Consider the following 72,089-nt stretch of genomic DNA (forward strand, 5'->3'; position numbering starts at 1 on the left):
AGTGGCTGTTGGTACCTGAATTTTTAATAGAAACCAATGTTTGAGGGAAGTTGTCAATATCAAAGAGAGCAAAAAAGGGAAATCAATAGAAAAAAGGGGTCCAGAGAAAACACTGATAATGCAGGAGGTGGAACCCTACAACAACAAACCCCAACTTCTTAATATCTCCAAGGGCTGCAAAAGACCTCATGGAAATTAAAACTAGGGTTTGAAAAATGGAATATGAATATAGAAACTTCATTAACAGGGTTGGAAGATAAAGTTCAGGAAATATTCTGAAGAACTGACAAGGGACAACAAAGACAAACCCATGGCAAGTGGAAAAAGAGATGTTAGAGACACAGTCTGGAAGTTTCAACATCTGATAAAGAGAAACTATAGGAGCAAAGCACAGAGATGCTGGCGGAGAGGAAATTATCAAAACTGTGATATTAAAAAAAATCTTCCAGAATTGAGAGGCAGAAGTTTACGTTGAAAGTGGAACACACAGGGCCCCCTGTGATGAATTTCTAGAATAGTGTCACATTGTCATGTAGCATTACCAGGAATAAAGAGAAAACTTCTAAAAGCTTCCTGGTGTGGCTGGCGTGTGAGTGTGTGTGTATGAGTGCGTGTGTGATGAAGGATTTGCAATCAGAATAGCGTTGAACTTCCGAATAGCAAAACTGAAAGAAGATAACGACACATGCCTTCAATATTCTGAAGGAAAATAACTTTCAGCCACAAGTCTATCCTCAGGCAAACTATTAATCAAGAGAAACTGTAAGAGAAAGACATTTTCAGAAAACCAAAGGCTCAAATATTTTACCTTCTACGCACTTTCCTTAGGAATATGTGCTTCAGCAGAAGAAGGAAATTAATCAAGAAAGAGGAAGGTGGCACGTCACCTAGATAACAGATGATTCTACATGGGAACGGCCAGGGGACGTCTTGGGTAGGAGCCTCCACACTGGCTCAGGGGTCGGAGCTTTCTGGGAGGAATTCGCCAGGAAGAGTGAAGAACAGAACCTGTGTACTTGAGTGTATATAGATACTGTTACTGATTTTGGATTATTTGGGGGCAAAAGTAACTATGGGAACATAGAAAATTTGACAAATGAAAAAACAGAGCAAAGATTAACTCCGGGAGAAAAGAAAGAATTGCAGGAGGAAGAAAGTGTGATCATAATGAACTTTTTGTCTCAAGAGGGAATCATATTTTATAGTCATAGTCACGTAAGCCCTGTGTATTGACTTAATTAAAGATGGTGCCATAACCGTGCTGGGAGAGGTGGGGAAGGAGGGCTGAGACAAAACAGGAGAGCTAAGTCTTCAGCTCCCACAGTATGGGGTCAGTAGGCAATGTCTCCAAATGACAATTTAGGATTCAGCAGTGTAGACAGATTATTTAGAAATGAAGTGGTTAAAAAAATAAAATAAAAAATGGGAATTCCCTGGTGGTCCAGTGGTCAAGACTCCGTCTTTCCACTGCAAGGGGCATGGGTTTGATCCCTGCTCAGGGAGCTAGGATCCCACATGCCACGCTGGTGGCCAAAAAATTTTTTAAAAAAAAGAAAAAAGAAATGAGGTTAAAACAAGGGGAAGGGCTTCCCTGGTGGCGCAGTGGTTGGGAGTCCGCCTGCCGATGCAGGGGACACGGGTTCGTGCCCCGGTCCGGGAAGATCCCACGTGCCGCGGAGCAGCTGGGCCCGTGAGCCATGGCCGCTGAGCCTGCGCGTCCGGAGCCTGTGCTCCGCAACGGGAGAGGCCACGGCAGTGAGAGGCCCGTGTACCGCAAAAAAACAAAAAACAAAAAAAACAAGGGGAAAAGCTAGATGATTTGAGAGGACATGCTTCTGAGGGGGAGCTTGGAGAGGATGAAGGACATGCAGGGCACTGATGATTTCTATTACTAGCCTTTAGTAACATTTGACTTGTAAAACCATGTACATTTATTTACACTGAATTGGTGGGGGCAGGGGGGTGAGGCAGAGACAGAGAGACAGAGTGAGAATTGACTCTGGGTCCCATGTCTATTATGGTATCACAAAACTAAACTATAGTTCCCTCTTTGATGTGCAACTCTGTAAACTTTCTACATTGCGATTTACAGAGAACTGTGCCCTACCGGCCACCCCCTGCTGCGAGCCCCTTATGACTTTAGAAATCTCTATTCCGTGTCCCGCAAATCCCTGCCGGAGCCCAGTTCCAGGTTGCAGGGTTCCTATGGGCAAACCCAGCTGCAGGGTCGAGCCCACTGGGGCCGTGCTTTCCCGAGAAGGCGTCTGGCTGCCAGATCACGAGGGCTTGCCAGCTCCCCTTTGGCTGCACTTGGAGCAGAGAACGGAGGAGAGGAGGTCTGAAATCAACAAATCCCTGTCTCTCAGGGAACCTCTCTGTTTCTGCTTGTGCAGCCACAGCACAGAGAGGAGACTTGTTGCAGGAAGTGGCCCTGCTGAGCTGAAGAACTAGCGGCCAGGACCCCGTGCACTTGAGCTGGCCTCACCCTGAGGCTGCTGGGATGGCCCTCGGCGGTGCGGGCCGGCAGCAGGGACGAGAGAAGGTCTTAGTGGCCCATGACATGTACAGTTTGCTGGGCTCTGGGAAAGCTGGGCTGGATTCAGAATCAGCCTGGTGGGTTGGCCGATGGCTCGCCTCCAGGACCACAGGCCTGAGCTGACCCCATGGTCCCCAGAGCCGCTGCTCCATGCAGCCTGCCCCGCCCCTGCCCCGCCCCTGCAGCACCACGCTGTTAGTGCTCACATTGGCGGACTGACACCTGGGCGGGGCCCGGGTGGCTTTTACTTCCTTCCTCCATCGTGGTTCCCTTAAGGTGGACTGACTTCTTGAGACGGTCACCCATGGTGTCAGGCATCTCTCTATTGAACGGGAATAACTGAGCCCTTACCTCTTAGAGTCTGATAAAGCCTAGAATGCCCCCACGAGGGAGTTTCCTCAAGGTGTTGTATTTTTTTAAAAATGAGGCCAAACTAGGCACTTCTGCAGGATTCAATAAAAAATGCAACCTCTCTCTCACCTCCTAGAGCCTTTACCTTCCACCCATCCCCATTCTCCCCTCAAAGTGTGCGAACCCAAATAATACGAAAAGAAACTCTCTTCCAACCCCAAAGACCAACTCTATAGTCATAAATGGGCATTGAATAAGGAGCGGTCCTGTGATACAAACAGGAGATATCTTTATATTTGTATTCCAGTCCCCTTTTAAAATTTGTTCGGCTGTGGAAGTTCTTTTCCTGGGTAAAAACTTGGGATGGTGCATGAATTTTCTGCTAACACTTGAATAATAAGAAGTCCTGTGGTCACTTTAAGTTCCAAACACAGTCTCAATTCAGAAATTGAATATCTAGTCTAGAATATATGTAATAATAAAAAGCTCCAACTTTAATCAAAGCTGTCAGCTCCTCCCTTTCTCCTCCAACCGGGTCCTGTGATGAACCAGCAGTTTAGCGTGCGAAACCGGTGGTGATAGCGGTTCAGACAAAGCCTCCTGGGCCCCTCAGCAAATGGGCTTAGGCAGCACTCGCCGAGGTGGGAGCTGGCGGAGGAGGGGGGGGTGTCTTCTTTCCCTGACAGGCAGCCCCATCCCCTACCCATGAACTCGGTTGGCTTCCCCTCTCTCTCCCTCCCTCCCTCTCTCTCTCTCTCTCTTTCCCTCCTTCTGGCTTATTCCATTTGCCTCTGCTGTCCCCAGGTCCACACAGCTGGCTCCCTCAGAGGCAGGGCCCAAATCTTTGCTGCCAACAGGGCTCAGGACCAGATGCACAGACTCAGGGCAAAGCCTCCTGGTTCCCTCAAACTGAGCCAGTCCCTGGGGTGAGACAGAGATGCTGGCCCCCCTACAAAGCCCTGACGGGCCACGCTGCCCTCTTCCTGGAAAGAGCCGGTTCTGCAGCTGCTGGGGACTCAGCGCCTCTCTTTGGGCTCCCACCAGCTGAGAAATGAGCACAAGGGTCTGGATGGGGTCGAGAGAGGAGCTTCTTCAGCGCTCTCTGTTTAAGGCCAGCTCTGGGGGCTTGCACTTGAGGCCAACACGGGGTTTCCTGTCATCTGTGGCCACCTGTAGATGTGGTGGAGTGGACACTAGCCCAGCCAGTTGCTAAGCTGGTCAGGACCGCCCCACACATAGGTGAGCAGAGGCCACCAAGGGAGAGTGGTGGGAGCTGGGCTCTTCCTGCCAAAGTGGATACCTGGCTCTTCCTTCTACCAGACAGACCACCCCTCCCCCCGTGGGAGGGAGCCAGGAAGAGGAGAACCCTAGAGAGGGGGAGGGACATCCCCGGGGGCGCCCTTCTCAGCCGGTCCCTAGGAAGGCAGTGGTTCCCTCCCTCTGGGACAAGGCGGTACTTGGTCTGATATGCAGAGCCCCCTTTCCCACCATTCTGGAACTGGAGTCCCTCCTCTGCTCCAGCCTGTGTGATAGGGTCCTGGCATCCTTCTGGCTTTTCCTGCTGGTGGATGTACTGGGGTTACGCCACCTGGATGGAGCTCCTGGAACATGATCCCTGCCCTTCTGGCTCTCAAGTAACTACTCACACCCACCGGCCCCCGCCGATGGAGCCTGTCACCCTGAATTGTTGCTTTGGCTCCAGCCATTCCCAGTTTGGACAGACTGTTGTGGCCCTCAACGCCTGCAGCCCCTGGGCTGCCTGGCCACCTCTTCTGGAGCCAGTGAGGGTCCCAGGCCCCATTCTCCCAGAACCTCAGGATCACTGGTTGCCCGTAATTGCCCTGTTCCTGTCCAACTAAGCATGCCATGAAAGAGTCTGGCCAAGTTACATTTCTCTTCCTCTTTTGTTACTTCTTTGCCTTCTTTGCTTTACTTTCAGCCCCGTATGCCTTCTGGGATCAGCCACAGTCAGTGATGATGTGAGGGCGAGAGAGAGGAGCAGCCCCTGTGGGTGAGACGGTGCTTTTGTAGAAGATGCAGAGGAGACCTTGCTTTGAGGAGGTCATATTCTAAAAACACGCAGACCCCTTGTGACCCCGCAGAGAGAGATCCCTCCTGCCGAGTCCTGGCTCAGTCTGGGCTGTCTATACCTCCACTGCACAGAGGATCCTCCTGCTTTTCAGGGTCCTCTCGGAGCTCAGGCTCCTGCGCTCATTCTGCATGCTCTCCTGCTTCCTGACACAGTCATGGCAGCTGTGAGATGCAGGCCTATACCCACCCCATGCTAAGCCTTCAATTCATGTGTGAAGTCGGCCAGCAGCCTCAGTTTTCTAGCATAGAAAGCTTGGGACTCAGGCTGCCTTTGACACCAACTCTCCCTGTTCTCCCTTGGCTTTATCTATAGCCCGACAGTTCCCTCTAAACGGCCAAATGTCTGGGAGCACTTGCCCCTGAGCAGCAGCCATGTCATGTATTCCTTGTCACACCTGACAGGTGGAGGGACCAGCAGGGCATCGTTTGCAAAAGAGAGGGGATTCCAAGCCTTGACATTTTCCTGGCCGGCTCAGCGGCAGCATTACTGACTTCATGAATGAGTGGCCATTGCTCTTTGTCTGGGATGAGTCATAGTGAAGGTGGGAATGAGGGTATCCACTCTCTGGGCGGCTCCCAGTGGCAGCCAGAGGCCAATCGGGGAAAACAGACAGAATGAGATAATGGATATGAAGTACTTTGTGGGCTGTAGGTCAGTGTATACGTCAAGGGTTATCATAGGAAGGGTATTCTGTATCTTTTCTTGTTTACCTCCTCTCTCTTGGCTTGGGAAAATGAATTTCTCTTCAGTGACTGTGAATGATCTAAAAGATTTCAGGTGCAGCCCCCTCGCTGAGTAGTAGGAGGGCAGGAAGTGAAGGCAGGAGTGGTGCCCAGTAGGGACTCTGGCGACATTAGAATGAATAAATGGAGAAAAACAGAAAGGTGCTTCCTGAGAGACACAGAGGAGGGTTTGAAAGCCTTCAAATCTCTATTAGGGTAGTTGAGTTTAGAAATAAACAACCCCTAAAAGAAAAGTTTAAACCCTTGAGGTAGACCACGCGTGACCATCCCCGGCCAGCACTGCCTGAGCCCCTCAAGGTGCCCAGCACGTGCATGAAGTGCATCCCACAGCTCGTTTCATTAATCCTCCCAATCCCTCCAAAGATGAGGGTACTATTTCCAACTTTATCTCTATGTTTCACTACTTACAACTATTTTAAAGATGAGAAAACTAAGCGTGGAGAGGTTCATTAGCTCACCCAAGGTGTAGCAGGCCGAGAGGGGCAGAGACCACGGTGGACTTGGGCCCGCCTTTGAGCCCCAGGGACTGGCCTTCTGCTGCGGGGACTGCGGGGCCAGCAGAGGGTTCTCCTCAGCACTCATCATGTAACCGAATGCAATTCGTGGGCCCGACTCACAGTGGGGCCAAACAAACCGACGTGTTGGAGTGTGGAGCAGAGAAAGGTTTATTGCAGGACCATGCAAGGAGACAGGTGGCTCATGCCCCCCAAGCCCCAAACTCCCCTAAGCATTTCAGGAAAGCATTTTTAAAGGCCAGGTGAGGGAGAGGTGCGGTTGGTTGTTGCAGACTTCTTGTTGCAGACTTCTTGGGGTCAGAATCCTTTGTTCTTGCAGCTGTCCATATAGGTCAGGTCATGACGAATCTGTAAACCTCTAACAAGACAAGTGTTATTCTCTGTTCTGCAACTTTTTCTTTCTATATGAATGGAAGTGTTACACCTTTAAAGGCCAGAGCCTTCAGAATGGGCTATTCTGTATATGTCAGGCTATAGGCAACACTCTTACATTCTTAACTGGAAGCAAAAGCAACAGAATACAAAGTTTAAAGTAAAAGTAACAGATCTAATATAGAGTTAGACTTGTTCTTCCCTATTACAATTGCACCATCCCTGGACACAGTGATCAGCTCTGGGCTGTGTATTTTCGGGGAGTGTTAGATAAATAGAGTGAATTCATATGTCCACTGAGTGACTGCACAGGCATCTCGGGGTGTGCCACCTAGACCAGTTTCTCAGCAGTGGCGTTTTGACACTTGGGGCTGCATTGTTCTTTGTTGGGGGGCCGTCTTGCGCACTGCAAGGTGTTTAGCGGCATCCCTGGCTTCCACCCACCGGATGCCACAGCGTGCTTTTCCCCAGTTGTGACGACAAACAATATCTTCAGACACTGCTAAGTGTCCCCTGGGGGATGACCCCTCACTGTCACCCCTGTTTGAGAACCACTGACTTAGAGAAATGAAGGCTCAGAAGAACACACGGCCATTAAATATTTTTAAAAGTCTCAGGGTGTGTGATCTTGCTAAGGACCCTGAACAGTCACTTGGGCTCAGAAGAGCTGGATCTCCTGAACTCTGGTGCATAGAGTTAGCTAGAAAGAGGGGAGGACTTCCCTGGATGGAAGACGGGAAGGCCGACACCTCTGAGTCATTCGTTGGGCATTTCATGAAAGGTTTACGTTATCAGATAACCAGGAGATTCCGGCAGTAGTCTTTCCTTTGTCTCTGCCCAGGTCAGTATTTTCTTACTGTTCTTATTCAACACACATTTACTTAGTGTTTACCGTCTGTCATTACATGAAATGGGATTATTTCTTTCCAGGCCCAGGGCCTGGCACACAATAGATGCTCACTTAGGGCTTGTTGAACATGATCTGGAATCGATTAAGGATGACAATTGCCTGTGAAAATAACGTCATCTTGCAAGTGACGCTGCTGTGGGTCTCAGGGCTGCTAAGGTATCGTTTATCAGCGGGTGATGTGATATTCTGGTCATAGACACACTTATGGATCTATAATGAAATGCGGACAGTGGATTTTTGTCTGCTAACTTATTCGTCTCCTTAAGTGTCTAACTTCCTTCTGATGGCACTCCTTTCTGTGGCAGGATTTAGTGAAAGAGATTCTGAGGAAAGCTTGCTAGCTTGGTCATAGGGATGGGGGCAGGGAGGGGAGGAAGGACAGTCGCTGTGAGGCCAGGAGGAGATGTTGTGGGCAGAGGGGGACCTCGGTGACAGACACTCAGGGGAGACGGCTCTGGAAGGGCCTTGAGAAGCAGTCAGAAGCCCAGGGATCAGAGGTAAAATCGTGTGAGCAGGCCCAGGCAAGGGACAAAGCAGGAACATTTCTAATTGTATTGCCTTTTTTTATAAGGAAATTTTATATCTATCTATATATAGAGATATTTAGCTATAAAAATTATGCATGATCATTGTAGGAGAAAAGAAGGAAAAGCATAGAAGAAAATAAGAATCCACTCTTATTTCAGCACCCCAGTGATAGCAGCTCTTCCCCTGCAGCCTTTTTTGTACACATATGACTTCAAACTGTATTGTGAACCATTTCGCACGTCAGTAAAAGTTCAACATCCCTTCAGTGGCTGCAAAATACTTTATTGGGTATTTCATCACAGCTTATTTAACCTTTTGCTCGTTTCCCAATTTTTCTCAATTATAAATAATACTACAATTTGGAAAACTTCTGTGCTGAGAAGGGTCTGCATGAGGTCAGAGAGACATTGCCTCTAAATGGGATGTGCCGGTAGGAGTGGAGACAAGAGGGAAAGCAATGACATCCAGCTTCCAAAAATTGCCCACACTCAGCGATGTCCTGAGAGCACTGCTGTGAGGCTGAGCTGTCTCCTGTGGGGGCCTTAGTGGGGCACAGAGGGCAGGGTTCCTGTTGGCTGCATGCAGCTGGGCTCCCGGGAGGTGTACAAAAAAGGCCATGCTTCTCAGCTGCCATGGTGGAGATCTGTTACATCCCATCAACATGGGATGTGCAACATGGGGACTGAGTCGGAGTGCGGTAAATATTGAGTGCTGTCCCAGCACCATGCTGGAAAGGATGCCCTCGCTGGCGGACAGGAGTGATCTTGTGCCCTTGTAGTATTACAGGTGTAACAGTGTTACAGGTGTGTGGCATAATAAAAAGCACATTTGTTTTTTGTCCTTGGTTCCGGGCACCGAGCTCCCCAAACCCTTAGAATTTCCTGATAAGAGTGTCTTTTGTGATTTGCAATGAGCTCCTTGGATCACACCCGAGCTTATGCTAATGAGGTGACTCTTGGCCCTAGGTGTGGAGGGAGACCCTAGAGCAGGGTCCCCAACCCCCGGGGCCGCGGACCAGTAACGGGTCCGTGGCCTGCTGGGAACCAGGCCGCACAGTGAGAGGTGAATGGTGAGCGAGAAAATCTTCACCTGCCGCTCGCACGACGGCCTGCACCATCCCCCCCGCCCCCTGCCGCCACCGATCTGTACAAAACCTGTCTTCCACGAAACTGGCCCCTGGCACCAAACATGTTGGGGACTGCTGCCCTAGAAAGCCTCTGGATGGGGGCTGGACACCAGGAGAACCAACTCCGTGATTAGAGAGCTAGAACTATCAGTTTACCCCCCGGGATTCCTGGGAGAGGGGCTGGAGGTTGGGTTCAGTCACTTGGAGAATGATTTACTCAATCGTGCCCATATAATAAAACTTTAATAAAAACACTGAAACAACGAGGCTAAGAGAGCTTCCTGGTTGGTTAAGACATCGGTGTTCTAGGAGGGTGGCATGCCAATCCCAGAAGGAGAGGACATGGGAATCTGTGCCTGCCACCCCCCATGCTTGCCCATGTATCTTCCATTTGGCTGTTTGTGAGTTGTAGCCTTTAAATAAAACCATGATGGTAGCACTTTCCTGAGTTCTAGGAGTCATTCTAGTGAATTATCAAAACTGCAGGGGGGTCATGGGAATCCCTCAAATTTACAGCCCATTGGGCAGATGTGCGTAGGGCCCCTGAGACTTGCAGCTCATGTCTGACATGGGGGCAGTCTTGTGAGACCGGACCTTTGACTGTGGAGTCAGTGCTGATTCCAGGTGGATGGTGTCAGAATTGAATTGACTTGTTGGACACGCAGCTGGAGTCTGAGAATTTGTTATTATCAGCACTACACAGGTCATCCAGCCTCTCACTTAAGATCACCCCACTTGCTTTGCTCTGATTCTGTTCTCTCCAACCAAATTTTTGATAGTAATTTGGTTTCCCAAATAGACTTTCCCATGATGGATTGATCACGTTGACTGATCAACGCATGTTTGACAATTAAATAAATTGGACGGTGGTTTCTCAGTCCCTGGTGAATTTTGCTAGAGTGTAGTAATGTTACCGTGTAGGGTGACCATATCCCAGTTTTCCTGGAACTTTCCTGGTTTTAAAATGGAAAGAACTCTGCCTCAGGAACCCCCTCAGCCCTGAGAAAACTGAGACTCCTGGTCACCGTACCACCAGGACAAGAGCCTCCTGACAATCCAGGTTAAGCGCCAGATTCTGGGACAACGGCCCAGTCCCACTGATACATGGTCATTCCCTCCACACGAGAAGCCACAGGCTGCGGGCGCTTGGGTGGGGCTCACCCAAGTGGGTCACTATTTTAACCAAAGCACATTTGAATGATAAATATCTAGAAAGCAGGTCCAAGGCCCAAAGGCTGTCATTGCAACCTTGTATACGAGGAAGACATTGCTAAAAGCAGAGGAGTTCAGCTATGAAACTGGTCCAGGTCTGAGGCGTGGGTTTCGTGACAGTGTCCCCAGCACTGGCCATTGCTGTGGACCTCAGAGAGAACACCTAGAGCAGTGTTTAGTGAGCGTAACAGGACGGGGACTCGTTACAGGGCAGATCCTGGATGCTATTTCCCTGTATTCTGACTTAATATTTCCAGGGGTTAAGTCATGGATTCTGCAATTTTAATAAGATCCATCACTAACAGTGATTTTGTCCACAGTTTGAGAACCACGACCTCAAGCAAGTGAGAGAATGAGATGTTTCCATACACTCCCCGTCTCCATGTCCATGCAGTAACCATCTACATGATCTCCTATAAGGAGGCAGGAGAGGAGCTATTAAGCAAAGTGCTTTTGGGGGCTGTATCTGTTTGCAAGTGGCACAAAGCCTTCTATCTGTTGGTTCTGCGTTTAGAACGACTCTGCAGGGCCCCAGCTGTCCCTGGACCGCTAGGAAGGAGATCGCTGGAAGCAGGTGAGGGCAGAATCACAGCGAGCCCAGATCACATTGCTGTTGGGGCTTCATGTGTGAGGAGCTTTCGTTTTCCTCTTCAAATCTCCTTGAATTCCTCCCAGGTACTTCAGGCTCTGCCTCTGCTCCACCAGCTCCCCAAAGCAGGTGCCAAGCGGCTTGCCGGGGGTAGCCTATTATCAGAGCAAAACAAACACCTTCTACGTGCAACCTGGCTGCTTCCGTGCGTGTGGCAAGTTTATGAGGCCGATGGGGCTTCAGAGGGACACACTTGAGTGCCTCTCCTCTTAGCCTGTGCGCTACAAATCAAATGACTTGTTTTCTCCCTAGTGCCTTTAAGATTGTTAATTGGCCACCCTTCTGGCAGGGGAGCAGTTGGGACTAATTTTCTCCATTTTATTAAAGAGGACAGCACAGCACCCCTGCCCTGAAGAAATGAGAACACCCCAGGTTTCCATCAGCAGTTGGGGTCAAACCAGGAGTCCGTTGTCTGTGGAGGAACCCACGCAGTGGATGAGGTGCTCAGAGTGACTGCAATGTGAGTTTACAGTGCAGATGGGCCTGCCCTTACTCTCCTTGCTCCCTCCTCACTAGAGAGGAGCTGGGTTTGGCTTTGTGTCTCCACCCCTGTTGTGTGTTACCATTCTCTCCAGATCTCCCAGGCTCTCTGTCGCTGCCTGGGTCCCAGATTCATACCTGCTCCCCGGCAGAGTGATGAGTGGTACCTTTTCGTGTGTTTGTTTACAAATAGAAACACAGCAACGATTCCTGGAAAGAGCCCATCGATGCCTGATGGTGTCTAGCTCTTGGCTTTTTGGATTGGACGATGCTTTGTGTCTTTAATTCACAGAGTTGGCCTCCCTTGTTTCATTCTTCAGGGATCATGTCCAGTCTGCTCAGCCTGTCAGTGAGGGGGTCCATCTGAGAGTCTGATCACTCCCTGGTGCCCCAGCTGCAGTCAGGAAGACGAGCAAATTAAGGAAGTGGGAACTGGGGGTAAAGGGACTACAAGACTCAAAATACAGACGAAAATGACAAAAGTGGGGAGAAAAAGGTAGAAACTAACTAGAGATAAGAGAAGAGACCCAAGTGAGAACAAGAGCAGAGAATCCCAAGTTAAGTTTTCCTTCTTGTACCCTAAACGTAGGAAACACATTACCCAGACAGCCCTCACTTTGCATGGTCCCAGCATGCACGAGTCTCATCTGTTCATAGAGTTTAGTTAAATAATACTAGTCCCTCAATAATGTGCTTCAACCTGCAGTTACCACCATCTGTTAATTACAAGAAATTGTATAAAGCAGCCCTCCACAACTAACTACTAAGTAATAACAGACGCACATCATGACCAGTGACCAACCATGCCATGTCTTTCAAGTCTGGGGGGCCGACTAGTCACCTGGCATCTCCCATCCTTCAGCTTATACACCATCAGCAAAGGTGTCCCTGTGCTGCCTCCTTGCCTCCCAGTGATTAACCTAGGTGCCTTTTTACAAAAGTGGATGATTGAAGGAGGGGATTGGCCAACAAAGATGAAATGCAGTGAAGAAACAAAAAGCGATAATGCTGGAAATGAAGACGTTATGACTAGAAGATGTGAAAATGGTGATGGCAAAGCAGCAGTAGAAGAGACCTAGGTCTATGGTATAAACCATGTGGGAAAAGGCCAATGAATACAAATGATCTCGTGGAGAGAGCAGCGAGTGGTGACTTGAAGCAGGATCTCAGTTCCCTTCCCAGGAATTGGAGCTGAGTAGCCTGGATGAAAACCAGGAATCCTAGCCCCCAGTCCACCAGGGGCTAGAGGCTAGAAGCAAAGTTCCCCTGGCTCTTGCCCCATATGAAAGCAAGAATGTTGCAAAGAGGCAAAACTGTAAAATCAGGTACAAAGTTTATAATTAGAGACACAGCGCAACATGTGGGAGAGCACAGAGAGAAACCGTTTGTTTATTTAAGACAGAAGCAAGGCAGAAATACACACCTGGAGAGAAAAGGTGTGGGCATCCTCTCTAATGAGGAGAAGTGCAGTAAAGAGACGGTTAAGTCATTTATACAGGGCAGTTCTTCTGGGTCTTTCTTTACCTTTGGCCAATTATCTCACTTCTTTTTCCACACCTGACCTGCCCTAGGACCCTCCCCAGTATGCGTGTGCATCACTTTGCCAAGATGGATTCCAGTGCAGAGGCCTATGGGAACGTTGACAGCACCCCTTATGGGGTGGTACCCCATCCCTTTTGACCCCTGAGGAGCCTTTCTGCATGTGTTGTTGGGGAGGTCTCCTTGACCTTAAGAATGAGAAGCATGTGGTCTCTTTATCTTTTATCCAAGCAGGACTCAGCTCCTCCTTGATCTTGTCATTATCTTTACCTTGGAGTACCTGTCCACAGGGGACAGGATCCAGCTGCGCGGCCTGCGGGAGTGACACCAGCAAAAAACTTGATGTTAAAGGAGCTCTAAGAGGTAGTTTGTGACATTGAAAGCATAAAGGATAAAAGATCGGAAGCTGATCCAAACTTAGAAAGGACCATGACACTTTGCCAAGACACAGAAAAGATGCTCACTCAGTGTAGTAAGTTATATGACAAGGAGACAGCCACTGTTCCTCTTACTAAGTTTTTTACAAAGAGATGCCACGCCCTGTCAATGTTTCTAATGTTTTAAATTACAGTGTGCTAAATAATATTCGTTCACTAGTTTTTCATTTCCCTATATATGTATAACCACCAACAAAAGAGCTTTCGACGTTTGGATGAAATTTATAAAAAGCTGCTTAACGATCATAATTTTCTCAATGATTGTTAAGCTCATTTGCACGGTTTCAGCTGCCACTGTCATTTTTCCGGTCCAGCCTTAACGCTGCAAAGCAGGGAGTGCTGCATATACTGAGATCACAGGTTATGGATGACATAGGTAAAGCAAAGCTAATCATCACAATTGTAATGGTTTGTAAATTCTCAGTAGTATGATCCTGTTTTTTTGCAGGAAAAAAAGATGTGTGTGTGTGTGTGTGTGGTTGGGAAGTGGGCCTGTGGACTCCCCATTTGTGGAGTGGGGAAATTGTTACCGACCAGTGTTCTTGGCCTCTGTAATCAATAGACATTGATAAGATGACAGACAGGAGATTCGAGCAAGGCTTGATTGGGGCCTCTGCTGCAGCAGGGCGGAGCCAGAACAAGTAACAGGTTCCCTTGCCAGCTTGCTCACTGGGGAGGGGTCGAGCTGATTCCTCATACGAGGTGAGGGTACGGGTGTGTCCAGGGGTCGGGCAGAGAGGTGCTTAGGTGGTCTGCCCATCCCTTTGGTGGTGTTGAGTGCAGGGGGCATGCGTAGTACCCTACTTTTTCTCCCAACACTCTGTTTCTGCTCCTAGCTCTTAGAAGTGGCAGTTGGGTTTTTAGTCCTTTTGTATCTTATTGTCCATCATTTGCCCCAACTGCAGGTGCGTGCAGTCATGTTTAGTCCCTTATAGTTTCTTTGTATTCTGTTGCTTGAGGAGATGTTTGTCCAGGTTCAAGCACTGCAGCAAAGGGTCCCAGGTCCCAGGTCCCAGCTTGTCTCCAAATTACCATGAACCCCTTAATCCTCTCCTGAGATTTCTGCTCATTCCTGGGGTACAAACTGGTCCGGGGTCTTACATCCTTCGAATCTTCTTTGCTTCTGGGGCTCCATCTTTCTCAAGGGCAGCCCAGCCTCTGTTTACTGACATGCACCTGGCCCCTTCTTTCACTTCGCACCATGGAAGTCACCCACACTGGGCTTTTTTGAATTCAACAAGCTTTATTGAGGACTTGGGGGTCATGAAGAAGCCACCCAGGGGGGTGCGCAGCCATGTGCCATTTTACCCTTCTCTTGCGCTGTTTCTCCTTCCCTCTCCCTCACCCCTCTGGGAGCAGTGCCTTCCCTGCCCTAAGATATTTACATAAGGCAGCCTCTCCCTTGGCTCTCAGGGGTGGGATGGGATGGGACTCTCCCAACTTTTATCTACTTCAAGTTTCTATGCAAGTATCTTATCTATCAAAGCCAGTTATCTCCCTAAGAGTAATTCTGGTGCTAGCTGGTTAATGAAGTTTAATATATATCCGTGTATATAGTACACATAAGAAAGAAGAGAATTTTATACATGAAAATACCCTTCAACGGATACCTCTGGGTGGTGAGGAAGACAGATGACTCTTATTTTCTTCCTTTTGCTTTTCTACAGTGTACGTATTTTATAAAATGTGTACAATGTACTTATATTAAATTTTAATGAGAAAAAAAGTATCCAAACAGGCTGCGAGCAAAGTCCTGACAAAGGCAAGGACATGAGGGGCTCAGAAGGGGAGGGTACGTGCTTGGCAGGGGCAGAGAGCCACAGGCAAGTTCAGGGAGCCTGGGGCGGGGTTGGGGGTGCAGAAAGAGATGGGGCAGGGGAAGGACACAATGGAACAAAGAAATGGAAAAAGAATCAGCTCACACTTTAAGGTAACAGAATTTGGCTCCATTGTGTTCCAGCCTTAGGAAGTTGACTAATAATTACAAGGATAATTATAACAATTTTAGGTTCATCTGCGCACTGTTGTTTCATTATCCTCCGAATACTGTGCTTGTTCCTAACATCCTGCTACTACAAAAGAGGAAACCGAATGGATGCATCCTTAATTTCAGCTCTATTTTGTACTTGGCTCTGACACAATTCCGTCTTCAAACTGCCTGCATACTTTAAAATGAGAATTTCACTGCCCGACCCCACTACAGTCCATTCAATCTTGTAGTAGTTTAAAAGAATCAATCAGTTGGGACCAAAACGATCAATGTGTGTTCCCCCCTACGCTTACGCTCCATAGCCCCCACACCCCATCTCACTCTTGGGCTTTTCTTTTCCTTGCAAGTGATGCCAGTGATACCTGAGACTTGGGGGCTGTTGTCACTAGTGTGCGGTTTTGTGCTTTTTTTTTTTTTTTTTTTTTTTACTATTAATGAATACCATGCATTTATTAATAAAAAGTGCATAGTACAAGCCAGTACAAGCCCTTTATCCCAATCCAAGTACTCAGTAAATGATTATAATAAACGCTGGATGGCACAGACATGATTGGCTTGGCATGATTTAAAGTTTTAAAAATGGTAATTTTGTTTTTCTTGGGAGTTTTGATTCCAGCAGCTGAGCCCTGGAAATGGCAGGGATTCGTTGATGGGAAGGGGCCGGCAATGGAATGATGGTGATGGTGGAGGACAGTTGCACCCCTCCAGACCCACAGTCACTTAAGGGTTAATGGGCAGAGTGGGCAGTGAGCAACACGGCCATGAGTAGGGGTGACAGGAGTGCTGGTGGTGATCCCCTGGGACTCTTTGGGGCTGTGCTCACAGCCACTTCACCTTTGTTTCACTCACGTCCTTCCCATTCAAAATAATAGACAAAACCCGACAAACCCTTCCTTCCTTGGCATCCTTTTTACTTTCCTCATTAAATTTCTTGGAAGAGAGATCCACACTTAACCAACTCTTACCCTCCTCCCGTTTGTTCCTCAAACCATCACAGCCTGGATGTGACCCCTCCACCCTGTGCTCTCCTGAAGTCGGGGCTGGGTCCTGTTTTCCAGTCTCCGTCCCACTCAGCTCATCGTAGTAACTGACATTGCTTTACGTTCTCCCCCAAACCTTCCTTCCTGCTCTCCCTGCCTCTTGATTAGTGGCTCTGACAACCCCTGGCCGTCTGACCTAGAAACTTTGGTGATACCCTCAACTCCTTCTTTGCCAACAGTGGAAATACCTACAGATGCCGCCCTCTTGTTTGCATCTGTGGTGCTAATTCCTTGGTTGAACCTCACACACCCTTCATCTGAACTCTGATTTCTAAGGTAATTGCGTTGTGGTCGGAAACTGCAGTTTGGTTGATGATTCTTTGAAGTTTGTTCATGATGTTTCGTGGTGTATGTTTCATGATGGATGTGATAAGTTTTTACGAATGTACCGTATATACATGGGAAAGAGTGTATATTCTTGAGTTTTGGGGTGCCATGTTTCCTAGCCTGCAGCAGATCAAGCTTGTTCAAATATTCCAAAGTCTTACTGATGTTCTGTCTACTGAGAGAGGTATGTTAAAATATCCCATTATGAACTTCCCTGGTGGCACAGTGGTTAAGAATCTGCCTGCCAATGAAGGGACATGAGTTCAATCCCTGGTCCAGGAAGATTCCACATGCTATGGAGCAACTAAGCCCGTGCGCCCCAACTACTGAGCCCGCTTGCTGCAACTACTGAAGCCCGCACGCCTAGAGCCCGTGCTCCACGACAAGAGAAGCCACGGCAATGAGAAGGCCACACACCACCGCAACTAGAGAAAACCTGTGTGTGGCAACAAAGACCCAAAGCAGCCAAAAAACAAATCAAAAAAAAAAAAAAAAGTCCCATTATGATGGTATATTTGTTGACTTACTTTTGTGGTTCTGTCAACTTTTACTCTACGTAATTTGAAGCTATGTTTTGAAGGGCATACAAGTCTGGAATTCTCAAGTCTTCTAGTGGGCTGTGCCTTCCATTTCTTTATCTTTGATGATAACTTTTGCCTTTAAGTCTGCAATAACGTCACTATGCCAGCTTTCCTTTTGTTAATATTTACCTGATCTATCTGTCCTTTCACATTTCCCCTTTTGGGGCCTTCTGTAGGTGGTGGTATAATGTAGAGGTTAAAAGTATGGACTCTAGGTGGATTTTGTTTGGGTTCGAATCACCGTTCTGTACAGTGGGAACTTAAATTCCAAACCTGTGTGAGTGTGGGCTGGCAGAATTTGAGTATTTCCCATCATCTTTAGGTGTTCTGTCCTGAAAGGGGCTTTAGGAAATGGAAGTTTCCGGGTGCAGCCTGCGCGATGGCTCAGCTCTAGGCCACGAGGATCGATCTAGTAAACAACAGAGACAGCGACCTGCCTTCATGGAGCTCGTGTGCTAACGGGGAGGGCAGAAAAGTAAAACCACGACTAAGTGAAGATAGAGTAACAAAGAGTGATTGGTGCTCAAGAGAAAAACAAAGCAGGAACAGGGACAGAAGCATGCCAGGACCAACTTTAAAGAGATTGGCTACAGGAGGTCTTACTAAGAATGTCACCTGAGCAAACACCTGAGGAGGTGAGGGCAGGTGTGTGGAGAGCGGGGGTCACAGCAAGCTACTGCTTGAAAACTCCTTAGCACGTGCCTCTCCGTGACAGAGGAAGATCTTTCTGGGAACAGCCGTCCTAGGCGTTGTGAGAACACAGCGCAGCCACATTCAGTGTTCTGGCCCGTCGCTGCCCGTGGCCCTGGCAGGGAGGCCTCCACGTATGTGGCGTGTCTGTCTGTCCCTGGTGGGGCGACAGATGCTAAGCTCCCGGTGTCAGCCCCTCCTTCTCACATACAGATTCTCTTTCCTTCTACACAGTTTCTTCCACTGCATTAGTCAGAGCCTTGTGTTTGTTTCAGTAAACAAATCCGTCATGAACGTGGTATGACTTGGCCCTTCACACTGGTTGGTGATGAGCATGCAGTTTCTTAAGCCACAGACTTATAAACACGGCCTGGCTGCCTTGCAGAGAACAGGCTGGTCCTCCTTAGACATTTCTCCAAGCAGAGCCAGCCAGCTGCTTTGCCGTCCCCTTATTTCACTCCCCATCAGAGGGGCCCCAGCACCACTCAGGAGCACAATGTGAACATGGGAGGACATTTCTGCTGCAGGTCCCGGGCTTAGGAGCAGCCAGATGACCAGGTGGGGTCTGTGGAGAACGTCCTGGGTCTCCCAGCTGAGGCCAGGATGCACAGGCGGGACGGGCTTCCCTGGGGCTGCCCTTCTCTGTCCTTCGGGGCAGCCCGGGGGCCGGATGCTCCTTGACGAGCATCCTTTGCTCAACTGGGCGCTGCTTTGGCAGCAGAAAGAAGCAGCCACTCTACTCCAGTCATACTCTTGACCTGCAGTGGAGGGTCAGCTAAGTGACGCCCATCCTTCCAGCCCCAGGCAGCCTGGGTCGTGCTGGACTTGGAGTAGGCAAGCACCTTCCCACCTGAGTCCCCTAACCAGGGATCTCCACCCCTGCAGGGTCTGGGGGGGTCCAGCGTACGCTGACCTACCATGTGGCCAAAGTTTATCTGTAGAATTTGTGTAACGTTAAAATTCATGGGAGACTAACACACCACTGTAAAGCAGTTATACTCCAATAACAGTTATATAAAATAAATGTTTATATATATATATATATATATATATATATATAGTAAAGAAAAAGAAATTCACGGGGGCTTTTCTTTCTCCTCGACAGACCCCTGTGTTTTGCTATAATAATAGTGTTTTCCCTAAACTGTGGTGGGCAGAAATCTAGGCTCCAGAAGGTGTGGCCAGTGGCTCCTGGCTCCTTGGGAGTGTGTGCCCCATCCTAGAAGCACAGCTGGTGGGAAGAAGCAGGCCCGGGAGTTAGGGGGCCCAGAGTCTGGCCCTGGCTCTGCCACACACGCCACAGGCATTGCCCGGGCAGCCGGTCCGTCTCCGTGTCTGGCCTTCTGTCTGCTCCTCCATAAAACAGGAGGGTCAGGACTTCCCTGGTGGCGCAGTGGTTAAGAACCCGCCTGCCAGTGCAGGTGACATGGGTTCGAGCCCTGGTCTGGGAAGATCCCACATGCCGCGGAGCAACTAAGCCTGTGCACCACAACTACTGAGCCTGCGCTCTAGAGCCCGCGAGCCACAACTACTGAGCCCGTGTGCCACAGCTACTGAAGCCCGCACGCCTAGGGCCCGTGCTCCGCAACAAGAGAAGCCACCGCAATGAGAAGCCCGTGCACCGCAAAGAAGAGTAGCCCCCACTCGCCGCAACTAGAGAAAGCCCGCGCTCAGCAACGAAGACCCAACGTGGCCAAAAATAAATAAATTTATTAAAAAAACAGGAGGGTCAGACAAAGGGTTCCCCTCCCCCTGGTTGTCTGCAGCTTGAGCGTCAGGGCCCCACCACTCTATAGCACTTGGTTGCATTCTTTTAATTTGGGGAAAATCTTCCAACAGGATCAAACATTTTCTGTTTGTTTTTAGCCCAGTAATGGCGTTTTTAGTGGAGTCTGTGGAAAATGGCTTTAGTTACTTGTAAATGGTGATTGGGAAAAATAATATTCTCTTACTATTTTTAAAGCCTCAGTTCTGGCAAACCCCGCGTCAGTGTCACATCATGTGTGAGCATGCGTCTGCCTGAGATCTAAAGTGATGGATCCAAATCCCCTTCCTCCAAAAAGCACCCAGCACATGACTCATGTTCACCAGCCTCTGGCCCTATGGGAAACAGGAGTGAGAACCAAGGGTCTGCCCTGGAGGCACAGAGTGGAGAAGACTTGCCAGGGCTTGAATGGGGCTGGTCTTGGAGCCCCTGGCAGGCGTGAGCGGCTCCTGAGTCCTGCCTGATACCCGTTCTCTAAGCGCAGGAATGGAAGCCGTGTCACTGAAGTGCTCTTGGTATAATGAGGTCATGTATGTGGGAGCCCTTGCAAATTGCTTAGTGCCTTATAAACATTAAGCTCCAATATCAGTAGACCTCTATGTAGAACATGAGGCATCTGTGTTGCTATCTTGATAACCTATAAAAAAAACTTCCTTCCATCCCCCAGCAACCACTTCTATTTGTTCTGTTTGCATTCGCATGCAAATTAGTCTTTTCCTCTTCAAAGGAGTCAGTTTAACCAGGGCATTAAGTATAATTAAGTAGACATGCATTAAAATCATGCCGGCAGAAAAACAAAAAAGCGGGCCACCTGGTAGGATGTACTGCCGCTCAGAGGATGCAGGACCACTCAGGTTTACGGCTGAAGCGGGACCGTGGTGTGGTCCAGTTTCAGGGATCCTGGTTTGTGAGCAGCCAGAGAAAAGTGGCTTCCTTGCCCTGAGGCGTTGGCTTGTCTAAGATATTTAGTTGAAATCAGTGTTTTGCATATTTGATCAGAAGATGTGAACAAATGGGATGATGTGGCCTTCTCATGTAGCCACCACCAGCTTCCTCTAAATGACTGTCGCCAGGTGTCGCCCTGGCCAGACTGAACCGTTGATCGTGGCAAATGAAGCTGCAGGCAGTTAAGTATATAACTGTTAGCCATTCAAGTGAAATTCCATAGAAAGTACATCATAAAGCTGGGTATTCGGCAGAAGTCCTGGCAAAAGAAGACTGTTTGTAAATAGTCTTTCATTCACTTTTGGTTCGCATCTGGCCCTTGCGTGCCAATCGCTGATCAGGTGTTAAGTTTCTACGTGGTCTTGAGCTCACGTGGTCTTCACGGGTATGGGTTTCTGACTGAGTAAGCTGGGTTTTGTGCCGCTGGTTTTAATGGGGGTCTGGGGTCCTCGGGAAAGTGGAGCAGTAGGGCACAGAAGAGGGGCTGGAGGAGCCTCTGGACACAGATGCCCTTGCCCAGAGTTGTGGGGCAGAGTGAGGCTGGGGGTCAGAGGGCAAGGTTAATCCATCAACAGCGGTCCAGGCAAGCTTGGTGCCAAGGTGCCCTGCAGTGGGTGGTATGTGGCAATGTGGGGCCACTGTCCTTCCTCCCCCTCAGGCTGTCTCGAGCTGTAGTGGCCACGTGGAGCTCAGGGAAGTGAACAAGATCGGTCCTGTGGGGTACTGAGCGTGCCACCAAAGATGTCCCAAGGGCAGTGCCTAGTGGCAAAGCTGGAAAGATGGGTCAGTAGACAAGGTCAGCAGAGGGAATGTCTGGGCTTAGCGACAAAGGCCGGGGTGGAAGCAACAGAACGGGAGTGAGAGAACCCAGGGCGTTGGAACAAATGTTAGGGCCCTGGAGAGACTCCTTGTGGTCTGGAGCAAAGCCACAGGACTGAAGCTTCCAGAGAGCCTGCAGCATTGGGCTCGGGTGGAGAGGAAGCCATTAGGGACACTGAGCTGCTTTGGACAGTTCCAGGGGGTGCAGACCATGAGTCACTGCAGGGTGAGTCCAGAGCCCTCGGATTCCCAGCAGCCTCACGTCAGAGCCTGGAGACCTGGGACACAGGAGCTGGCCCGCGGGGTGGCTCCGAGGGCTGAGCAGGGCACCCAGCCCCAGCCCTGACCGTGAATGGCGATTGGAGTGATGGGCAGATCAACAAGCAAACGAGGATTATCAGTACGGTGAACTATTGCTGAGCAGTGAGAAGGGACAGCTCTGGCGCTTGCAACAACACAGGTGAGTCTCGGGATGATCAGTCTGAGAGAGAAGCCGGACACAAGAGGACACACTGTACCATTCCACTTAGGGAAAATTCTAGAAAATTCAAATGCCACTTTAGAGACAGAAGCAGGTTAGTGGTTGCCTGAGGTGAGGGGTGGAGAGGGGCTGGACAGTGACGGGGCAGGAGGGAATGTTCCGGCGTGAGACGGTGCAGTCTGTGTCTTGGCTAAGACCGTGGTGTCAAAGCTCATTAAATTATACACTTTAAATGAACACAGCTTACTGTACATGGATTATATCTTTAAAGAGTTGACTAATTTTTTTAAGTTTAAAAATGTTACCAAATGTCCTAATTAATGCCGGTGGACACTCATTGCCTCCATCAAGCCTAAACCCAGAGTTGTACCCAGACCAACAACACTGGTCTGACAATAACCACCGTAGATCTGACTATGCCTCGCGCTGCACCCGGCATGCCATGTGACTGCAGTCAGTCCGTGTGACAGCCCTCGGACGTGGTATCTGACACTCTGCTCTTGCAGCCCTGTCTACCCTCTGCCCTGGCATTCCTGGTGTAGCTCACGTCCAGCCTTGTGGCCGGAGCCCCTTGGACCAGGGTGCACCCGGCTGTAGGGCTCAGGCATGTGCCCCGGGGCAGCCTGGTACAGCCCGGTCTCTGCAGGGCACCGAGAAGGGTGTGGGTGACGTGGACAGGAACAGATGCTGAACGGACTGAGCTTCCTTCTCTGAGCCGGCAGCTGCCTTGACAAAGGGGTCCGGGAGGTGCTGAAAGATGGGGAAGCATGACCGTGGCATGTGTGGGCTCCCTGGACAGTCCTCACCTTACAGGATGCTCTCTGGCCCATTTTCAATGGAAAAGTATATTTAAAGTGGCCGCCATCCCGCAGACACTCATTAAACACTAGCATAAGACAATTGAAAAAGACAGAGAACCAGGCAGTTGAGGTTTAGACTCAGAGCGCCGGGGAACTAAAAATGATTCTCCAAGAAGCCTGGGCTAGCAAGCATGGAGGTAACTTAGTAGTAAAAGTGGTGTTTATCTTGATGTGAAAGCAAAAATGGTTCTAGGGCTTCCCTGGTGGCGCAGCGGTTGAGAGTCCGCCTGCCGATGCAGGGGACACGGGTTCGTGCCCCGGTCCGGGAAGATCCCACACACCGCGGAGCGGTTGGGCCCGTGAGCCATGGCCGCTGAGCCTGCGCGTCCGGAGCCTGTGCTCCGCAACGGGAGAGGCCACGACAGTGGGAGACCCGCGTACCGCAAAAAACAACAACAACAGCAAAAATGGTTCTAATTGTCCCATTAAAGGATCGCCCCATTTGGTCAAAGGAAGAAACATCTTCCTGTCATTCATTCTATTGGGGAAGCGTTGTTAAGACTCCTTTTAAGTGACCGAATAACATAATGGACAAAGTGGTGCACAAAGGATCCAGACACTGTCATACGGCCACTTACAGCAAACCTTGATAAAAGGTTAAGCTTCTTTTCTTAGAAGGTCATGCGCACAAATTAAAAGGTAAGCCTGTGCTCCGTGCCCTCTCCAACCCTGAGGGCCTCTGCTGGGCTCCAGCTGGAGTTTTCTCCTAGAGTCAGATTATTCTTCGGAGGCCATGCAGCTCCTGTCTCCCGGGAGGCTGACTCCGGCGAAAGCAATCGGATGGGCTGCCCCTCACCCTTCCCTGGAGAGAGAGTCTCCTCGCTCAGCTGAACCAAGGTCTGGCTGCCCTGGCTCATCCGTGGTGGCTGGGCAAGGGGCGCTTTTATTGGACCTATTAGCTCTGAGCCCAGGGATCAGAACACAGCTGTCACATCATGGGGACCCCCTGGCACAGAGGCTCCTCCCACTCAGAGGCCAGCCCAGTGGGCCCTTGGTCCCCAGACTTCCTTGTCATCCTCTCACTGCGATTGTCAGTGATTATTACCTGGAGGAGCTGTAATACAAAGGTAGCGCTGGGGACCCATTCCTAGGGATTCCGACTTAATTGGCCCGAGGAGAACCAGTACCAGGAAATTTCAGTGTGCAGCCAGGGCTGAGAGCCGGGCCAAAGATGAAGGCCTAACCGCCTCCTCCACCCGCTACGAGGCTGACGGTCCTTAATACAAGTAAGAGTAGGACGCTGGGGAAGAAATGCTGTAAAGTCACAACCAATTTCTTCTTCTCCTCCCAGAAAAGGGCATAAACTCTGTTGGTGTTCACGAGTCACTTTCTTCTCTAAAAGGAAAAAGCACAATATTATATTTACAACATAAATTTATCCATCCATTCAATCACCCACCCACCCATCCATCCTTCCACCCATCCACCCACCCACCCATCCACCCACCTGTCCATCTATTCATCTATCCACCCACCTATCCACCTACCTACCCACCCATGCATTCATCCATCCATCCACCCACCCATCCATCCATCCACCCACCCATCCATCCATCCACCTACCCACCCACCCATCCACCCACCTGTTCATCTATTCATCTATCCACCCACCCATCCGCCCACCTGTCCATCTATTCATCTATCCACCCACCCATCCACCTACCTACCCACACATGCATTCATCCATCCATCCACCCACCCGTCCATCCATCCACCTACCCACCCACCCATCCACCCATCTACCCACCTGTTCATCTATTCATCTATCCACCCACCCATCCACCTACCTACCCACCCATCCATCCATCCACCCACCCGTCCACCCATCCACCCACCTGTTCATTTATCCACACACCCATCCACCCACCTGTCCATCTATTCATCTATCCACCCACCCATCCACTTACCTACCCACCCATGCATTCATCCATCCATCCACCCATCCCTTCATCCATCTACCCATTTATCTATCCTTCCGTCTCACCCATATACACTGTGTATCCAAAGCTGCGCTGAAGGTGAAGGGAGAAGACTGGGCAAAACATGGGGTGGGGGTCTAGAGGCCTTGTGTTTCTCCTGATTCTGCACACCCTAGACAGTTGGCTTTAGGTAAGTCCCTTAATGAAGCTGGGGCACAGGCCATCTGATCAATAAGAACACTGGACAAAAACAGCTTAAAGTAGCTCTATTTCTAGAGGTCTGTGGATTTATAAGTCATGGGCTCTGTCGTAGAAACATTTACCACATGGTTGGAGATACAAGAAACATAAATACAACCAAAAAATAGGGTGTCAAGGACCACATGCATCTCACTTAAGACAGAGATTCAGGGCAGAGTCCCTGCTGGCACTGCTGCTAACGGCTTTCCTCCAAGTTCTAGGGGTATTTTCACGCACGAAGGTGAAAAAAGAGCTGAAGAGCTCTTCTGAAGAGCTGGCACAGCAGAGGGCATGATTTGAGTTGCTTTTGCAAGGGTGGTCATAAGCTTGTGCTGTTAACAGAATGTATCTAAACTCTGGAAACAAGGCCAAGAGGCCTGCGTGTGTTTCCAGTGTCGCCTGGAGGCTTTGTTTTATAGGCCTACCCAAGGCTTAGCCGCATTTTTAGGAGGACGGACCATTGTTTGACTCTGTTATTTACTATTAGTTAAGGGCTCAGACTCTGTGAAGTTCCATGTTACATTCTAGGTATTTGTCCAGTGGAGTCGAAATGATTCCCTGTTCAGTGAAAAGAGAGAACCACCAATTTATTGCCCTGCAGGACCTTAGGCAGATTTGTCTGAACCATTAAAGATCTATTTTAGTGAGTCTTCCTCCATGCACTATATAAATTCTCATACTTCAAATGCCATTTGAACCAGCGTTACCGACTTCCTGGCTCCCTCCCTAATTGATGGGCTTAATACAATCTTGGGCGTGTGTTCATTCTGTTGAGAGCCACGTTTTCAATTCTCTTCAAAATTTCCCTGGGATAGCACTGACCCAGCCCTTCTCCCCCGACCCAGTGCCCTCCTGAGGGGAGTGTGCAGGACAGGGTCTCAGCTGACAGGAGAGGAGGCGCCCTGCAAGGTGTCCTGGCCCACCTGGACTGAGCCCCCAGCACCCGCCTGTGACCCTAGCTCTGGCCTCTCTCAGAAGTGTGGCTTTGCACTGGTCATCAAACAGGGACAGGGACTGGGGGACCAGGCTGCCTGGGACAAGCTGGGCCGCTCCTCTGTTCCCTAACCTCAGCAGCCCCACCCTGGAGACTCTGGGGGCTGGTCACCAGGAGGCAGGGGAAGCGCTTGGCACTCACATTGCCGTCCGTCCTGGCTCCCGGGTGGTTGGAAGGTGCGTCCATAAAGAGGCCAGGGTGGGCATTTCAAGTTCATTGAGCTTATTGACTAGGGGAGTCTCACCCAGGAAGTTCAAAGCCCAGGGCAATGCACTGAGTGCACCCCACCCCCATCAACTGACTTATACATTGATTTGGCCACAAGGTTACACAAGCAATAGCGGAGACGGTGGGAGTAAAACTTACTGAAGGCAGTTTGGTAGCTCGGGGTGAGGGGCGCGACCGCGTTCTGGGGACTTGTGCCAGTAACTCTGCTCCTACGAAGCTACGTGAAGACAAAGAATGCTGTGGGAAGATAGACATTGGAGTTACAAAATCGGGTCAAGCCTAAATGGTCAACAATAGGGAGCTAGTTAAATAAAGAATACAGAGCCATAAAGTGGAGTAACACGTAGCCACTAAAAGATAATAATTTCAGTAAAAAGATAAATACTGCCATTAAAAAAAGCCCATCAAAAAAAAAAAAAAAAAAGCCCATCAGAAAAATTCTCTCTGTCTCTCCCTCTCCCTCTCCCTCTCTCATGATCCCAATCTCCTAAAGAGAGTTTAAATGTGCATGAAAAGATGAATGGAAAAGAGAAGCCAAGCAGCTGTCTCTAGCTGGTAAGAACACAGATGATCTCTGCTTTCTCATCTGCATTTTTACATCTCTAACATGAGCACATCTTCAATTTGTAACAGCAACGAACGGGGGAGGGTCTTTGTTCCACCTGCAGCAGGCCCTCCCTCTGTATCTGGTGGCTGTTTCGTCTGTGTGCAACGGGCAGAGGCAACGCTAGTTTGCAGAACTCTTACGACACCAGCCTGGCTGTGTCCAGCGACCCCGCCCTTTGCCGGCCTCTGGCTGCATTGACCCCTGATCATGAACTAGATCCTCAGATTCTGTAACCGCTGCCACGCAAACAGTGATGCCACACGTACATTTCAGACGGAGAACAAGGCCCAGTGTCTTCCTTCGAGCTTCCTCCATGCAGTGTCCCCAGGTAGCGGTCCTTTCCCAGCTCCTTGTCAGTTCCTGCCGCAGGGGTACGCTTGTGCTTCCAGATCTTTCCTCTCGCTCATCTGGTCCTCTGATCTCCCCTGGGCTGTCGCCCTCACCACTCAGGCCCAAGGCCGGAATCTGCGGAGAAAAAGCTTTGACCTCCCCGTGCCCGACAATTCGTGTTACACAAACAAACAGAACAGCTCTCTTGGTTGCTGAGTCTGCAGTGTCTGTGTTTAGGTCAATGGTCCCTTTACAGTTTTCTCCAGGAACAGTGATTGGAACCTTCTTCAGTCAGGTTGTTTTCTAGAACAAAGGAACAGTCTAAAACCCATTCAACCTCCATAACAGATGAACCAAAGTCAGAGAGAGATCATAGTAACAGGAACAATTTAAGCAGTTCCTGGGTATCAGGCTAAATGCTTCACACAATTACTTCATTGTACCAGGTAATAAAGGAACATCACCTCCATTTTCCAGATGAGCTGAGGTTTAGTCATTTGCCCAACGTTGTAAGTTAGCTGGTGGCAGGGCAGGACTTTGCCCCTGGCTGTATACTCTCAACCCCACACCATGCTGGTGCCTGGTCGTGATATCTCACCAGGAGACTCGGGGATGACGGAGGCTCCCCAGTGCTGCCAGGTATGACGTTAAGTCACCAGAGACGTTCCCACCCTTCGCGGCCCAGCTCCGGGGCTACCTCCGAGTGTCAGGGGACAGCCCTTCTGAATCTAGCGAGAGCCGTGAGGCTCCAAAGGGGCAGGGGCCCCCTCGCCCCCTCCTCCCTGTGTTTCTGCCTGGGCTTCTGGAAAGCAGAGCCTGAGACAAGTCCTTGGTGACCCCAGCGGGGCAGGCGAGGAGGGGATGTGAACGGGAAGGAGGGAAGGCCGCCTGGGTCGCGCCGTCCGGCTCTGCTGCTCGTGCTGTGACCCTGTGGGACCGCCTCTCAACTGCCCACCTTGTGTTTTGCGTGTGTGTCGGGGGGTTCCCTGGACCACTCCTCTCCTGGGCAGGCTGCTGGCCTAAGTGGACCCAGAAGATTCAGGCAGAGCACAGAGCCGTTGGGTCCTGCTGTACAATCTCTCTTCTCTAGGATGTGCACTTCCTTCCGAGAAAACACCCTCCTACCCCCAGGGACAGGGTCACCCTCTGTCTGCAGCAGGTTGGGCACATCCGCCAGCCCCTGTAGCCAGGTCGTTTGCCTTAGATGCTCCACGTGTGGGACATTAAGGGCAGTCCGGTGAGCCCTGCTCAGCTGGGGTGTCCCCAGGCCCCAGGCCTCGGTTCCTGACTTAGGTGAGCAGCTGCTCAGAAGGGAGCATATTCATCTCCACCCAACACACAGTTCACTTCCTCTTCACCCAAAGCAGCAAAGGCTGGGGAGACAGCCCTGCCCCCATCACCCCGTTCACAGCTGCTTCACCAGATCCGCCTCTCAGGTTCCCTGCCTGAAACGTCTGCTTCCGGTGGATGGTTTGCCACCAACTCCTGAAGGTCCTACCCCTCACCTGCTTGCAGTTTTGAGAAGTTTCTTCCAGCCCACCTGTCATTTAGACCCTTGGTTTTGACCGGGGCTTCCTATGCCGGGTGTAGAACACTTTCTTCTGGGTTTCCTGATGGAACACAGCTACGAGGTGAATCTCAATTTTCATATTTGTGTGATTAGACCTGAGGCTCTCACTGCGCCATCCTGGACCCCAGCACTGCTCCGTGCTGTGTACTGCAGGCAGTCGTTTGTGAGTCCAGTTCGTTCCCCCTGTGGCAGCGGGGGATTGGGGGGAGGGGCTGGGAGGGACACAGGGTGTCATGAATCCATGAACCTCCTGGAGATTAATGCGAGGAGAGGGAAGCAGACCCCCACCCCCACCGCCTGCCCCTCCTGGGCAAGGCATCTCTAGGTGGCAGGTGCCCTCGGGACAGGGGGTCCTGCCGGTCACACGTGGATGCCCAAGCGGGTTCTCGCGGCTGACTGAAAAAGTGAACAAAATGTCGTGATCCGAGCACGGGTTGCTAAAGCATTTCCAGACACAAGGCAGAATGTAAGGAAGGTAGATTTTATTAAAGAGAAGGGTCTCTGCCAGAACGGCAGGCCGACTTCCTGGTAGTTGGCGAAAGTCGACACTGAGCGTGGGTTGCTTGTCTGTTTTTATAGCCAGGGAAGCTGCAAGTCATCTGCTGACTGGGCAGGGTATGTGTACCTTCAGTGTGCTGAGCGGGAGAAAACCGGAGCAAATGTCTTTCCTTATATGGGATGGGAAAGGGGCAGGGCATGCTGCTTGGGAGGGCTCTGGGCCATGGCAGTGGTCCCATTGTGACAGAGTGATAGGAGTCCTGTAACTCTTTGCTCCGGCAATTTTGGCCTTTTGAGTTTATCTTTTTTTTTTTGCGGTACGCGGGCCTCTTACTGTCGTGGCCTCTCCCGTTGTGGAGCACAGGCTCCGGACGCGCAGGCTCAGCGGCCATGGCTCACGGGCCCAGCCGCTCCGCGGCATGTGGGATCCTCCCGGACCGGGGCACGAACCCGTGTCCCCTGCATCGGCAGGCGGACTCTCAACCACTGCGCCACCAGGGAAGCCCTTGAGTTTATCTTTTTCTTCGTCCTTGGAGCACACCACACAAGACTTTTCCGGCAGCCGCACTGTGCTCCTTGCAGGGCTCCCCTCAGCTCCATGGAAGCTGGAATAAGGGAGGTGTTCCCTTATTTTCAAATGTCAGTGATCACAGATATTGATCAAGTGTATGCGTGCGCTGCTCTGCGACTTCCGGGTATTAACGCAGCTACACCTTACAGGTGTGTGTCGTTAGCACCTCTAGCCACAGGTGAGAGAGCTGCTGCCCCGACAGGTGAGGGCACTTGGCTGCGGGAACCACTGAGAAGGGGCGGAGTGGGGCCCGGACCCCATGCAGCTCGGCCCGAGCCTGTTTGCCTCGCACTGCCACCAACTGTCCTTAGAAACATCCTTATTGCCAATCTTTCTGTCTAACCTCTCCTGGCTGAGCTGGCCTGGCTGAGACGCGGGCAAACCAATCACTGAGACCGTGAGAAGGAGACAAAGAGTGACGCGGAGTGCCTTGAGTGCAGGGGCTGTGTCTCATCACTCCCTTTTTAATTTTAATTTTTAATGGTGATAAAATACACATAACATGAAAGCCACCATTTTAACCGTTCTCTAAGTGTAGGTCCAGTGGCTGGAAGAACATTCACCCTGCTGTGCAACCATCACCACCATCCGTTCCCAGAACACTTTCATTTTGCAAAACTGAAACTCTGTGCCTATTACCCAATCACTCCCCCATTTCCCCCTCCCCCAGTCCCAGCCCTGCTCTCAGTACCTCTCTATAAATAGAATCGTACAGTATTTGTTCTTCTGTGACCAGCTTATTTCACTGAGCATCGTGTCCTCAAGATCTACCCATGTTGTAGCCTGTGTCAGAGTTTCCTTCCTTTTTAAGGCTGAATAATACTCCATTGTACGGATGGACCTCATTTGGTTTATCCGTTAGTCAGTTGGTGGACACTTGGGCTCTTCCACCCTTTGGCTATTGTGAATAATGCTGCTATAAACATGAGTGTACAAACATCTGTTCAAGTCCCTGGGTTCAATTATTTTGGGTATATTCCCAGAAGTGTGATTGCTGGATCATATGGTAGTTCAATGTTTAATTTTTTGAGGAGCCTCCATACTGTTTTCCACAGTAGCTGCACCAATGTACGTTCCCACTAACAGTGTATAAAGGTTTCAATTTATCCACATCTCTGCCAATGCTTGTTATTTATTGCGCTGTTGATTTTTTTTTTAATAATAGCCATCCTAATGGGTGTAAGTTTGTGTCCTACAATTTTTGAGTTCCTTGTGACCCTCTAGCATGGTACAAGCTTACATTTGTAGGAAAATCTGTGATTTTCAAATTACACATGTATTGCCTACAGTTTTCACTACTTTACATGTGAAGTTGTGGGGAAGATGTGATTCCCACCTCACTGGTGAGGAAACCGAAGCTGAGACAGATGACTTATCTGAGATGAGAAGGCTTGTGCGTGACGGTGGCAGGACCAGCACCCAGCACTGCAGCTGCCCTGGCTGGCCGGCGAGGAGGACACTTCCCACGTGCCGGGCAGGGTCCAGCCCTGGGCTCTGCAAGGTAGTGTCCTCACTTTACCAACAAGGCAGCAGAAAGGGAGGCTGGAAGGAGTCCCCCGCCACGCAGCCTGGGAGGGTGCCCCTGCGGCCCCGGGCCCTGGGCCACAACCTGCTCCCTTCCCGAGCTCAGAGCTGGCTTCTGAGAGTGAAGGGGGTTAAAGAAAAGCAAGAGGTCCTGACTCGACAGCAGCAAAAAGTGCTGGGGAGGGCTTCCCTGGTGGCGCGGTGGTTGAGAGTCCGCCTGCCGATGCAGGGGACACGGGTTCGTGCCCCGGTCCGGGAGGATCCCACGTGCCGCAGAGCGGCTGGGCCCGTGAGCCATGGCCGCTGAGCCTGCGCGTCCGGAGCCTGTGCTCCGCAACGGGAGAGGCCACGACAGTGAGAGGCCCGCGTACCGCAAAAAAAAAAAAAAAAAAAAAAAATAGTGCTGGGGAAAGTAGGGCCCTTGGGTCGGGGGATACCTGGTTCCTATTAGCTACGTACCAGCTGTCTGTCTTGGAAAGAAGAAGTATAACCTCTGGTCTCGTGTTCCTCATGTTCAAGACAGGGATGGCAGTGGCAAAGCCCATGGGTGTTCGGAGGACCCACAGTGCATCTCCCAGCCCAGGGTGGCTCAAGGCCAGGCCAGCGAGCATCCCTCCCCTCCCAGGGCCTGAGCATCCCCCCCCTCCCAGGGCCTGAGCATCCCTCCCCTCCCAGGGCCTGAGCAGTCCCAGCAGGTCTGCCCCACACGAGCAAGCAGCAGCTGTCCTGTTCTCTGTGGTCCAGGCCGGGAAGGGAGAAGGGACCTGTGAGAGGAGTGATTTATCAGGCCAGCGGCCGTACTCTGAGTGTCACCGGGCCAGCCCCCATCAGGCAGCGCCAGCCGCTTTCCAGAGCCCTATAAATAGTTGCAAGGGTGACACTGCAGAGGCCTCCGCCTTGGAAACTCTCTGCAAAGGACACTGGAGCGCCAGGAAAGTTCATTCATATTCTAGGCAGGAATAGGATTTATGTTATTGAAAATAAAGATTTTATGTATTTGTACATATCTATCCATGGACGTGCCTACAAATACAATTTACAGTGACCGTCCGGGGGTCTGATCCCCACAGCTCAGTCAGCACCTAGTCTGTATGGGGTTATTCACAGGATCTGGGGACCAACCGTGAGCCCCTCTGAAATATAATCCTTGCCTGTCAGAGGCTTTCAGAGCTCAGCTCACTCTACTGTGGAATGATGGTGTTCCTTTAGCACGCCTGTTAAGAAATTCTTATGCTAGCAACGTGCACTGCCCTGAAGTGTTTCATGGAAATTAGATTTCGGGAGAACAAAATAGCACAGAGCTCAGAGGCTGCAAGAGGCGGGATCCTTCTTTGTTCCTCATTTGCCCAGTAATGAATTTCCTCCACAGCACAATTTGAAGGAAAAGATTGTGTTCGTTAATTTATCTTCCACCTGTTCCCAAGGTTGATTTTGAATGCTTTTTACCAGGAGAATTTGTATCCAGTAGGGAGATTTAATATCATCCCAAGAGCTGTCATCTGAGTGCCATGGACCAGGCTGCCCTGAGTGATGTCCCCAGACGAAACCACTTGGGCTTGAATGACTATCACAGTGAGGTCCTGGGTGAGGAGAGCCTCTGCCGATCCCAGAGGGCACCCTGCCCTCCCTCCTCAACGGGAGTTTTGGGAAGATATTCAGGGTCTCCAGGGAGCACCAGATCCCCACGCCTCCCGTTCCCCCTTTTCCACCCAAGGCAAGTGAGTCATAAGTGTCTAGAATGTAACTGTAGAAACACCAGGACACAATTAAGCTCAAGTACAGGAAGCACACAGATACTTTCTGTGGCAAATCTGATTATCTGCAGCAAGTGAGCAGGGTGGAAACTTCCACCTGAAATCTCGCCCATCACCTCATTTTCAACTGTTTATTTTTTCTTCAGACGTAGGAATTACAGAGTGGTAGAATTCAGAAAATCATATTTAACCCTCCTTTAGATGCAATCTGAATCACCTGAATGAAATGTGAATACTTTTCTAGATTTACAGGGAAAATAAAAAGAAATTTAAACCAGCAAGAAAGGCATTAGATGTTTTTTTCTGTACCCAGTGCATATAATACCAGGATCTTTTTGCCAGCACTGGGGCTCTTTTCCTCAGCTATAATGGAGAAGAAAAAAGTATACAATTCCAGGAAAGCATAGTTTGGGATTCAGAAGAGCCATCCATTCTGCCATTTAGTTATTTGTTCAACAGATACCTATGGAGCCTGGCATGGTGCCGGCCCCTGGAGGGTCAGTGGTAAGCAGACCGCACTCCCTCTTCCTGCCACTCGCTGTCTAGCCAGAGAAGCTGAGTTATCACAACAGCTGTGACACTTGTAACTGTGCTACGGGTGTATGAGGGAGGCTTGCCCTAGCTTGCGATGGGGGGATGGCAGGGAGGCTCCCCTGTGCACAAAATACTCAGCACAGACCAGAAGGAGGGACATCCCTGGAGGAAAGAGGATGGGGAAGAATGTTCCGGGCAGAGAACGGCATGTGAAAAGGCCCTGTGGTCGGAGGGGACATGGACACGTGGAAAGCTTACAGAGGCTGAGGGGGTGGGTGGGAGCAGAAGTGAAGAGTGAAGGTGAATACAGCCTGGAGGGGCGAATGGGGCTAAAGGGGTAGGGGTGGGGGCCACGCTGGGCAGGGGGCCACAAGCCAAGGTCAGGACTCTTGATCCGGACGAGCGGTCAATCAGAGTCTGACCTCAGGCCTCTTATAGTGCAAAGCAGGTCTCCCTGGGCTTGACCCCTGGCTCTGCTCTGCAGTATTTGAGGGGCCTGGGCTTGGCGTTTGAACATCTCTGGGGCTCCGTGTCCTCGTCTGTAAAAGGAGGTAACGATACTCCATCTTCAGAGGGTTGGTGTGAGGATTAAATGAGATTACGTGTCTGGGGGCTGAGATTCGTGCATGGACCTTTCTATGCTTGAACATTATCGTCGTCTTTTGTTATTATCTTTGAGTGCCTCTCACCAGATAATCTCTAAGCGCTTTCCAGTTCTGATGTTCCAGGTTTCTAAAAATCTTTTCTGAGATTTTCACAGTAACTCTCGCCCTCATAAATGCAAGGAGTGATGGTTTTAATTATCGAGCACAGGGCTGTATTTCAGGTACATGGACCCACGGGAAGCCACGGGATGGGTTGAACTGACCCAGAGAACGTGTGCCTGGAGAGAGGAGAGGAAGGCTGAGGTCAGGCCCCGAGCATCACGGACGCTGATGGAACAAAAAGAAAGAAACCGGCGAGGCGGGAGGAATTGTCAGGATGGGACTCGGATACTCATAACCCCTAAGTTCAGGAGGAGGTGATGCTGAAGGAAGTGGGAGCTTCCAGGAGGGCAGACCCTGGTGATGACTCCCCCAGGGTGAGGGCAGAGGGCAGGACCAGTGGATCTGTTGGCCTGCAGCTCATGGGTACCTGGGGCCCTTATGGTGTCAGCATGCAAACTGGGAAGAGATGCCGTCCTCAGGAACCTGAGCTCCACTTGCAGGAAATTGTCCTAACTTGTGATGTCATTGGGACCAGACCCTCCTGCTGTCGGCCTGATATCCCCCTGCGAGGGCCACCGTGTGACCTCTGGCCTTAGCCTTGGACAGAGCACACCTGCCCATCGGGGTGACCACCACACAGGCAAGCTCTGAGAACACAGCTTCGGAACGCACCTGACTGGGGGTAAAGGAACATCAAGAATTTGGGAATTCGGTGGATGGGGGTTGAGGCAGAGGCTGGAGTAATGTGAGATATTTGGAGGCTGAACGGCAGGAGCCTGTGGAAAGGCAGAGAGAGAGAACTGAGAACCCAAGGGAAGAGGCTGAATGGTGATCCTGAGGACTGGAGCCTCAGGGGCTCCTTCCAGCTGTGGGCCCGCTGCCCACCCAGCCTGGAGACAGCTGTGCCCAGGGGGCTGCAGCCCGGCCTGCACTCCCCTCACTTGCTGAGGGAGGATCTGCAGGCACGTGCTCTTTATTTGCTCTCACTACATCTGCCTGGAAACAGAAGCCCAACCAAAGATCGGACTGAAAAACGGAAAAAGGACTTTTGGGCGGGCATGCTGGGAAGGGAGGCAGACGGTGTGGCTTCACAAACCTGTCCATCGCAAACACGCCTGGAATTAGGGGGAGGCTGTTTTTCAAAGTGAGACCCAGGATTATGTGCGGAAGAGCAAATACCAGAGGGAATTCAGATTCCTGGGCCCTGCCTGGAATACGCTGAGGCAGAATCTACATTTCCCCCCACCCCCAGGGTCCCTGGGCCGTCTTAGGCAGTCTGAAATTTGGGACGCATGGATTAGGCGATTACGTTACACAGGACACTGGTGTGTGTAGGGGGGGCGAGGGCAGAAAGGACCTGGCCCCCAGCTGGGAAAACAGTGCCCAGCCTAGAAAGGAGACGAATGACCCCAAGGGCCAAGCAAACTGCGGAGGTTGTCTCAGAGATCGTGCCACTTCCACCACGTCCCGTGGCTGGGGGACACAGGACCTGGGGGTGGGTGCCCGGGGCACTGTGCAGAGGAGGCCAAAAGCTTGGCTCTGAGCCCCTGGGAACAGGAAGGAGGAGTGAATAAGGGCAGAGGGGAACTTAGAGGGGCTTGTTCAGGGAGTACAGAGTCTCTCAGCTTGGCAGGTCCAAGGGTTTGTGCAGGGAAAGGAAGTGGGAAATAAGGCTGAAGGGTGAGTTCGTGCTAAATGGTGCCGGGCTTTGCGGGCGATTCAGGAGCATCCGTGCAGCTCGGCCAAGAGCCCGCTCTGGCCTATTAAGCCAAACAAGACGCGGTCTGTGTCCTCACTGAGCTCGCGGTCCTGAGGTGGAGACGGACAGACACGCGTAAGCATCGCTTGAAGCAAGGGCACAGGAGCAGAGGAAGGTGCCGGGGCCCGGGGAAGGGGCAGCGCTGACCCTCTGCAGGCGTGGACTGGCTCCCCAGACAGGCAAATTCCTGGTCCCTGAGTCTCCACGTGGAAAACTCTAGACGGTTGTTACCTGTAGGCAGTGGGCAGAGCCCGAGGGGTCCTCCAAGCAAAGGAGGGACATGATGAAAGCAGCAGTTCCAAAATCAGAAAAATTGACCACCGGTGTCAAAAGTGAGCCCAACCCCAGCTCCCAAGTGCCCCTCAGTGACCCCCAGTTTCTCTGCTGTGCGTTGATCATCTGGGGTCACTTCCCCCACCTCCACCTTCCCCTTTATACTCGGTGCAGGGCCTGGCTTCTTCTACCTCCTTCTTTCCTATTGATCAGTCCGATTTAATCACTTTTTCAGGCATTCAGGAAAACAGGAAAGTGGCTTATAGTTCACGGATGTCGAAGTCTAGGCTGACAAGGGGTTTTTTCAAGGAGGAAGAGAAGCGAGTGGGGTGGGTGTATTTTTCAGTTATAATAAGACCTTGGATACGTTATGTAGACTCTTGGGGATTAATGACACCGGTCCTCCTTTTCGTTCCCTTGCCCAAAGAATAAGAAGACATCACGTCTCTGTCCTCCAAGTGCCCCCTTGTCATCAGGCGTCACGACCTTGTGGGGGTCCCAGGAGGAGAGAATGAAGGAGCAGGAAAGGTGGCGGAGGGCAACGTGTCTGAACGTGTCTGCTGGGTCCAGGCCGGAGGGACGTTCCCACGGTCTCCCGCTTGGGGAGGTGTCATCGCTTTACCCACCGGGGCCCAGGTGTCCTGCTGGAGGCACTGAGACTCAGCTGCAAGACTGTTGCCGGCTCATGGCCGCCAGAGACGTGGTTCTGACCCAGAGCCTCCCCGAGGCCCTGGTTTTATGTCTCCTTTTGCCCAGAAGGAGAACGGGTTTGTGATGCCCTTGGTCATACATTTGTGGAGACTTCTGGCCAGACCCAGAAAAGCAGTGAGAGGACGGGAAGGAGGATGAGGCTCTGTGCGCAGGGAGGCGCCAGGCTGGGCGCTAGAGGTGGGCGCTGGTCTCGGGCGCTAGAGGTGGGCGCTGGTCTCGGGCGCTAGAGGTGGGTGCTGGTCTCGGCCACTGAGCACAGGCTCCTGGGAAGCACACGTGGCTGGGAGCTGGGACCCTGGTCTGGCCTTGCCTCTGACTCTTCCTGCCTCACCCTCAGAGGCTGAGCTGGGCTGTAGACTCAGCCCAGGGGGTTGCATTAGATGACCCCTCAGATCTTGTTCCATCAGCTAATGCTTAACAACCTTGCAGAAGCCCCAAAAGCTTTGGCTAAAGGCTGCCTCTTTGCATTCCCACGGCCTGTGAGCTATCAACCACACCAACCTGGTGTACGGAGCACCCTGCCAGCCCCCCGGTGAGCCCCCAGGTGGCCAGGGTCATGACTTTCACCTTTGTAACCCCTGCATCTTTGCTGGTGGACCAGCTGCCTTCAGATCTTCCCCCTCGTTGCTGTGATCCATGCAGCAGATGGGGGTCTTGCGGCAGCAGTAGTTAAGCGAGGTAAGGGAGCAAATGGTAGCAGTGCCCATGAGGCCTGACACCAAGTCAGGTGTGACTTTGTGTGCTAATAGCAAGGAGGGAGGGGACCTCGGGGAGGACCCCAGCAGCCTCCACCTCCCCCACTGGAGGCTTGAGGAGAACGAAGTCTCCTTCTTCATGGCACGGTGATGGGCCCTTAAGTCTGTCCTTTGCGTCATGGGAGCAGAGGGCACCCTGTAAAGGGAAATTCGATGGATTCCTTTATTAGTTAATTCAACAGGTGCCCCCTGAATGCTCATCACATGTCACTTTCCTGTGCTGGGCACTGTGGACCCAGCCTCTCAGTCCGAGGGTGCGGCCGTGATGAAGCACCACGGGCGGGGCAGCTCAAACAGCAGAGATACACTGTCTCACAGCTCTGGAGCCTGCGAGTCCAAGATCGGGGTGTCAGCAGGGCTGCTCCCTCTGAGGCTGTGAGGGCGATTGTGGTCCAGGCCTCTCTCCTCGGCTTGTAGATGGCCATCTTCATCCTTGCGTGGCGTCCTCCCTGTGTGTCTGCCTCCAAAGTTCCCAGACGTATTGGAGTAGGACTCGCCCTAATGACCCCATTTTACCTTGAGCATCTCTGTAAAGACCCTGTCTTCAAGTGCTATGGTCTCAATGTTTGTGTCCCCACCCAAACTCGTATGCTGAAATCCTAACCCCAAAGGTGATGGTATTTGGAGGCAGGGCCTTTAGGAGGTGCTTAGATCGTGAGAGTCCCACCCTCCTGATGGGATTGGTGCTTTTATAAAAGAGACCTCACAGAGATCCCTTCCACTGTGTGAGGACACAGTGAAACGGTGCCTGCTGTGACCCAGGAGGATGGCTGTCACCAGAATGTGACCATGCCAGCGCCCTGATCTCGAACTTCCCACTGTCCAGAACTGTGAGGAATACATTTCTGTTGTTTATAAACCAGCCAGTCTGTGGCATTTTGTTATAGCAGCTGAAACAGACGAAAACAACAAATAAGGTCACATTCGGAGGTGCTGAGTTAGGGCTTCAACATAGGAATTTGGGAGGAACACAAGTCAAACCATAACAGAGAAGGCAATTTCAGCCCCGAACATCACTCTGAGATTAGCCCAAATCGCCTGGCAGAATCCAAGGGGCCTGGAGGCGGGAGAATCATCGCTGGGAGAGAGAAGGAAGCACCTGCATGGGGCGCTTGTCCAAAAGGTTGGGCCCCGGGGGAACCCTGTGGGTTCCCTGTGGTGGTGCAGGGGCATGGAGACCAGGGGCAGCGCAAGGCCTTGGGGGGCAGAGGAGGGGGTGAGCAGAGGAGGAGGAAGAAGATGCTGAAATGTCTGTGCCTGGCCTGCCCTCCCCCAGCCCAGCTCCGAGCAGGACGGACGAGATTTCTCTCTGGAGAATCACACCCCCTCGGGAAGGCTCACGTGGAGGGAAGCTCGTGTCCTGTAGTGCAGGAGCTCTCAGGCCTGGCTGCCCATTAGATCAGAACGTCTGAGGTTCTGTCTGGGTGTCTGCAGATTCCAGAAGTTCACTCCTCAGCTGAGAGCAGAGACTCGCCTGGGCCAGTGCAGGGCACAGACGGTGCTGGCTCTCGACTTCCGCTCATCGCCTGCTGCCCAGGCTGTCACCTAATACGGGGCCCCACCCAAACCTGCCAGCTGCCTCCTTCTAGAAACACCAGCATCGCCTGGGAGCCAGCCCCCTCTGTGAATGCTTTCCCGTTACCACGATGACTGTCGCTGCTCTGGCATCATGAATACGGGATGCTGTGGTTAGGATGCCCTCTCAGAGGACAGGTGATTCTCTAGGCAAGACGTGGGTCCACTCACAGAGCTCGGCCTGCTGAGCAAAGAGCCAGGTGAGTAGTTAATGTCACAGGGCAAGTGAAACCTGCGGGTGGTGACCGCCGGCAGGAGGAGGGCCAGCTGGCACACACAGAAGGGGCCATATCGCACGTGGGGCTATCAGGGGAAGGTGGGACACAGCCTCCGCTTGGAATGCTGGCAGACACGCTCTGGGTGGGGGAGAAAGGGCACATCTCACCTTGGGAGGACGTGGACCAGGTGGAAGCCCTTGTTCCTGGGAGGGTGCAGAGCCAGGCCCAAGCAGGAAGTGACCAGTGCTGAGTGATGCCTGGGACCCACCTCGTGCGTTCTCGCCAGTGACGTCCAGGGAGCTTCAGTCTCCACTCTCCTTGCCCTCCAAAACCATTCTGACTGCAGGGCTGAGAAACATGTGCCAGTGTGTGTGAGCAGTTGCCCCTGAAATGGTAACCTCTGGAGGGTTTGCTGAGAAAATCCAGACTCTGAGAGCAACGGCCAGGAAGCAGAGCTGCAGCTGTGGACACTATTGGTGCACGTGATGACAGTGTTCATGGTGACAGTGCCCGTGACGGCTCCTGCAGAGCCCCCGTTGCAAACAGCAGTCCCAGCAGAGGCATGGCACTCTCCAGGTCAAGCCCAGGCAACCAACGGAAATGGTAAAGAAACACCCCTTGAGAGAGGGGGAAGATGGTGGAAGAGTAAGACGCAGAGATCACCTTCCTCCCCACAGGTACATCAGAAATACATCTACACGTGGGACAACTCCTACAGAACACCCACTGAACACTGGCAGAAGACCTCAGACCTCCCAAAAGGCGAGAAAGTCCCCACGTACCTGGGTAGCGCAAAAGAAAAAAGAATAAACAGAGACAAAAGGATAGGGACGGGACCAGCACCAGTGGGAGGGAGCCGTGAAGGAGGAAAGGTTTCCACACACTAGAAGCCCCTTCGCGGGCAGAGACTGCGGGTGGTGGAGGGGGGAAGCTTCGGAGCCACGGAGGAGAGCACAGCAACAGGGGTGCGGAGGGCAAAGCAGAGAGATTCCCGCACAGAGGATCGGTGCCGACCGGCACTCACCAGCCCGAGAGGCTTGTCTGCTCCCCCGCCAGGGTGGGCGGGGCTGGGAGCTGAGGCTCGGGCTTCGGTCGGAGCGCAGGGAGATGACTGGGGTCGGCGGCGTGAACACAGCCTGCAGGGGGTTAGTGCGCCATGGCTAGCCGGGAGGGAGTCCGGGAAAAGTCTGGACCTGCCGAAGAGACAAGAGACTTTTTCTTCCCTCTTTGTTTCCTGGTGCGCGAGAAGAGGGGATTCAGAGCGCTGCTTAAAGGAGCTCCAGAGACGAGCGTGAGCCGCGGGACAGGCATGAGACGCTAAGGCTGCTGCTGCCGCCACCAAGAAGCCTGTGTGCGAGCACAGGTCACTATCCACAACCCCCTTCCGGGGAGCCTGTGCAGCCCACCACCGCCAGGGTCCCGGGATCCAGGGACAACTTCCCAAGGAGAACGCACGGCGCCTCATGCTGGTGCAACGTCACGCTGGCCTCTGCCGCCGCAGGCCCGCCCCACATCTGTACCCCTCCCTCCCCCTGGCCTGAGTTAGTCAGAGCCCCCGAATCAGCCGCTCCTTTAACCCCATCCTGTCTGAGCGAAGAACAGACGCCCTCCGGCGACCTACGCGCAGAGGCAGGGCCAAATCCAAAGCTGAGCCCCTGGGAGCTGTGAGAACAAAGAAGAGAAAGGAAAATCTCTCCCAGCAGCCTCAGGAGCAGCGGATTAAATCTCCACAATCAACTTGATGTTCCCTGCATCTGTGGAATACCTGAATAGACGACGAATCATCCCAAATTGAGGAGGTGGACTTTCGGAGCAAGATTTATTATTTTTTTCCCCTCTTCCTCTTTTTGTGAGTGTGTATGTGTATGCTTCTGTGTGAGATTTTTGTCTGTTTACCTTTGCTTTCACCATTTGTCCTAGGTTCTATCTGTCCATTTGTTTTTTTGTTTGTTTACTTTAAAAAATGTATTTTTCTTAATAATTTTTTTTATTTTAATAACTTTATTTTATTTTACCTTACTTTATTTTTGTTTCTTTTATCCTCTTTCTTTCTTTCTACTTTTTCTCCCTTTTATTCTGAGCCGTGTGTATGAAAGGCTCTTGGTGCTGCAGCCAGGAGTCAGTGCTGTGCCTCTGAGGTGGGAGAGCCAACTTCAGGACACTGGTCCACAAGAGACCTCCCAGCTCCATGTAATATCAAATGGCGAAAATCTCCCAGAGATCTCCATCTCAACACCACACCCAGCTTCACTCAACGACCATCAAGCTACAGTACTGGACACCCTATGCCAAACAACTAGCAAGACAGGAACACAACCTCACCCATTAGCAGAGAGGCTGCCTAAAATCATAATAAGTCCACAGATGCCCCAAAACACACCACCAGACGTGGACCTGCCCACCAGAAAGACAAGATCCAGCCTCATCCACCAGAACACAGGCACTAGTCCCCTCCACCAGGAAGCCTACACAACCCACTGAACCAACTTTAGCCACAGGGGACAGACACCAAAAACAACGGGAACTACGAACCTGCAGCCTGCAAAAAGGAGACCCCAAACACAGTAAGATAAGCAAAATGAGAAGACAGAAATTCACACAGCAGATGAAGGAGCAAGATAAAAACCCACCAGACCTAACAAATGAAGAGGAAATAGGCAGTCTACCTGAAAAAGAATTCAGAATAATGATAGTAAAGATGATCCAAAATCTTGGAGATAGAATAGAGAAAATGCAAGAAACATTTAACAAGGACCTAGAAGAACTAAAGATGAAACAAGCAATGATGAACAACACAATAAATGAAATGAAAAATACTCTAGAAGAGATCAATAGCAGAATAACTGAGGCAGAAGAACGGATAAGTGACCTGGAAGATAAAATAGTGGAAATAACTACTGCAGAGCAGAATAAAGGAAAAAGAATGAAAAGAACTGAGGACAGTCTCAGAGACCTCTGGGACAACATTAAACGCACCAACATTCAAATTATAGGGGTTGCAGAAGAAGAAGACAAAAAGAAAGGGACTGAGAAAATATTTGAAGAGATTATAGTTGAAAACTTCCCAAACATGGGAAAGGAAATAGTTAATCAAGTCCAGGAAGTGCAGAGAGTCCCATACAGGATAAATCCAAGGAGAAACACGCCAAGACACATATTAATCAAACTGTCAAAAATTAAATACAAAGAAAGCATATTAAAAGCAACAAGGGAAAAACAACAAATAACACACAGGGAATTCCCATAAGCTTAACAGCTGATCTTTCAGCAGAAACTCTGAAAGCCAGAAGGGACTGGCAGGACATATTTAAAGTGATGAAGGAGAAAAACCTACAACCAAGATTACTCTACCCAGCAAGGATCTCATTCAGATTTGATGGAGAAATTAAAACCTTTACAGACAAGCAAAAGCTGAGAGAGTTCAGCACCACCAAACCAGCCTTACAACAAATGCTAAAGGATCTTCACTAGGCAAGAAACACAAGAGAAGGAAAAGACCTATAATAACAAACCCAAAACAATTAAGAAAATGGGAACAGGAACATACATATCGATAATTACCTTAAACGTAAATGGATTAAATGCTCCCACCAAAAGACACAGACTGGCTGAATGGATACAAAAACAAGACCCATTATATGCTGTCTACAAGAGACCCACTTCAGACCTAGAGACACATACAGACTGAAAGCGAGGGGATAGAAAAAGATATTCCATGCAAATGGAAACCAAAAGAAAGCTGGAGTAGCAATTCTCATATCAGACAAAATAGACTTTAAAATAAAGACTATTAGAAGAGACAAAGAAGGACACTACATAATGATCAAGGGATCGATCCAAGAAGAAGATATAACAATTGTAAATATTTATGCACCCAACAGAGGAGCACCTCAATACATAAGGCAAATACTAACAGCCATAAAAGGGGAAATTGACAGTAACACATTCATAGTAGGGGACTTTAACACCCCACTTTCACCAGTGGACAGATCATCCAAAATGAAAATAAATAAGGAAACACAAGCTTTAAAGGATACATTAAACAAGATGGACTTAATTGATATTTATAGGACATTCCATCCAAAAACAACAGAATACACATTTTTCTCAAGTGCTCATGGAACATTCTTCAGGATAGATCATATCTTGGGTCACAAATCAAGCCTTGGTAAATTTAAGAAAATTGAAATCATATCAAGTATCTTTTCCAACCACAACGCTATGAGAGTAGATATCAATTACAGGAAAAGATCTGTAAAAAATACAAACACATGGAGGCTAAACAATACACTACTTAATAACGAAGTGATCACTGAAGAAATCAAAGAGGAAATCAAAAAATACCTAGAAACAAATGACAATGGAGACACAACGACCCAAAACCTATGGGATGCAGCAAAAACAGTTCTAAGAGGGAAGTTTATAGCAATACAATCCTACCTTAAGAAACAGGAAACATCTCGAATAAACAACCTAACCTAACACCTAAAACAATTAGAGAAAGAAGAACAAAAAAACTCCCAAAGTTAACAGAACAAAAGAAATCATAAAGATCAGATCAGAAATAAATGAAAAAGAAATGAAGGAAACGATAGCAAAGATCAATAAAACTAAAAGCTGGTTCTTTGAGAAGATAAACAAAATTGATAAACCATTAGCCAGACTCATCAAGAAAAAAAGGGAGAAGACTCATATCAATAGAATTAGAAATGAAAAAGGAGAAGTAACAACTGACACTGCAGAAATACAAAGGATCATGAGAGATTTTTACAAGCAACTCTATGCCAATAAAATGGACAACCGGGAAGAAATGGACAAATTCTTAGAAATGCACAACCTGTCAAGACTGAATCAGGAAGAAATAGAAAACATGAACAGACCAATCACAAGCACTGAAATTGAAACTGTGCTTAAAAATCTTCCAACAAACAAAAGCCCAGGCCCAGAAGGCTTCACAGGCTAATTCTATCAAACGTTTAGAGAAGAGCTAACACCTATCCTTCTCAAATTCTTCCAAAATATAGCAGAGGGAGGAACACTCCCAAACTCATTCTATGAGGCCACCATCACCCTGATACCAAAACCAGACAAGGATGTCACAAAGAAAGAAAATTACAGGCCAATATCACTGATGAGCATAGATGCAAAAATCCTCAACAAAATACTAGCAAACAGAATCCAACAACACATCAAAAGAATCATACACCATGATCAAGTGGGGTTTATTCCAGGAATGCAAGGATTCTTCAATATACACAAATCAATCAATGTGATACACCATATTAAAAAACTGAAGGAGAAAAAACAACATGGTCATCTCAATAGATGCAGAGAAAGCTTTTGACAAAATTCAACACTGATTTATGATAAAAACCATCCAGAAAGTAGGCATAGAGGGAACTTTCCTCAATATAATAAAGGCCATATATGACAAACCCACAGCCAACCTTGTCCTCAATGGTGAAAAACTGAAAACATTTCCACTAAGATCAGGAACAAGACAAGGTTGCCCACTCTCACCACTCTTATTTAACATAGTTTTGGAAGTTTTAGCCACAGCAATCAGAGAAGAAAAGGAAATAAAAGGAATCCAAATCAGAAAAGAAGAAGTAAAGCTGTCACTGTTTGCAGATGACATGATACTATACATGGAGAATCTTAAAGATGCTACCAGAAAACTATTAGAGCTAATCAATGAATTTCATAAAGTAGCAGGATACAAAATTAATGCACAGAAATCTCTGGCATTCCTATACACTAATGATGAAAAATCTGAACGTGAAATCAAGAAAACGCTCCCATTTACCATTGCAACAAAAAGAATAAAATATCTAGGAATAAACCTACCTAAGGAGACAAAAGACCTGTATGCAGAAAACTATAAGACACTGATGAAAGAAATTAAGGATGATACAAATAGGTGGAGAGATATACCATGTTCTTGGATTGGAAGAATCAACATTGTGAAAATGACTCTACTACCCAAAGCAATCTACAGATTCAATGCAATCCCTATCAAACTACCACTGGCATTTTTCACAGTACTAGAACAATAAATTTCACAATTTGTATGGAAACACAAAAGACCCCGAATAGCCAAAGCAACCTTGAGAATGAAAAATGGAGCTGGAAGAATCAGATTCCCTGACTTCAGACTATACTACAAAGCTACAGTAATCAAGACAGTATGGTACTGGCACAAAAACAGAAAGATAGATCAATGGAACAGGATAGAAAGCCCAGAGATGAACCCACGCACATATGGTCACCTTATCTTTGATAAAGGAGGCAGGAATGTACAGTGGAGAAAGGACAGCCTCTTCAATAAGTGGTGCTGGGAAAACTGGACAGGTACATGTAAAAGTATGAGATTAGAACATGCCCTAACACCACACACAAAAATTAGCTAAAAATGGGTTAAAGACCTAAATGTAAGGCCAGAAACTATCAAACTCTTAGAGGAAAACATAGGCAGAACACTCTATGACATAAATCACAGCAAGATCCTTTTTGACCCACCTCCTAGAGAAATGGAAATAAAAACAAAAATAAACAACTGGGACCTAATGAAACTTCAAATCTTTTGCACAGCAAAGGAAACCATAAACAAGACCAAAAGACAACCCTCAGAATGGGAGAAAATATTTTCAAATGAAGCAACTGACAAAGGATTCATCTCCAAAATTTACAACCAGCTCATGCAGCTTAATAACAAAAAACAAACAACCCAATCCAAAAATGGGCAGAAGACCTAAATAGACATTTCTCCAAAGAAGCTGTACAGAGTGCCAACAAACACATGAAAGAATGCTCAACATCACTAATCATTAGAAAAATGCAAATCCAAACTACAATGAGATACCATCTCACACCGGTCAGAAAGGCCATCATCAAAAAATATAGAAACAATAAATGCTGGAGAGGGTGTGGAGAAAACAGAACACTCTTGCACTGCTGGTGAGAATGTGAATTGGTACAGCCACTATGGAGAACAGTATGGAGGTTCCTTAAAAAACTACAAATAGAACTACCATATGACCCAGCAATCCCACTACTGGGCATGTACCCTAAGAAAACCATAATTCAAAAAGAGTCATGTACCACAATGTTCATTGCAGCTCTATTTACAATAGCCCGGAGATGGAAACAACCTAAGTGCCCATCATCGGATGAATGGATAAAGAAGATGTGGCACATATATATAATGGAATATTGCTCAGCCATAAAAAGAAGCGAAATTGAGTTATTTGTAGTGAGGTGGATGGATCTAGAGTCTGTCATACAGAGTGAAGTAAGTCAGAAAGAGACAAATACCATATGCTAACACATATATATGGAATCTATGAAAAAAAAATGTCATGAAGAACCTAGGGGTAAGACAGGAATAAAGACACAGACCTAGTAGAGAATGGACTTGAGGATATGGGGAGGGGGAAGGGTAAGCTGTGACAAAATGAGAGAGTGGCAAGGACATATATACACTACCAAACGTAAAATAGAGAGCTAGTGGGAAGCAGCCGCATAGCACAGGGAGATCAGCTCGGTGCTTTGTGACCACCTAGAGGAGTGGGATAGGGAGGGTGGGAGGGAGACGCAAGAAGGAGGGGATATGGCGATATATGTATACATACAGCTGATTCACTTTGTTATACAGCAGAAACTAACACACCATTGTAAAGCAATTATACTCCAATAAAGATGTAAAAAAAAAGACGCACCCCATGCTGGGAGCACCCACTGTGGATCGGGCTGCTCCTGAACGTTATTTCCTGATAGCCATGAATTCATTGATGGGCTCTTCTATTTGCTCACTTATTTAGTTATGCGTGCACTGAATACATTCTTATGGAGTGGTTACTTTGTGTGTGAGACGCTGTTGTAGGCGTTCCATCTGCCCCCTCTGTGCGTGCATGCCAAACAAACAAGGCTTCCTCTGGGCTTCTCTTCCAGAGGAGAGAGACAGACAGCATGCGAGAAACGAGAAAAATTTATAGCACAGCAGTAGTGGTGTCAGGAGAAAAACCAAGCAAGGAGAGGCAGTGGGAAGTGCAGGGTGTGGGACCTCTTAGGTGGGGCGGCCAGGAGGCGAATTTTGAGAAAAGATGGGAAGGGATGCGGGAGGACCCGGTGGGCGTCTCCGGGGGTGGAGAGCAGGGCAGGCAGAGTCAGCAGGTGGAGGGCAAAGGGCCTGAGAGGCGTGTGCTCTCCATGGAAGCCACGCCTGGAGCGGGTGAAGGAGGGGCTGGGGTCCAAGGGCTAAGGGGGTGGGGGGCGGTCATTGTGAGAGTGTGGGCTCACCCTGCGTGAGACGGGGGCTCACTGGACATCTCGCCAGGGTCGCTTTCCGCGGTGCTGACGTCGTGCGGCGGGTGGACGAGGGCAGGGGCAGGGAGCCTGCCTACTGAGCCCTCGCAGGCACCAGGGCGAGGGCCAGGCTTCAGGATGACGGTCGTGGCGCTCGCAGGAAGTGCTGCAGTGCCGCATCCGTCTTGCAGGTGGAGAAAGAGCATTTGCCGCTGGACCAGATGGAGGACGGATCAGAAGACAGGGGTGGAGAGAGGTTCCAGAGCTTCTGTCCGAGTGGCTGGGAGCCTCTCACTGTCCTTTTCCGAGAGGCAGGGCTGCCGGGGAGGGACGGTCAGGATGTCGGTTTGGGTCGTGTGAAATGTGAGGGTGCCTGGAGCCATCCGAGGGCAGAGGTGGGGTGGGCAGCTTGATCAGTGGGTCAGACTTGGAGGTCAGGGAGGAGGTCTGGTGGGAGGAAATACTTGGGGGTCAGCAGCAGAGAGACAGTGTCGGAAACCACAGTCCTGCAAGAGGTCATCTGGGCAGCAAAGAGAAAGGCCAGGGTCTGAAACCCCGGCAACACCTGGGGTTTGGGGAGAGGAGACTGAACCAGCCAAACAGTCTGAGAAGGGATGGAAGGAGAACTCAGAGAACAGCAGGCCCGCGACGTCATGGAAGCTGAGAGAAGGCAGCATCCATCCCACCTGCTGCAGAGCTCCCAAAAGAAGGGCGGCTCGGGGGTGACCGAGAGGCTGGGCAGTGTGTTCAGTGCTGAGGACAGAGGCCTGGGTGGGAGAGTTTGAGACGGAGTGGAAGCAGAGACGTGGGGGACGGGGTGTGTTGATGCCTCTTTTTTTTTTTTTTAAGGTTTATTTTTATTATTTATTTATTTATTTTGTTTATTTTTGTCTGCGTTGGGTCTTGGTTGCGGCGTGCGGGATCTTTCGTTGAGGCATGAGGGCTCTTCGTTGCAGCACGCGGGCTCCTCTCTAGTTGTGACGTGAGGGGTTTTCTCTTCTCTAGTTGTGGCACACACGTTCCAGAGCACATGGGCTCTGCCGTTTGCAGCACGCGGGCTCTCTAGTTGAGGCGTGCGAACTCAGTAGTTGTGGCGCGTGGGCTTAGTTGCCCCGCGGATTGTGGGATCATAGTTCCCCGACCAGGGATCAAACCCGCATCCCCTGCATTGTAAGGCGGATTCTTTACCACTGGACCCCCAGGGAAGTCCCGATGCCTCTTTTAAGTAGCTCTGCTGGGAAAGGAAGGGGCGAGATGGGTCAGGAGCGGGTTCCTTTGCAGGGATGCCCTGAAAAGGACGCCCTACTCATCAATGAGGAAAAACTCCACAGATAGGCATCTGGACCAAGATCTCAGGCCAGCGAGAGGGGAGGTAGGACCTCAATTCAGATCTGTCCAGCTCCACATTGTTCTCTCCATGGTATCTTGGCGGATTTCTTATAACCCTATGACCCAGAAATTCTACTCCTAGGGACCTAATCAAGAGACGTGTATCGTTAGGCACACCAAGAAATATCAAAAAGTAACAGTATTTATAAAAGCACTAAACTGGGGCTTCCCTGGTGGTGCAGTGATTGAGAGCCCGCCTGCCGATGCAGGGGACATGGGTTCGTGCCCCGGTCCGGGAGGATCCCACATGCCGTGGAGCTGCTGGGCCCGTGAGCCATGGCCACTGAGCCTGCGCGTCCGGAGCCTGTGCTCTGCAACGGGAGAGGTCACAACAGTGAGAGGCCCGCGTATCGCAAAAAAAAAAAAAAAAAAAAGCACTAAACTGGAAAAAACACAAACTTCCATCAGTAGTAAAATGGATAAAGAAATTGTGATACATTCTTATATTGAGAAGGAACTATTTATTGCTACTCACACAACAGGGATTACAGCCCACAAATTATAAGGTTGAGTTAAAGAAACTAGACACAAACAGTACACACTGTATTTTTCAATTTATACACAAGTTGAAAAACAGCCAAAAGAAACCAGTGGTGACAGAAGCCAGAAGGATGGTTCCTTTGGGTAGCGGTGGTGACTCCGAGAGTGAGCGGAGGGGCTGGGGCATTTGTAATGTTCTGTTTCTTCATCTTCATGATGGTTACACGGTGATTCACTTTATAAAATACATTGAGATGTACAGTTATAATCTGTGTCTATTTTTATAATATTTTAAAACTAATAAATGTTTTTTAATTTAAAAAAGGAAATCTTTTTAGAAGAGCTTGCCCTTCTCTCTTCTAGATCTGTTGGAAGTTCTTGTCTAGGAGGTCCCTGCAGATGGGCTGGCTGGGTGACAAGTGTCACACGCACCAGGCCCACAGGACCGTCGCAGGCCCAGCCCACCAGGTGTCCTACATGCACTCAAGTCATCTCCTGCATGCAGCACCTGGATGGGAGCACCTGGAAGGCACAGGAGTTTTTGCCACTTTGCTGTTTTCTTTTATCTCCTGGAGATACCCCGGCTCCTTCCCTCCGCTCCTTCAAGCGAGCGCACACAGACACACACACACACACACACACACACACACACACATACACACATTCTGCCCACACTGCACACAGATGTTTAAAGTGTGTCTTGGGCTTGAAGACAGAAATCAGCATTCAGAACCTCACTTCCATGGGAAAGGCCCTTGAGGGCAGGCGAAAAAGAGGCTGGGCTTGAGGCCCGCACTGCAGTGGGGACGGTGGATGCCCGGCTGTCTTGCTCTGCGTCCCCTTGTCTGATCCCTGCAAACAGTCGGGGACGCCCCAGGAAGCCTGGACTTGTACACACTCGTGTCCTTTCTAGCTCAAAAATCAGACGAGCGGGGCTTCCCTGGTGGCGCAGTGGTTGAGAGTCCGCCTGCCAATGCAGGAGACACGGGTTCGTGCCCCAGTCCGGGAAGATCCCACATGCTGCGGAGAGGCTGGGCCCGTGAGCCATGGCCGCTGAGCCTGCACATCTGGAGCCTGTGCTCCACAACGGGAGAGGCCACAACAGTGAGAGGCCCGCGTACAGCAAAGAAAAAAAAAAAAGAAATCAGACGAGCTATCTATCTTGCCTTTTGTTTCTTTCTCTTTCATTATTTTTCTTCTTCATAAATGATGAGTTGTTTGCCCTGAAAGCAATTTCTCATGTTTTTGTCAAAAGTGTTCCAAGGTCAGAACAACATAAACCATCAACTCCAGTCTGCTCAAGAGGGCATATTCCCATTTCACAGGTGGCAAGTCTGAGGACCGCGACAGGTTATACCCTCTTGTTGGGTGACGTACCCCAATGTCAAACCATAAGCCGGACACAGGATGGAAAACTGAGAGGACGGAAGATTCTCGACTTCTGCTGGATCCACTCAAAGGTTTTGGGCTTTAAGAAAGGAAAGCAGAGATCCGTGCAGGTCGATTCCTGCTCTTCACCCCCCAGCCTCACCTCCTCGCTGGGATTTCTGTTTCTCTCTTGTATTTCTTCCTACATCCCTGTGATTAACCTTCTATCCAATTTAATATTTCAGCTGAAATAGTCGGGAACGTACTGTGGTTCCCATGTTTAAAGGCTACACATAGTCTGCTCCTCTCTAAAAGGTACTTGTAATGTGAAATTAAGGACAAGACTCCAGCTATAAGGCTACTGATAAAGGAATAAGTAATGGAAAGCTGCTTTCCACATTTCACTCACTTCAGACACATTCTAATTAACTTTGCCTGAAAAATAATTGGCTTAGATCGGGTCGATCTGATTGAGGATCTGAATAACCTCGCTTGAGTGGTATTTATATTTCAGCTTCTGGTCTTGGGCGACATTAGTGTGTGGCTTGAATGCTAATTGTATGCTGTATGGGAACAAAAATAATACCGAGGCCCATCAAGTGATATCTATTTACCCCCAATCTCCTTGTAGTAGGCACAGAGAGAGTTTTACAAAAATTCATTTAGCACGGGTGACTTCTCCAAAGTTCACTTTAAGTTGGTTGTTTGGAACTTGCATTATTTCCCTAAAGAAATAATGTTATGCTTAGTGGTTAACTTCACTGGTCACAGTAATAATAATAGCGAAATAAGCTCTAATGTAGCTCAGATAAGGTATTTAGAGAACCAGCCAGAGTCATTGGTCCTGGGTGACAGATGGCATCTAGTTTGGGAAAAACGACGACAAGAAGAGGACCCCCACCTACACACACACACACACACACACACACACACACACACACACACTCCCTGGGGCAGGGACCACCTGAGGAAGCACAGGTGAAGGGCAATGCCCAGGACACATACTGACCTGGACAGACGGACCATCAGCACCGGGGGGGTGACCCAGCCCAGCTGACTCCCGTGGCTGCCAGTGGTTGAGAAAGACTGGTGGAAGGAGAGTAAACAAACGAGCGAGATGATGTCCAGGTATGAAGATGGGCAGGTGAGTCAGCCTCTGAGAACTGACTTAGGGACCAGGGCAGACTCTGAAGCTAAGCCTAGTAACTAAAGAGCATGAAAACCCCACAGGTGAGCAGACTAATAGGGAGCGGGCTTCAAACAGGGGTGAGGAAGGGCTGGGGGCAGTTGGAAGGGGGCACAGGGTGGAGGGAGCACAGACAGGAATCCAGATGGACCAGTTACAATCTTTCCTTCCATGAGAAGTCCTTTCTTTTCCTATTCTTTGAGGGAACCATGTTTCACGCAACACTGAAGTTGAAGACGTTTGTCTTTGGCCTCTGCCCTTCTTGCCTTTCTGCCCTCCTCTCCCCATCCCGGCCGCCCTCTCCATGGGCTCTGGGTGCTGTGACCTTGTCTGTGCCGCCATCCGCCCCTGATGCTCTCCCTTCCTGCGGGTCACACTCCAGGCTTTCAGCATGAACGAGCTTAACACTCTTGAGGAGGGAAGGATGCACATTGTGAAAGAAATGATCGATCATTCCTGGCAGCCCTTCCAGAAGGACTTGACCTGTGTGGGTTCACTTATATGCAGATTTTTTTCAGTAGTAAATACTACAATGCGACACGATCTGAAGTTGGTTGATTCCACAGATTTGGAATCACGGATACAGAGGAACTGTGGTTATGAGGGCTGACTATAAGTTATTTCCACCTGCATGACAGAGGGGTGCCCCTAACCCCTCCGTTGTTCAAGAGTCAACTCCATGTATCTACCTACCTATCTTCATCATCATTATCTATCTACCTATCCATCCATCCATCCATCTATCTATCTATCTATCTATCTATCTATCTATCTATTGATCTATCTACCTATCCATCCATCCATCTATCTATCTATCTACCTATCTATCCATCCATCCATCTATCTATCTATCTATATATCTATCATCTATGAGAGAGACCACTATTCTAGGAGCTTTGCATCCCTTTGTTGTCATCAACCTTCACAACAAGCTGTGCATTGGTTTCATTATGCTCCCAACTTACTAATGGGAATACTGAGGCACTGTGTCGGATACTTACTGTCTGATCCCACGGATCCACTTGTCTTCCTCCTTCCGCCATGCTCTCTGCCCTAGGAGCCATGTCTATATGGGCTACATCAACAGGCTTCCATATTCCATGGCCTGTGGTTGAGTTTAGCCGGTGAGGACCGTCATCAGGAGAGCAGAGGGTGGAGGCAGCGAGGTCACAGGCAAGTCCCCAGGCCCCTCCCTGCGTGCGAGGTGGCCATGGCTGTCTGTGTCCCCAGACACTGCTGCTTTCGGGGCTGACTCTCCATCTGGGCTGCAGTAACGTCTCTCTGCCTTCGTTCCCTCTGTCCTAAGGTGGTGACAGCTCCACTGCTGCCAGCCCAGAGTCCCTGCACTAGCCCTGGGGGTCCCCTTGGTAAATAGACCCTGCAAGGATGCTAATTTGGGTGTGTCATCCATTTCCTACTGGAACCCCGACTGATATAGACCCCATGAGGGTTAATTTGCCCAAGACCGTGCAGCCCAAGGGGGCAGAGCTGGAGTGTGAACTTAGGCAGGTTGCCTCCTATGGCCATGCTTCCTACCACCCGTCAACGCCTCTCAGTTGAACAAGCACTGGTGAGGACCGGAGATGCTGCTTTGTGCTCATCTACCAACCAGCTCTGGGGCTCCAAGCAAGTAACACTGTCCTTTTAGCTTCTGTTTTTCAGGTGTAAATGAGGTTGTTGCAGTTTTTTTAGCTCTCATGTGCGATGATTTCCAAATTCCTACTGAAGGTAAGTCTCTCCCAGACCCGTACTTCCCAGACCTCCCCTTGCTACTTGTTGTCACGGTGAAAGCTTGCGTTTTTCTCCAAACACCAGCTGAGAACACACTGTGCAGGGGCGACACCGCACAGAATGAAGCTGTGCTCCACTGTACAAGGTGTTCTGCCTCAGGAAATCATGCCTCCCTCATTCTGATTCAAACGTGGGTCCCAGCTTGCTTGTCTGATTTACCTGTTTTCCTTCCCCCTGGACCCCGTTTAATTAAATAACAACCCCCTCCCCCCAAAAGAGCTTTATGTATTGTAAATTTCATTTTCATTCAGAAAAATGCCGAGCTCACCAAAAGCAAGTAAAGTTCTTGTTCTTGCAATTCAGCGAAGCCTGCTTTCTTTTTCGTGAACACTGAGTCACTGAACGTCAACCACGGAAATTAAGGATTTGGTTTGGTCAAAAAAGTGGTCAGCAATGTGGACCAAAAGCCGTTTTAATATAAGCCCAAGAATTTTGTGGATTGAAGACCACCATTCAGGGGCAGGTCTGGTCCTTCCGGTTCCCAAGGAACTGGGAAGCGGGGGTTGGAGTAAACAGACTGAGGGATGCTACAAAGGGACTGAAGGGGACACAGTGGTGAGGCTTGTGGGGAATAGAGCTTGGGGGATGGAGAGTGCAAGTTGGGGAGATTTTTGTAGACACCACCACCGTACAGTAGGAGAGTTCACAAGTAACCCAGCCCTCATCCTTACCCCCAAACCAAGACAAGGGAAGGCTGGGGGACACTAGATTTGGTAGCATTTATTTAATGTGAAAAATATCAGAGGGTCTTAGTGGACCACAAGTTCACAGAGGTGGCAATTCTTCAAGACAAAGAGTCTAGGGTCAGAAATTTTAAAGTTTTCACTCGAAATTACATAGCTTGGGCAAAGCCAGGACTCAAACTATGACTTTCTCACTATAAAGGCCCATGCTAATTTTTTTAACCCTATAGGTCCCCAAACCTGAAGAATTGAAAAAATCATATCAATTCTCAGACCCCACTCCTGACTTATTGAATCAGAAAATTCGGGGGAAGTAGCTTAGAAGTCAATATCTTTAGAAGAGTGTCAAAATGATATGGTGTTCAGAGTAGCTCTTAAATAATCCGAGTATGGGGAGAGTTGGGGGGAAAACAAGAGTGGTCGTTAGCTGACAGTGGCCAGAGCCCAGTGATGAGGCCCTGGGGGTTAATTTTACTGTTCTCTCTGCTTTTGTGTATGTTTTAATGATTCCATAATAGACCATTAAGAAAAGAGGAAAACCAAAAGAATCATGAAGCATTCTCTAGATCAACCAGGTTGGAGAACCCCCATTCTGTGTTATAAACTGGGTGGCCTCGGGCCAATTTGTAAACAGGTATTGAGGGAGGGACTGAAATAAGTTGTCTTATCTAAAGGGAATTAAGTGTTATCTGCTCTCCCCCAACAATCAGTAGAGTGAACACCATCAGACACTATAGAATATAGGAATTAGGGAGCCCAAGGAATCTTGCAGAGGTGACTCTCCCCCTGCATCTAGCATCATCGCTATAAACCTCCCCCAGCAAGAAGGTAATCTGATTCGGGGGTAGGATTTGCTCTTTTCCTGGGCTTGCTACGTGCCCAGAGAAGGTAAGCTCACAAGACCCTGTCAGTCTGGGTGTTTTGTGCTCAGCACAGCCAGCTCCACCTGCCTGGAGGGATTGAGGAGATGCTGTGCCACAGCCTCACTTGGGGCAGAGCCCCTGCCCCGCACGCCTGGGGCCCGGGGGAGACAGAGGTGCGCATGTCCAACAGCCCAAGTCGGTCCAGGGGGGCGGCAGCAGTAGCACAGCTCTTGAACCTGGGACCAAGTCTGCTTTCGTCACTGCTGTGGGCAAGTTGTAAAACCTCTTGGAGCCCCGGTGTTCTTATCTGTAAAATGAAAATAATAGTCCACGTGCCACGGCTTGTGAGGATTATCGGAGGTGGCGTGTGCAGAGCATCCGGGGAGCCTGGGACACGGGCGGGTGGGAGTTACTCTCCTTACAGAGACTGTCCCTTCTCTTTGCCTCTGCTGGCAGCCACTCCAGGGTGCTCCAGCTGCCAGCATCTGCGTCTTTGCCTGAGGTCTTTTTCTGCAGCTGCAGAAGGTCCTGTTGCCCCAGGGAGGGCAGGCCGGGAGCGGGCCTCAATGCCACAGCCCCTCCCCCAGGGAGTTTCTGAGTCCCCATCTCCGTGCGCAACCAACTTGTCACCCCGGGGCTGCGGTCGTACCCCCCGTGCTGGCAGCCCTCCCTTCCCGGCTCCCTTCACTGCTCCCCGAGGGATGTGTCCCTTCACCTCCCAAACAGACAACTTGGGTTTGAGTCTTCTCAGGGGCTCTTCTAGGGTCACCTGAACCACGACACGGCCCCGCCCCCTGCCACGTTCTCTTTATTTACCCAGCCGCCCGGGCGCATCACTCAGGCGACCACAGACCTCACGTCTTTCTCCCCCTGCCTCTTCGGTGGTGGCCACTGTGTGCCACCAACACCGCACCACAATTGTGGTCCTGCAGCAGGCACCGTGCCCTTCTGCTTGGTGTGACCTGCCTGGGATGCCTCCCCAGGCTCGAGGGCCCAGGAGGGGCTCGCTGCGGCCCTGGAAGTGAGAGCTTCCCTGCACTCACCCACGTGGGCTCTGCCTGATGACACGCGCTTTCCTTCCCTCTAACCTCCCAGACAAACCACTCACTCAGATCCTTGCCTTGGGGTAGCTTCTGGAGAGCCCAGACTAAGAGAGTTAGTATGAGAAGTGGTCCAGGCAGCAAACCCTCAGCGTTGCATCATTTGCTGCTCGGATGGCAACAGGACCTGGTTCCTGGTGGTGAGTGGGTGACGATAGCACGCGGTTGCTGTGACAGCACAGCTGTTCATCTTCTCCTGTAAATCACTGGGATGCATAGAGCCAGCCTAGTAACCCCACACCGTGTGCCAAGGTGTACCCGGCTCTTCCATGCCCTGCTCCATGATGCTGCAGCTGGGATCTGGACACCACATTCCTCCTCTGCCAGCTCCTCCCAGTTAGGCTCTGGGAGCTAGTGGGAGGGCTGGAGGGAAACTGGAGGCTGGAGAAGCGAGAAGGCACGTGCTCCCTCCTGCTTGCTTCCCATGGGTGTCAGGGTGACTCTGGCAGTGGTTCTTCACTCTGGCAGTGAACTTGGTTCTGAAAGCAGCAGCTGGTTCCAGCTAATGGCTTTTCCCGGAACGAGTTTCATGGCATCCCTCAGGGATACCAGTACCAGCTAGCTGGTACCCTCTACTTGGGTAGAACTCCCCAGTCCTGGGGTTTTAGATGCTTCCTGCAACTACTGCTTCTGTGGTGCCTCAGTCAGGATGGCCAACAGGCCTGGTTTGCCTGGGACTAAGCACTTTCCCAGAATGCGGGACTCTCAGTGCTAAAAGTAGCATAATTCCGGGCAAACCAGGATGGTTGGTCTCAGTGTTCGCCTTTTACCTGTCCAGTTCCTCGATACCTGGTTTAAAATTCTCTAAATTAAATTCTCTCTGTAGAAACCACTGGTGTGGTTTATGATCTCTGACTGGGCCTGACTGGTACAGGATGGGAGGCAGGTGCTAGAAGATGCAGTATTACCAGCATTTGAGAGGTGTGGTGGCCATGGTAACGATAAGGGCTGTGGAGATGGCTGGGGATCGTTAGGTGCATGGATGCACTGGGGAAGAAATGGCAGCTCAAGTCAGCCAAGCATCCAAGTAGGCACAAAATTAGAAGCCAGAAGTCCTTGGTGGCAGCACCTCAAAGGACTGTCTGCTGTGGCTGGCTGGCACATCCCACTGATAAAAGTGCAGAGGAGTCTGAATCTATGGCCCTAGCAAATATTCCATGCCAAAGTCAAGGGCCTGATAAGAAGGCGTGGGCCCCGAGGACCTAGAATGGGGACGCCTGGGTAGATGTGCTTGAGAACCCTCAATCCTCAGAATCCCTGGGCCTCTCTGGGCTTGAAGATGAGACCCACTCCTCCTGTGGACAGCGGCAACATTCTTTTGCCCCGAGACCACGCACGGTCCTCAGCCGGGACAGATGCCTTGTGGGTGATACTCACCCTTCTCAAGATCTCCCCCGCCAGCCCTCACAGCTTCTAGGTCTGTAAACTTTTTTTGTAAAGGGACACATGGGAGATAGTTTAGGCCTTGCAGACCATACAATCTCTGTCATAACTGCTCAATTCTTCCACTGTGCCCAAAAGCAGCACAGGTAATATGTAAACAAATGGGTGTGGCTGGATTCCAATAAGACTCTGTTTACAAAAACAGGCTGTATTTGACCAAAGGGCCATAGTGTGCCATCCTGCTCCAGGCCAACCCTAAGGCCTCGCATAGTTTGGCACAGCAGGTAAGAGAGGGGCTGCCTGCTCCAGAAAGGGCCACGGAACCTTGCTCACATGCACCCACATAACCCAGGATGTCACGTCTGGGAGCTAATCTTGAGCAGACTGGACTAGAGGAGGAAGATAGAAGCCTGGATAAAAGGAGGCCATTGTTATTCAGGCGCTCTCCCAGGACTCAGGATTTGCATCCCGGCAGGGACACCGAAAGCCAGTCCCGACCTGCTGCTCAGATCGCACCCTGCAGCTGGGAAATGATGCTGCCTCAAGAAAATAAGACTCAGATGTAAAGAACGGACTTGAGGACCCAGTGGGGGAAGGGTAAGCTGGGAGAGAGTGAGAGAGTGGCATGGACATATATACACTGCCAAACGTAAAATAGATAGCTAGTGGGAAGCAGCCGCATAGCACAGGGAGATCAGCTCCGTGCTCTGTGACCACCTAGAGGGGTGGGATAGGGAGGGTGGGAGGGAGACGCAAGAGGCAGGGGATATGGGGACATACATATAGCTGATTCACTTTGTTATACAGCAGAAACTAACACACCATTGTAAAGAAATTATACTTCAGTAAAGATGACAAATAAATAAACTTCAGGATATACTGTACAGCACAGAGAATATAGCCAATATCAAAAAAAAAAAAAAAAAGAAAGGAAAACAGAAAAAGTAAAAAAGAAAGAAAATGTGATGCAGATACCAGAACTGCTCGGGCAGCAGCAGGGGTAGAATGTTCAGTGAGAGAGGCACAGAAAATAGATTTATTCTTTAAGACCAGAGAGTCTAGCAACTGACCAGTCTCTGGGAGAGCCCAGGAGGCAGGAGCCAACCTACTGACGGGGAGCTTGGGTGTCCTTGGGGAATAATGCTGTGATGTCACAGCAAGCTTACGCAGTAGTGATTGTTCTCGTCTAGGACCAAGAGGCCCTAGGGACACTTCTCCTGAGGAAAGGGAATGAGGCAGATCCTTGAAGGCCTGTGGGTACAATTCAGAGCTGAAACCGATACCACAGGATCCAAAATACCATCACAGCCCTCCTGTCGATGTGGGGAAATGCTGGCCCCAACTCCGTCTCGTAGAGGTCCAGTGGATCACACCCCACGTGGTGCTCATTCCCCTGAGTTTCTAATTGGAATGGACATATTAGCAGCTTGAAGAACCCTCTTACAGAGTAAGAACCACGATGCCAAGAAAAGCCAAGTGGAAACTCCTGTAACTTCCCCATCCTGGCTAAGATAGAAAATCAGAATGTCTCTTTCTGGGCTAGATGCCACCTCAAAGACTTAAAGATGGCAGAGGGCTACTTAGTTGCCCTGTGATGTTTGTTCTTTGGTGAATCCAAGAAAAGTTATCATTTTGTTTTGAAGTATTGTTAGGGAAGGAGTGAAGCTGCATTTCTCTGCATTCTAGGTGAAGTGGAAATCATTCTCAGATTTTTAACAACAACAACAAAAGTAAGGCATCTTAAAATTTGGGTTCTAATTACAAATGGAGTTATTGAACTCCTTCAGACATTTAAAATAGGATTTATAAATGTCATATATTTTATTTCCTTTTTAAGATACCTCAATGATCTAATGGATAAATCAAACCTTTCTGGGGTCTTCAGGTAATTTTCATAAAATCTAATTAATTACAATTATAAACAGGATTCCTCTAGATCTTCTTAAATGTTCCTATACTGTTTACTGTTACAGTAAATTTCAAATTAAAAACCATAAGTATAAATCACTTAATTTTAATCTGGAATCACAAAGCTGCTCTCTTCCTTGCATAGGCCAAAATCTCTTAAGTACTGCAAGAACTTAAATACTAAACAGGAACAGAGTGCTTATTTCAAGAATTGTGGGGAGTCTGAGATTTTAGCCTACTTTCAAAATCACAGGTTTGGTGGGTGCCGGTGAAAGACACGAGACCCCTGGGTCAGAGGCAGAGGGCTCTGTCACTCACAGCAGGAGTAGTAGGCAGAGTACAAGCCTTGACTCAGTTCCCCGAGTCCCAGTCCCCACAGGGTGGTGTGAAGAGGGCCGGGTGACACCAGCCCACACGATGGGTAACAGGGCAGGAGCCCCGAGCTTAGGGAGCCCAAACATTTTCTAGTGGGCAGCAAGCCTGTTTGACTTTTGCTGTAGAGGAAGACATTGTCTTTATTGTACTGGACGGTAAACAAAGCTGCCCTTTACTCTGGGGGGAGAGAGTTTTCCTAAGCTGTTCACCAGACAGCCTTGAAAAGGCGGTCCAGAGCAAAGGCAGTCGTGCTTCTGTCCACAAATGTGCAGAAATATGAGAAACTGATGGAAGACTATCCCTCAACACCTTAACTGCAAGACGGTCTTCCTATGGGTTGGTTCTCTCCAGCATTTCTAAATTTAAATCTAAATCTTTCTGTGGTTGAAAGATGTACCCCTGCTAAGGTGTCGATTCCAAACGACGTTTGGGTTATCTTTTCACATGGTTTTTGTTGTTGCCACTCAGCTAGCTGAGGGGTCTTAATGGCCAGTGGCTCTCTGGCTGGAATACTGCCTGGGTTTTGTTGGTGACCTTGATGGCCAAGGTGATCCCAGCTTCATAGTCACTGTTCCAATACTCTCCAAAGAGGGTGGTCTCCCCACCTGACTTACCCACACTTTCCTTGTCCATGACCTCATCCTGCTGACCCCTCTCAGACAGCCAGACCTCCAGCTGCCACATGCTTTGGTTGGATTTATCACGTCTGTTTACTCCTTTGTTCTTTTCGTATCATCCCTGTGCTTTCTACCACAAACCTCAGAGCTGTGTCTGACTTCATGGTCTCCACGCTGAAGAGCATTTTGCTGGGTTCTTTGATGGGCCAGAAAAGGGTGTTTTCTCACTCGATTCTCTCCACTTCTAGAAGGTGCCAAGTGTGCCCTTTGGGCTGAGGGCAAAGGAAATCCTTCCCAGGGAGGTCCTCCAGAGACATAATGGTTATGGCGGCAGCCCCTGAGCCATGGCTGCTAGTTGGGTGACTCCACCCTCCACAGAAGAACTCTGGGCCCCTAGCCGGCACCCCAGCTCCAGCTGTTCTGCTGGTTGGTGGGAGACCCATCCCTATCCCAGGAGGACCACCTGCCAGGAGGCTGAGTCCAACAAGATGATCAACCCAGCACCTGAGTGTTCCCCTTCATGGCACAGAGGCAGCACCCGGAGAGGGGGGAGCTCTGGCTACAGGTCCCCCCATCCTCCCACCAACAGGTCACTCATCTCCTGGCACATAAGCTGTACATTAATGGCTCTAATAACGGGAATGGGTCAGGGAGAAGGGCTGCCGTGGTGGGATGGAGCTGACTTCATAGAAACATGGTTTTTGATGGGACTGTGAGAAGAAATCACTGCCCCTAGGCAGCCTCTGGCTTGAACAGCTTGAAACAAACAAGGGGGACTTCCCTGGTGGCACAGCAGTTAGGAATCCACCTACCAATGCAGGGGACACAGGTTCAAGCCCTGGTCCAGGAAGATCCCACATGCCGCTGAGCAACTAAGCCCCTGTGCCACAACTACTGAGCCTGCACTCTAGAGCCTGCGAGCCACAACTACTGAGCCCATGTACCACAACTACTGTAGCCTGTGTGCCTAGAGCCTGTGCTCCGCAATAACAGAAGCCACTGTAATGAGAAGCCCGCGCACCGCAATGAAAAGTAGCCCCTGGTCGCCGCAACTAGAGAAAGCCTGTGCATAGCAAAGAAGACCCAACGCAGCCAAAAATAAATTCAATAAATAAATAAATTTGAAACAAACAAGGTTTCTCCCCATTTCAAATTCTAGATTAATTATGGCCTAAGTGGAGTATCTCAGTCAGGCTTCGTCGTCCATTCAGTTTTTAAGGCCCTCCCAGCCACAGGGCACCTGCCCCCCACTGCCAGCAGCAGCGTGTCTGGACTCTGGACCCCTGAGTAAATCTCCAGCTGGTAACTCATTTCCTCCTCTTAGCAAAGATCACCCTTAAGGAAAAGGGGTAGGATGTCCTCCTGCTGCAGGCTACCCTGGCATAGGCCACGGATGGATGTATGGCCCACGCTGGGCGTGTCCAGAGGGACTTACCTGAGCTGAGCGCCAGGGCAACATTGACCAGCCCTGTGACGTTTGCTTGCGCTCACAGTGTTTTCTTTTCCAGAATGCGCAGCAAACCAAGATGCTCAGGAGACATGAGCTGTAGTCCTGTCTCCACCCCTTACTGCTGCCGTCGTTCACCAAGCCACCCAATCTTTTAGTTACCTGATTCATAAACGGATGTAACTGTACCAGCCATGCCTGTATCCCAGGGTTATCATGGGAATCAAAGCAAATGATGGGATACTAGATATGAATGTACTCTGTGAGGCATTGTCCTCCCTATCCTAAATGGGAGTCCAGGGCCCAGTTCTGTTCTCAGGACAGGACAGAGCTGTCCTGACTTGCCCAGGGACTGAGAACAAGAGACCCAAGTTCTTGGCTTGAAATCATGTCCGGCAGAGAGAAGGATGGTCGTGGCGCTCCACCTGAGGTGTCAGAATGTGGCCCAGAGCAGGAAGAAGAGGGGAGAGCCACCCTGTCTGACTGTGGGAACTTAGGCAGCCACCTGATAAAAGAAATGCTCACATACTGACGTCTGGGGAAGTCGTTTTGGCTTATATGTGAATGAATTTGAATTTGATGCTAACTAGAACAGCCTGTTTGTGGCCTATGAAACCTACATTGTCCATCTGCTTTAATTATTAAAGAAAAGGGTGCACTGACCAGAATTAAAGAAAGCCCATGTTAAAAATAAAGATTAAATGCCTCCCTTCCTGGGACGTCGATGTTGGACCTCCTTCCATGATAAGACTCCCTTCCCAGGCACCAAGGCCATTCTGACTCACTGTGTACGTGCTGGTCTGTTTTTTCTGAGACCTTGAAGGACTGTATCCCTGACTTGTTTGATGTTCTTTGTTCTGATAAGACATGAAACAGTGTTGAAACCCCTGCTTCTCTGGAGCAGTTCCTCAGAGTTATCTGAGAGGCTGTCTACCAGACTATAGTCCTCAGTGTATCTCAGAAAAACTCTTTCCTACTCCTATTATAGATTGTTGATTATTTTCATTGGCACGTCTAAGCGGACAAATTCACCAAGGGATATTGTGCAGAGAGAGAGAGACCAGGACAGAGAGATGGCAGCAAAGCACTGAGCGTCACGGTCGGGCTCGGTCCTCAAGCTGAATCTGGAGTCCAGGCACGTCTCACTTCCCCCGCTACCCTGCACATTTATCACCTGCGAGGCTGCCCACAGGCCTCCCTGCTTCTGCCGGAACACCCTCTCCCGTCTGTCCTCAAAGCAGAAGTCAGGTCCTGTCTCACCTCCTCTCCGAGCCCTTGGGGGCTCTGGGGACCATCCAAAGGGAGAGCCCAATCTTCACAGCCTGCACAGCCCACCCCCTCGGGCTTCAGCTCCCACTGCCTTCCCGCTCACCTGGCCATCCAGGCTTCCGGGCTGTGCCTCTGCACCAGCGGTTGCTCTGCCTGGAGTCCCCCAGTGGTGCTCCGCGATTCCCCTCACCACGCTCAAGTCTTCGTTCGAATGTTATGTTCACGGTGAGGTTTCCCCACCGTCCTGTTAGAACCGCCGCAGACTGCCTAGCACCTCCCTAACCTGGGTTTGTTTTTCCCCACAGAACTTATCACCGGTAAGATCATATAGCTTAATTCATTTATTACGCTTATTGTTTATTTTGTCTCATTCTTCCTCCTCCCTCCCCCGTCAGAACATAAACTTCATGAGGAAGAGGGTTTTTGCCTGTTTCTTTTCATTGATGTATCCCAGCAACTTGGAGCACTGCCTGCACAGGTCAAGTATTCAATAAATATCTGTAGGAAAACAAGTAATTCTGTGGGAGGAAAGGGAGGAGACCATCTCAAGAAAGAGGAAGAATTTAACAAGGTCAGCATTTCCAAACACTTTGGGGAGGCCAAGGTGAGAGCAGAGACTAGATGGCAGATGCAGTGCCTGCAGGGAGTGGGATCCGTAGTCTGTTTAAACTGGAAACAGAGAGTGAACAAAGACCAGATGAACGAACAGCACGAAATGCAGGAACAGTGTCGATAACGCATTCAAGGAATGCAGGGGTGAAGGGGCAGTAATAACTCGAGGGGGATACCGGGTTCAGAAGAGAAATGCTCTCTGTTGTTTTAATTAACATATTGCTTTTGTTTCTAAAATTAATTTGTGCCCATTTTAGAAGATTCGGAAGTTACTGAAACGCCAAAGACGGAAATAATCTCATCACCCAGATAAAACCACAACTAACTGTATCTTGTGCTTTTTTTCTAGGCATAGGCATTTATAGTAGTTCTGTTGCTTGTGAGATTGTTTTGACAAAAACGTAGAGCTGTACATGATACAACTACTTTGTTGTTATATGTCTGTTTTATAGCTTTTTTTAATTTAAAGTTTTATTAGGAATTTCTTTCCTGTCTTCATATATTTCTGGTGATGTAATTTTTAGTGGCTGCCAATGATTTTACTCAATAAGGTGTATACCCAATTTTCTATTTGGACATTTAAGCCTTATCCATCTCTTTACTATTATAAACAGTACTGTAACAAGCATGATGTTTCTTTTTCTTGTTTAATAGAAGGAGAAAGTAGGTAGAGGAGAAGTTGAGAAAAATGAGTGAAAATGGAAACAAATCATGGAAAAAGGTACTGAAGAACTCTGGACAAGGTGAGATTACAGGCACAGGTGCACATAAAACGTGCCATTGGTGGGTTCGGCCTGTCACCACCTGGACCCAGGGTCAGTATCAGTGTCACTGAAGTTGGACAGTGAGACGTGTGTCTCGCTGGAACATGAAAGGAGCACAAGCATCCCTTGTGGCCCCGGAACCAGAGAGCCCAGAACAACCAGTGAAGCAGAGACCCAGTCTCAAGGCAGGTGAGGGCCCTGGAAGTGGACTTCTACCAAGTTCCCTCTGTGAGTTTGATATGTACCAGAGTTTGAGCCTCTTCAAACTTTTGGTCTATAGAAAATACGGGGGCAGAGAAGAATGAGTTAAAATGACACTGTGAGGAATCAGACAAATCCAGAAAGTGGAGCATTCTAGAGGACGTCCTAACTGTCCCTGCCACCCAGCAACGGCCTCCAGAAAGAAATCGGGGGTTGGGGATGGGGTGGTGCTGAGCAGCTTAAGATTTAAAAAACGTTTAAGAGACATAAAAACCAATGCAGAGTGTGGCCCTTGTGTGAATTCTGTCTCAAGCCAATCAGTTGTAACATTTGCGGGGGACAATAAGGGAAATTTGTATGTAGACTGGTGCTAGATGATGTTAAAGAATCACCGTTGGGCTTCCCTGGTGGTGCAGTGGTTGAGAGTCCGCCTGCCGATGCAGGGGACATGGGTTCGTGCCCCGGTCCGGGAAGATCCCACATGCCGCGGAGCGGCTGGGCCTGTGAGCCATGGCCGCTAAGCCTGCGCGTCTGGAGTCTGTGCTCCGCAATGGGAGAGGCCACAACAGTGAGAGGCCCGCGTACTGCAAAAAAAAAAAAAAAAAAAAAAAAAAAAAAAAAAAAGAATCACTGTTAATTTTGTTTTGTATAGTATGGTATTACAGCTGGGTAAGAAAATGTCTTAACATTTTAGTGTCACAGACCAAAGCATTTAGAGTCAATGTGATATGTAGACTTTGCTTTATAATATTTCAGCAAGGAAAATGGGAACAAACAAATATGGGAAATATTGACAGATAAATCTAGGTCCTGGGAATAGGGGGACTCATTTTAATATTCTAGTTACTTTTATATGTATGAAATTTTTAATAATTAAATGTTACAAAGGCATGTGGGAGATTAGCTTTGGCAAGTTGGAGAGACCGTTTTTCCTCAGAAACTGACCTGAAGGAGACGCAGAGGAAGAGGAGAGATTTCCAGGTTGGAGGAAAATCTGAGGACACTCATGTTAGAGAGGCTGGTTACCCGGTAGGCAGGGGGGTGGGGGAAGAGAAGAGGCAGGGGCTTGCCTTGAAGAGGTTTCCAACACTGCCGTGCTGCAGGTGGGAATCTGTGAGGGGTCCGCTCGCCCTGGCCGAGGTGAGAGTCCCCATCACAGGCCTGTGGTTTTCTCTGGCCCAGTTTGCCAGCCGGGGAGCAGTGTCGAGACAGAGGGGAGTGGAGGCTGGCAAACACAGACCTTCAATGGCAAAGATGGGAAGGGAGAGACTCTGTTCTGTAGCTCGTTTTCTGGGTCATGACTGGTCACCTCCTGGAGCTGCTGGGCACCTGGACAGTCCTGCTCTGTGGGAGGATTTGGGGAGGGGCTTCGGGGGTGCCGTGGCCGGTCAGGCTTGTGTATCTGCCCGGGTGAGGGGCTGGGGGGTGTCCGTAGGTTGCTAAAGTACCTTTCATCCTGGAAAAGGTTGAGATCCGTGCCTTCCAAGTCCTGTGGGCCCAGCCTTTGCAACAGCCGAGAGTCGTGACTTATGCAGTCCTGATCTAACAGACACTCAGGGAGCACGATCTCCTGGGCAATGCCCCAGCGGCATCACCTGTGTGGCTTCTCTGGGTCAGCAGGGTGGCAGGCCTAGGGCAGTTCATCACAACACAGCACACACTATCAGTGTTATACACCGTAGCAGAGTCACGTTCACATTTATCTTTTTTTTTTAATTTTTATGAGACTGGTAAACCGTTTATTATATTATGGTTTTTAGCAATGAATAGTGCATATGTCTTTTTTTTAACATCTTTATTAGAGTATGATTGCTTTACAATGGTGTGTTACTTGCTGCTCTTAACCGTGAAGCAGCTCTACGTATACATAGATCCCCATACCCCCTCCCTGTTGCATCTCACATTTATCTTAAATGGTTTTAAGGCATAGACCTCTCTGAAACCTGCAAAAAGTTATTAATTTTTTCCCAGAAAAAATTGTACACATGGCTAAGTACAAAAGTCTGCACCAAACTTCAGGAAATTCACAAATTCCCTGAGGCCGCCTGGCGGCTGTCCGTTGTAGAGGTTTTTTACAAACATGTTGGGAGAAGGAAGTGACAGGCTCACCCTGGGAGGCTGAGGCAGCCTCTGGAGGGGTCAGCTGGGCCAGGCCTCGGAGGGTGGCCAGTACTTAGGTTTCCGACCCAGCTGCTGAGCTGGGGACAGGAAGCTGGAATGAGGATGATCTGGGGAATGAGAGCTTACTGTCCCTGAATGGGCCCTTTCACTGATGACTTCAGGTGGGGAGTGGTCTGGGCTCCCTGACACGCAGATAACGGGTGCCAGGAGGCTCGGGCTCTGGAGACCCCGGGAGTCCCCGATGGCAGTACACGGTTTTCATCACCTGACCGGACCCCTGGTGGAGAGAGACTGCGGGGGACAGAGGTAGGGGTGTCTCTCGTGGGAGGGGTCCCCGCTGTTTGAGCACATCTGTTTCTATTTGGTTCTCAGGCTGTGGACATCAGGCACCGATCTGGCTTGGAGGGATGTGGTTCTTTCAACATCGCTCCCTTCGGCAGGTGGTTTGGGGTGGGGCCGGGGATGACCACAGCCTTGTAAATAGCTGCTTGGCTTTTCCCATCTTTGTTCCTCTTTCTCATTACTCTACTGACAGCTGCAGGCCCCCAGGGACGGCTGAGAACGTTAGAACAATTGAGTTTCTCTGCTTCAGGCCCATCATCGTCCAATAAGCTTAGGACTCCGTCTCGCTCTACTGCAGCCACTGTAGGATGAGCTGCTTGCCACGGGGATGGCTGGGGTAGAGCTATTCAAGAGATACTTCTTTCTCTTTTCAGCAAGCAAATCCTGCATGTGTGCCTGTGTGCGTGTGCCCAAGTACATACACTCCTTATGATTTGACTTCTGCTCTTCCCATTTTAAACGAGAAGGTTCGGGAATTTTCTGATAAGTGGCATTAATGAATAATACTTCTATTCCCACTGCACTTTATCATTTTTAAAGTACTTTCACAGGTGTGGTTTTATAATGGCCTGGAAGCAGGCACAGCAGGCACTGTAATAACCTTGTTCTGTGGATAAGCACACAAGATCCCTGGGTATAATTTGTCATTATCATACTGCTAAACAATGCCATTCGAGAACGATTCCTCTGCAATCTAAGACATACTTTGAGGAAAGAGTTTCATCTTCTCTGCCTGTCTGTGGCTTAGATATTTAATCTTCAAAATCAGAGTCTCTTACTACACAAGCTGCCACTGGTTTTCACCTGGTCTGGAAACAAAAGAAGTTGAGGTCATACTTTAAGCCATGTTATCCCCAGGTTAATCAAGTAAAGGATATTAGAAGCTAATTTGTTTTGACCTTCTACAATATGCCAGATAATAATCTAATTATGTTAATAACATACTTATTTAGTTCTCATAGCAACATTGTTATATATGTTTTGCAAGTGATGAGAAAGAGGAATAAAGGAGTTAAGTAACTTGCCCAAGGACACACGGCTAATGAGAATCCAGATTTGATCCCAAGCAATTTGAGTTCAGAGTCCAAGACAGCTCAGTATTTGGGTTCATCCGGCAAACCAATAATTCAGAAAAGTGGGACTAAGAATAATCCAGTCTATTCAGGCCCTGGGTCAGAGTGTTTGGCCTGTTTCTTCCTCTGAGGGTGAGGATGGACTTTTACTTCCAGTGGTGACAGATGGAAATTTGGAGAAATCTTTTTCCATTGAGACCAACTACAAAAGCTGGAAAAACATGTAGTATACATAATTTGAAGGCAATGGAGAGCTACCAGAGCTGTGAGAAGTTACTTGGTTAACATTCGAAAGAAGGGAAACCAGAGAAGAGAGCAAGGTGTTCAGGACCCTGTTTGCCTAGGGGACATCTGTGGTTCCACAAGAGGAGGCTGAGAGCTGACCAGGGGCTAGGAGGACAAATTCAAGTTTCAGCTCACTGACAGAGGTGCCATGATAAATCCCTTAGGTTCTGAGTTGGGTTGTGTCCTAGGAGTAAGGGTAAACAAGAAATAGGTCAGTTCTTACAGGTTCTGAAGCCCAACTTTGAATCATCTCAACCTATGCTTGAATTAAGCTCATCTGGGATTGATAGCACCCCTACCTACCTGCCAGAAGCAAACGCGAAACCTCCTTAGAAAAGCTAACATCATCCAGAGCCTCAAATTTTCTTATAAAAATTTCATGTCAATGTCAGGAATATAAATTTTTAAATAGCATGAATTCAAACAGAGGGGCCAACATGATTTCTATAAAAAACAAGGGAAACCACAGATAATAGCAGCAGACCCACAGATGATCCAGATAATGAGGTTAACTAACATGACTTTTATTTTATTTTATTTTTGTGGTACGCGGGCCTCCCACTGTTGTGGCCTCTCCTGTTGCGGAGCACAGGCTCCGGACACACAGGCTCAGCAGCCATGGCTCACGGGCCCAGCCACTCCGCGGCATGTGGGATCTTCCCAGATGGGGGCATGAACCCGTGTCCCCTGCATTGGCAGGCGGACTCTCAACCACTGCGCCACCAGGGAAGCCCCTCTAACATGAATTTTAAACTAACTCTGTTTAATATGTTCAAGAAAAGAAAAGACAATTTTGGGGATTTTGGCAGAGATCTGGAAGCTATAAAAATAACTTTATAAAAAGTTCTAGAATTGAAAAACACAACTGAAACGAAGTAGTCAAAGGACGGATTTAGAAATATATTAGAGCTTAATAGAGGATTAGTGAACTTGAACATAGGTTGTTAAGGGATAAATCAGTCAACAAAATCAGACAAGAAATGACCCAGATTTAGAATTATCAAACAGGCCTTTATAGTGGCTCTGACCACTAAGTTAAATGATGTGCTGGAAAAAGTGCACAACATGCATGAACAGAAGGAGAATTTTAGCAGAGAGGTAGAGATGATTTTTTTTTAGGTCAAATGGAAATGCTAGGCATGAAAAAGAAACAATATCAAAGATGAATTCTTTTCCCAGGTTTAAAAGAGACTGGTGAGGAAGGAATCAGTAAAACTTGAAGACAAGTCAACAGAAATCATTAAAACAGGCCAAAGATGAAAAAAATGAAAAAAACAAAACAAAACAAGACAAAACCCATAGCATCAAGAGCTGTGAGAAACATCAAATGAAATAAAATAGAAACAAAAAAGGGAGTCCCAGAAGGAGAGGGAGAGGGAGAGAGGGAGATATGTTGAGCCAACGACTGAGAATTTTCTAAAAACAACAAAGCACAGATATAAGAAATTCAAAGAACCTCAAATAGGATAACACATACACACATTATAATCAAATTTCTGAAAACCAAAGTTAAAGGGAAATTTTTTAAAGCAACCAGAGGAAAAGGTAACATTAAATACAGTGGAACAAGAAAGAGAAAAACAACCATGTTCTTGGATTGGAAGAATCAACGTTGTGAAAATGACTATACTACCCAAAGCAATCTACAGATTCAATGCAACCCCTATCAAACTACCACTGGCATTTTTCACAGAACTAGAACAAAAAATTTTACAATTTGTATGGAAACACAAAAGACCCCAAATAGCCAAAGCAATCTTGAGAAAGAAAAATTGAGCTGGAGGAATCAGGCTCCCTGACTTCAGACTATACTACAAAACTACAGTAATCAAGACAGTATGGTACTGGCACAAAAACAGAAATATAGATCAATGGAACAGGATAGAAAGCCCAGAGGTAAACCCACGCACATATGGTCACCTTATTTTTGATAAAGGAGGCAAGAATATACAATGGAGAAAAGACAACTTGTTCAATAAGTGGTGCTGGGAAAACTGGACAGCTACATGTAAAAGAATGAAATTAGAACACCCCCTAACACCATACACAAAAATAAACTCAAAATGAATTAAAGGCCTAAATGTAAGGCCATATACCATAAAACTCTTAGAGGAAAACATAGGCAGAACACTCTATGACATAAATCACAGCAAGATCCTTTTTGACCCACCTCCTAGAGAAATGGAAATAGAAACAAAAATAAACAAATGGGACCTAATGAAACTAAAACCTTTTGTACAGAAAAGGAAACCATAAACAAGATGAAAAGACAACCCTCAGAATGGGAGAAAATATTTGCAAATGAAGCAACTGACAAAGGATTAATCTCCATAATTTACCAGCAGTTCATGAAGTTCAATATCAAAAACACAAAAAACCCAATCCAAAAATGGGCAGAAGACCTAAATAGACATTTCTCCAAAGAAGATATACAGATTGCCAACAAACACATGAAAGGATGCTCAACATCACTAATCATTAGAGAAATGCAAATCAAAACTACAATGAGATATCATCTCACACCAGTCAGAATGGCCATCACCAAAAAATAATAACGGAGAGGGTGTGGAGAAAAGGGAACTCTCTTGCACTGTTGGTGGGAATGTTAATTGATACAGCCACTATGGAGAACAGTATGGAGGTTCCTTAAAAAACTACAAATAGAAATACCATATGACCCAGCAATCCCACTACTGGGCATATACCCTGAGAAAACCATAATTCAAAAAGAGTCATGTACCACAGTGTTCATTGCAGCTCTATTTACAATAGC

This window comes from Delphinapterus leucas, chromosome 16 (genome assembly GCF_059928025.1).
Source record: "Delphinapterus leucas isolate spDelLeu-1000000601 "Yukka" chromosome 16, BTC_Dleu_Yukka2, whole genome shotgun sequence".
Taxonomy (NCBI): Eukaryota; Metazoa; Chordata; class Mammalia; order Artiodactyla; family Monodontidae; genus Delphinapterus; species Delphinapterus leucas.